This window comes from Lolium perenne, chromosome 7, assembly GCF_019359855.2.
Source record: "Lolium perenne isolate Kyuss_39 chromosome 7, Kyuss_2.0, whole genome shotgun sequence".
Classification (NCBI taxonomy): domain Eukaryota; kingdom Viridiplantae; phylum Streptophyta; class Magnoliopsida; order Poales; family Poaceae; genus Lolium; species Lolium perenne.
Window position 1 is genome coordinate 193,134,940 of NC_067250.2, and position 72,089 is coordinate 193,207,028.

A 72,089-nucleotide genomic window follows, 5' to 3' on the forward strand; every position below is an offset into this window, starting at 1 on the left:
ACAGGAACCTTACTATGACTACGCCATGCATTATCCACCGGCGAGGAACAGCGACCCTCGCTGGGGTTGAACTCCACTTAGGCCAAAAGCCTAAGCTTGGGGGGAGGTATACCGGCATCACTCATTCTTTGCATATTATGGTTGCTGGATACTTGTATATACTTGTTTTGTTGGTTTGAGTGGTTTTCTAATGAGAGGGAGATGATATTTGGGGAAGTGCTGCCTGAAAACAGATTCTGGACTGTTACCGAAAAAATTCCCAAAAATAGCCAGAACAGTATTTTGCGAAGCCAATTTTCGTGCATGTTCCCCAGGTTGTTATCTAACTTTCATTAGTTGAACACTTTTCGATTTGAGCAGTGGAAGAATTTCTTAAAAATCGAGTACTGTACTGCTGTCAAGTTTGACGAATTTCTGCTGCTTTGTGTTTATGTGACTTTTCTAGTTTGCCATTTCTTGTTTTTGCTTTGTTTCCTTCCCAAAACACAAAAAGACCAAAAATATTTCTGTTGTTTCTCTTCACCATTTGTTTGCTTTGGTTTCTTGCATTTGTTTCGCTTTATTTGCTATTGCTAGTTTGCTGTAAGAAAACCCAAAAAGATTTTGCTTTATTTGCTTGTTTCCTTTGTTCTTGTTTCCAATTCGAAAACATCAAAAATATTTGCTGTTCTTCTTTGGTTTGTAAAGTTCATCTTGAGTTCAATGGTCTTCGGTGGCTGGAGCATGGTTTTCATTTCATATTATCCAAGCTACACAAGTGAAAGGCAATAATGACGATCTACGACAATTGGATTGTGGTGAGAGGCTGGTATGAACTCTATTTGTTTTCATTTTTGTACATATACTCATCCATGTGAGCATTCTTAGTTGGTTCATGTGAGGTATATGTCATTTGAGAAAGTCTAGTAGTTCATTATCTCTCATGTTTAGCCCCAATTTATTAATATGAGTAGCATGTCATGGATGTTTGCTTGCATTGTTTTATTCATAAGTAAGTATGGCATTGTGGTATCCTCCTCTGAATAATTCATTTATATCGACTTGGCACATGCTCACGCATGCATATGACTGAATAAAAGTCAATTAAGCCTCAATGATTTATATTGCTTCAGAGTTCTTGTATCACTTTTATGCCTCTGTTAATTTATTTTGCCGCAAGCATGATTATGACAGTTACTGCTCTCTTGATTTGTCGCTCCCTAGTCTATTGCTAGCCTTCACTTGTACTGAGCGGGAATGCTGCTCGTGCTTCCAAACACCTGAAAACCAAGTTGTTCCAAAGTGTCCACCATAAATACCTATGCATGGCATTTCAAACCATTCCAAGTAAATTCTCATGCGCTACCTTTAAAACCTTCAAAATGCCTCTCAATTTGTGTTAATGTTTCATAGCTCATGAGGAAGTATGTGGTGTTTAACTTTCAACCTTGTCATTTACTTTTGACGGACTTTCATTATGGACTAGTGGCACATCCGCTTATCCAATAATTTTGCAAAAAGAGCTGGCAATGGGATTCCCAGTCCCAAATTAATTAACTTAAATAGACACTCCTCCATGGTATGTGATCGTTGGACGGCACCCGAAGGATTCGGTTAGCCATGGCTTGTGTAAGCAAAGGTTGGGGGGAGTGTCATCATAATAAAACTAAAATAAAAAGGCACTCCTTCATGGTATGAGATTGTTGGCAGGCACCCGAGGATTCGGTTAGCCATGGTTTGTGAAAGAAAGGTTGGAAGGAGTGCCACACAGACATAAAAATAATTCATGGGAGCCGCTCTTGGAAGTCCGGTTGGCGAGGTAGTTGGTGTACCCATTACCATTCGTTGACAACAACAAACACCTCTCAAAATAATTTTACTCCTGTTTTAGAAATGAAAAGCTCTAGCGCATGTTAATCCCTGCTTCCCTCTGCGAAGGGTCAATCTTTTACTTTTATGTTGTGTCTCCATTCTTTCTTTGAGCACTATCTTGAGAGCACAACTGTCATTCTTAGTATAATATGCTTGTCTCAAAATATGATTGATTGTGGTATAACTTTGATGCTTTTATCTTTGACAATCACTATTTCTAGTCTTTCTATGAACTTCAGAGGTGCCTGGGCATTTATGTTTTGCTGATCAAATACGGGCAAGCGAGATACCACTTTATCATACTCTCTTATGAACATTGCAATCCTGCTTATATACATGATTCATGATGCTTATTATTAATTGTTGGTACCTCTCCATGATTGACATAGCTGGTAGATGATCTTATTTGCATGTATCTCATTATGAACTGCTTAAGTATTAGCCATAGCATGAGAATATATACATCATATGAGCAAATGTGTTCGTGAAAGTTCTTTTATCGCTCAGTTGTTAACTGAATTGCTTGAGGACAAGCAATAAGCTAAGCTTGGGGGGAGTTGATACGTCCAAAATGTATCTACTTTCCCGAACACTTTTGCTATTGTTTTGCCTCTAATTTGTGTATTTTGGATGCAACTAACACGGACTAACGCTGTTTTCAGCAGAACTGCTCTGGTGTCTCATTTTTGTGCAGAAATCCAACTTTCAGGAAAATCCTCAGAATTTATGCAGAAGGCCCTATTTTCCCAGAAAACTGACGGAGCCAGAAGGACAAGTCAGGTGGAGGCCCGAGGGCCCCACACCATAAGGCGGCGCGGCCCAGGGGGGCCCGCGCGGCCCTGTGGTGTGGCCCCCTCGGCCGGCCTCCGACGCCCTCCTTCGGACTATATATTGCCTTCGACCTAAAAACGCACGGAAAGAAGTCGAAGTCGCCAGAAAGCCTCCAGAACGCCGCCACATCGCGAAACTCCGTCTCGGGAGCCAGAAGTCTTCGTTCTGGCACTCCGCCGGGACGGGGAATTGGAGGAGATCATCGCCATCATCACCACCGACGCCTCTCCATCAACCCGCCATGTTTCCGCCATCCATGTGTGAGTAATTCCCTCGCTGTAGGCCGAAGGGGATGGTAGGGATTGGATGAGATTGGTCATGTAATAGCATAAGATTGTTAGGGCATAGTGCCTAGTGTCCGTAATTGGTACTTTGATGATATTGTTACAACTTGCTATGCTTAATGCTTGTCACTAGGGCCCGAGTGCCATGATCTCAGATCTGAACATGTTATTGTTTCATCAAGATATTCATTGTTTATGGTCTTACCTGCAAGTTGTATACACATGTCGCTGTCCGGAACCAATGGCCCCGAAGTGACAAGAATCGGGACAACCGGAGGGGATGGTAGTGATGTGAGGATCACATGTGTTCACGGAGTGTTAATGCTTTGCTCCGGTACTCTATTAAAAGGAGTACCTTAATATCCAGTAGATTCCCTTGAGGCCCGGCTGCCACCGGCTGGTAGGACAAAAGATGTTGTGCAAGTTTCTCATTGCGAGCACGTACGACTATAATTGGAACACATGCCTATTGATTGCTTTGTACTTGGACACCGTTTTATTATTATCTGCAAATGCCCTGCTATGATTGTTACATGAGTTTCTCTCATCCATGCAACGCCCGTCATCCATCCCCGTGCCTACAGTATTTTAATCCTGCTGTTTACTAAAATTACTACTGTTGTCTCTGTTACTCTACTGCTGTTATTTCACTACTGCTACTGCTATAAAACTATTACTACTGATAAACTCTTGCGAGCAAGTCTGTTTCCAGGTGCAGCTGAATTGACAACTCCGCTGTTAAGGCCTCCAAGTATTCTTTGTCTCCCCTTGTGTCGAATCAATAAATTGGGTTATACTACCCGCGAAGACTGCTGCGATCCCCTATACTTGTGGGTCATCAGGTACCTCTATGCCGCCTGTACAAAGGTCTAAGGAGAAAGCTCGCATTGGATTTCTCGCATTTGATTATTCTCAACTTAGACATCCATACCGGGACAACATAGACAACAGATAATGGACTCCTCTTTAATGCATAAGCATTCAATAACAGATAATATTCTCATAAGAGATTGAGGATTTTTGTCCAAACTGAAACTTACACCATGGATCATGGCTTTAGTTAGCGGCCCAATGTTCTTCTCTAACAATATGCATGCTCAAACCATTCAACTCATGATAAATCGCCCTTACTTCAGACAAGACGAACATGCATAGCAACTCACATGATATTCAACAAAGGTGAAATAGTTGATGGCGTCCCCATGATACGTCTCCGACGTATCGATAATTTCTTATGTTCCATGCCACATTATTGATGATATCTACATGTTTTATGCATACTTTATGTCATATTTATGCATTTTCCGGTACTAACCTATTAACGAGATGCCGAAGAGCCGATTCTTGTCAAGTTTTCAATGTTTTTGGTTTCAGAAATCCTAGTAAGGAAATATTCTCGGAATTGGACGAAATCAACGCCCAGGGGCCTATTTTGCCACGAAGCTTCCAGAAGACCGAAGGGAAGACGAAGTGGGGCCACGGGGCGCCGCCTCACTAGGGCGGCGCGGCCCAAGGGGGGCCCGCGCGGCCCTAGCGTATGGGGCCCCCGTGACGCCTCCTGACCTGCCCTTCCGCCTACATATAGTCTTCGTCGAGAAACCCCCAGTACCGAGAGCCACGATACGGAAAACCTTCCAGAGACGCCGCCGCCGCCAATCCCATCTCGGGGGATTCAGGAGATCGCCTCCGGCACCCTGCCGGAGAGGGGAATCATCTCCCGGAGGACTCTTCACCGCCATGGTCGCCTCCGGAGTGATGAGTGAGTAGTTCACCCCTGGACTATGGGTCCATAGCAGTAGCTAGATGGTCGTCTTCTCCTAATTGTGCTTCATTGTCGGGTCTTGTGAGCTGCCTAACATGATCAAGATCATCTATCTGTAATGCTATATGTTGTGTTTGTTGGGATCCGATGGATAGAGAATACTATGTTATGTTGATTATCAATCTATTACCTATGTGTTGTTTATGATCTTGCATGCTCTCCGTTATTAGTAGAGGCTCTGGCCAAGTTTTTACTCTTAACTCCAAGAGGGAGTATTTATGCTCGATAGTGGGTTCATGCCTCCATTAAATCTGGGACAGTGACAGAAAGTTCTAAGGTTGTGGATGTGCTGTTGCCACTAGGGATAAAACATTGATAATATGTCCGAGGATGTAGTTATTGATTACATTACGCACCATACTTAATGCAATTGTCTGTTGTTTGCAACTTAATACTGGAAGGGGTTTGGATGATAACCTGAAGGTGGACTTTTTAGGCATAGATGCATGCTGGATAGCGGTCTATGTACTTTGTCGTAATGCCCAATTAAATCTCACAATATTCATCATATCATGTATGTGCATTGTCATGCCCTCTCTATTTGTCAATTGCCCAACTGTAATTTGTTCACCCAACATGCTATTTATCTTATGGGAGAGACACCTCTAGTGAACTGTGGACCCCGGTCCATTCTTTTACATCAATACAATCTACTGCAATACTTGTTCTACTGTTTTCTGCAAACAATCATCATCCACACTATACATCTAATCCTTTGTTACAGCTAGCCGGTGAGATTGACAACCTCACTGTTTCGTTGGGGCAAAGTACTTTGGTTGTGTTGTGCAGGTTCCACGTTGGCGCCGGAATCCCTGGTGTTGCGCCGCACTACATCTCGCCGCCATCAACCTTCAACGTGCTTCTTGGCTCCTACTGGTTCGATAAACCTTGGTTTCTTACTGAGGGAAACTTACTGTTGTACGCATCACGCCTTCCTCTTGGGGTTCCCAACGGACGCGTGTTGAACGGAAAGACATACGTCAATTACGCGCAGCAAGTAGATTTTCTGGCGCCATTGCCGGGGAGATCAAGACACGCTGCAAGGGGAGTCTCCACATTCCAATCTCTTTACTTTGTTTTTGTCTTGCTTAGTTTTATTTACTACTTTGTTTGCTACACTAAAACAAAACATAAAAAAATTAGTTGCTAGTTTTACTTTATTTGTTATCTTGTTTGCTATATTAAAAACACAAAAAAATTAGTTACTTGCATTTTACTTATTTTCTTGCATTTTACTTTTGTTACCATGTCTAGTTCTGCACTTGTTACTTCTTCACCTGAAGAATTAGTCTTCACTTTTAAACAAGGGGATGAGGAGAGTTTTAAAGATGCTTGGTCCAGAATTTTTACTTCTTATCGTAAAGCTGAACCTCAAATGACTCTAAGTTTGCTCCTTAGTAACTTTTATTTTGGTCTTATGATTCGCTATAGATATGCCTTGGATGCTTTAGTGGGAGGAGATTTCCTTCATTGCAATGGGGATCAAGCTTTTAATGCCATAAAGAAGTTGGTTGCATCACATGATTCAGCTAATAACTTTGATTCAGCCTTTATTAGCATTTATAATAGATTAAACACTCTTGAGACAAGTGCATCTCGCTTGAATGACAACTATCGCTATGTTCGTAACCGTCTTGAACAAGTTTTAGTGAAGAACCTTCATTATGGGATCCTACCATTAAAATTGTTATCGGTGATCAAACTCTTCATGCTAATTGTGATATTATGTCTGAATTTTGCCTTATGCCTAAGAGTATTCATGAATCTTTGAAACTTTGGGGATTCGTTGAAGGGGGAGAAGGAATAACTCTTATTGATAACTCTGTTATAATCCCTAAGGGAATAGCCGCAGGTGTGCATACAACCATTCTTGGAAGAACAATATCCATTGATTATCTTGTTATTGAATGTGTAGGAACAGGACAAATCACACTCGGAAGATCCCTGCTGAAACTATTGGGAGCAGTCATAGATATGGGAGAAGGCACCCTGAAATTCACCTCTACACTGGGGGGGGAGACATGTATTCCCTAAATCAAAGGGTAAGAAAAAGAACAAGAAAGGTAAGGGAAAAGCCCAAGGTAATGTTGATACACCATCTCTTGATAACACTTGATATACACTTTCTGCGCCTAGCTGAAAGGCGTTAAAGAAAAGCGCTTATGGGAGACAACCCATGTTTTTACTACAGTACCTTTATTTTATATTTGAGTCTTGGAAGTTGTTACTACTGTAGCAACCTCTCCTTATCTTAGTTTTGTGCATTGTTGGGCCAAGTAAAGTCGTTGATAGTAAGGTTCATACTAGATTTGGATTACTGCGCAGAAACAGATTTCTTTGCTGTCACGAATCTGGGTCTAACTCTCTGTAGGTAACTCAGAAAATTATGCTAATTTACGTGAGTGATCCTCAGATATGTACGCAACTTTCATTCAATTTGAGCATTTTCATTTGAGCAAGTCTGGTGCCTCTTAGAAATTCGTCTTTACGAACTGTTCTGTTTTGACGGATTCTGCCTTTTATTTCGCATTGCCTGTTTTGCTATGCTTGATGGATTTTTCTATTCCATTAACTTTCAGTAGCTTTGTGCAATGTCCAGAAGTGTAAAGAATGATTATGTCATCTCTGAACATGTAAATTTTAATTGTGCACTAACCCTCTAATGAGTTGTTTTGAGTTTGGTGTGGAGGAAGTTTTCAAGGATCAAGAGAGGGAGATGATACAACATGATCAAGGAGAGTGAAAGCTCTAAGCTTGGGGATGCCCCGGTGGTTCACCCCTGCATATTTTAAGAAGACTCAAGCGTCTAAGCTTGGGGATGCCCAAGGCATCCCCTTCTTCATCGACAACATTATCAGGTTCCTCTAGTGAAACTACATTTTTATTCCATCACATCTTATGTACTTTGCTTGGAGCGTCGGTTTGTTTTTGTTTTTGTTTTGTTTGAATAAAATGGATCCTAGCATTCATTGTGTGGGAGAGAGACACGCTCCGCTGTTGCATATGGACAAATATGTCCTTAGGCTTTACTCATAGTGTTCATGGCGAAAGTTTCTTCTTCGTTAAATTGTTATATGGTTGGAATCGGAAAATGCTACATGTAGTAATTGCTAAAATATCTTGGATAATGTGATACTTGGCAATTGTTGTGCTCATGATTAAGCTCTTGCATCATATACTTTGCACCTATTAATGAAGAAATACATAGAGCTTGCTAAAATTTGGTTTGCATAATTGGTCTCTCTAAGGTCTAGATAATTTCTAGTATAGAGTTTGAACAACAAGGAAGACGGTGTAGAGTCTTATAATGTTTACAATATGTCTTTTATGTGATTTTTGCTGCACCGGTTCATCCTTGTGTTTGTTTCAAATAGCCTTGCTAGCCTAAGCCTTGTATCGAGAGGGAATACTTCTCATGCATCCAAAATCCTTGAGCCAACCACTATGCCATTTGTGTCCACCATACCTACCTACTACATAGTATTTCTCCGCCATTCCAAAGTAAATTGCTTGAGTGCTACCTTTAAATTTCTATCCTCTACCTTTGCAACATATAGCTCATGGGACAAATAGCCTAAAAACTATTGTGGTATTGAATATGTACTTATGCACTTTATCTCTTATTAAGTTGCTTGTTGAGCGATAACCATGTTCCTGGGGACGCCATCAACTACTCTTTGTTGAATATCATGTGAGTTGCTATGCATGTTCGTCTTGTCTGAAGTAAGGGAGATTTACCACCTTTATGGTTAGAGCATGCATATTGTTAGAGAAGAACATTGGGCCGCTAACTAAAGCCATGATCCATGGTGGAAGTTTCAGTTTTGGACAAATATCCTCAATCTCATATGAGAAAATTAATTGTTGCTACATGCTTATGCATTAAAGAGGAGTCCATTATCTGTTGTCTATGTTGTCCCGGTATGTATGTCTAAGTTGAGAATAATCAATAGCGAGAAATCCGATGCGAGCTTTCTCCTTAGACCTTTGTACAGGCGGCATAGAGGTACCCCTTTGTGACACTTGGTTAAAACATATGCATTGCGATGATAATCCAGGTAATCCGAGCTAATTAGGACAAGGTGCGGGCACTATTAGTATACTATGCATGAGGCTTGCAACTTGTAAGATATAATTTACATAACACATATGCTTTATTACTACCGTTGACAAAATTGTTTCTTGTTTTCAAAACCAAAGCTCTAGCACAAATATAGAAATCAATGCTTCCCTCTGCGAAGGGCCATTCTTTTACTTTTATGTTGAGTCAGTTCACCTATTTCTCTCCATCTCAAGAAGCAAACACTTGTGTGAACTGTGCATTGATTCCTACATACTTGCATATTGCACTTGTTATATTACTTTACATTGACAACTATCCATAAGATATACATGTTACAAGTTGAAAGCAACCGCTGAAACTTAATCTTCCTTTATGTTGCTTCAATACCTTTACTTTGAATTATTGCTTTATGAGTTAACTCTTATGCAAGACTTATTGATGCTTGTCTTGAAGTACTATTCATGAAAATTCTTTGCTTTATGATTCATTTGTTTACTCATGTCATTTACCATTGTTTTGATCGCTGCATTCATTACATATGCTTACAATAGTATGATCAAGGTTATGATGGCATGTCACTCCAGAAATTATCTTTGTTATCGTTTACCTGCTCGGGACGAGCAGAAACTAAGCTTGGGGATGCTGATACGTCTCCGACGTATCGATAATTTCTTATGTTCCATGCCACATTATTGATGATATCTACATGTTTTATGCATACTTTATGTCATATTTATGCATTTTCCGGCACTAACCTATTAACAAGATGGCGAAGAGCCAGTTGCTGTTTTCTGCTGTTTTTGGTTTCAGAAATCCTAGTAAGGAAATATTCTCGGAATTGGATGAAATCAACGCCCAGGGGCCTATTTTGCCACGAAGCTTCCAGAAGACCGAAGGGAAGACGAAGTGGGGCCACGGGGCGCCGCCTCACTAGGGCGGCGCGGCCCAAGGGGGGCCCGCGCGGCCCTAGCGTGTGGGGCCCCCGTGACGCCTCCTGACCTGCCCTTCCGCCTACATATAGTCTTCGTCGAGAAACCCCCAGTACCGAGAGCCACGATACGGAAAACCTTCCAGAGACGCCGCCGCCGCCAATCCCATCTCGGGGGATTCAGGAGATCGCCTCTGGCACCCTGCCGGAGAGAGGAATCATCTCCCGGAGGACTCTTCACCGCCATGGTCGCCTCCGGAGTGATGAGTGAGTAGTTCACCCCTGGACTATGGGTCCATAGCAGTAGCTAGATGGTCGTCTTCTCCTAATTGTGCTTCATTATCGGGTCTTGTGAGCTGCCTAACATGATCAAGATCATCTATCTGTAATGCTATATGTTGTGTTTGTTGGGATCCGATGGATAGAGAATACTATGTTATGTTGATTATCAATCTATTACCTATGTGTTGTTTATGATCTTGCATGCTCTTCGTTATTAGTAGAGGCTCTGGCCAAGTTTTTACTCTTAACTCCAAGAGGGAGTATTTATGCTCGATAGTGGGTTCATGCCTCCATTAAATCTGGGACACTGACAGAAAGTTCTAAGGTTGTGGATGTGATGTTGCCACTAGGGATAAAACATTGATGCTATGTCCGAGGATGTAGTTATTGATTACATTACGCACCATACTTAATGCAATTGTCTGTTGTTTGCAACTTAATACTGGAAGGGGTTCGGATGATAACCTGAAGGTGGACTTTTTAGGCATAGATGCATGCTGGATAGCGGTCTATGTACTTTTTCGTAATGCCCAATTAAATCTCACAATATTCATCATATCATGTATGTGCATTGTCATGCCCTCTCTATTTGTCAATTGCCCAACTGTAATTTGTTCACCCAACATGCTATTTATCTTATGGGAGAGACACCTCTAGTGAACTGTGGACCCCGGTCCATTCTTTTACATCAATACAATCTACTGCAATACTTGTTCTACTGTTTTCTGCAAACAATCACCATCCACACTATACATCTAATCCTTTGTTACAGCAAGCCGGTGAGATTGACAACCTCACTGTTTCGTTGGGGCAAAGTACTTTGGTTGTGTTGTGCAGGTTCCACGTTGGCACCAGAATCCCTGGTGTTGCGCCGCACTACATCTCGCCGCCATCAACCTTCAACGTGCTTCTTGGCTCCTACTGGTTCGATAAACCTTGGTTTCTTACTGAGGGAAACTTACTGCTGTACGCATCACGCCTTCCTCTTGGGGTTCCCAACGGACGCGTGTTGAACGGAAAGACATACGTCAACTACGCGCAGCACCGCAGGAACGTGGTTATCGTTCAACAAGCAACTTATAAGAAATAAGATACATAAGTACATATTGAATACCTCAATAGTTTTTAGGCTATTTTTCCCATGAGCTATATATTTCAAAGACAAAGAGTGTAATTGTAAAGGTAGCACTCAAGCAATTTACTTTGGAATGGCAGAAAATACCATGTAGTAGGTAGGTATGGTGGACACAAATGGCATAGTTTTTGGCTCAAGGATTTTGGATGCATGAGAAGTAATCCCTCTCGATACAAGGCTTAGGCTAGCAAGGTTATTTGAAGCAAACACAAGTATGAACCGGTACAGCAAACCTCACATAAGAACATATTGCAAGCATTATAAGACTCTACACTGTCCTCCTCGTTGCTCAAACCCTTACGAGAAAATATCTAGACTTTAGAGACACAAATCATGCTAACCAAATCTTAGCAAGCTCTATGTATTTCTTTACTAATAGGTGCAAAGTATATGATGCAAGAGCTTAAACATGAGCAAAACAATTGCCAAGTATCAAATTATCCAAGACATTATACCAATTACCACATGTAGCATTTTCTGTTTCCAACCATATAACAATTAACGAAGCAGTTTCAACCTTCGCCATGAACATTAAGAATAAAGCTAAGAACATTTGTGTTCATATGCAACAGCGGAGCGTGTCTCTCTCCCACACAATGAATGCTAGGATCCAGTTTTATTCAAACAAAACAAAAAACAAGAACATACAGACGCTCCAAGTAAAGCACATAAGATGTGACGGAATAAAAATATAGTTTCACTAGAGGAACCTGATAATTTGTCGATGAAGAAGGGGATGCCTTGGGCATCCCCAAGCTTAGATGCTTGAGTCTTCTTGAAATATGCAGGGATGAACCACGGGGGAATCCCCAAGCTTAGAGCTTTCACTCTCCTTGATCATATTGTATCATCCTCCTCTCTTGATCCTTGAAAACTTCCTCCACACCAAACTCAAAACAAACTCATTAGAGGGTTAGTGCATAATCAAAAATTCACATGTTCAGAGGTGACATAATCATTCTTAACACTTCTGGACATTGCACAAAGCTACTGAAAGTTAATGGAATAAAGAAATCCATCAAACATAGCAAAACAGGCAATGCGAAATAAAAGGCAGAATCTGTCAAAACAGAACAATCTGTAAAGACGAATTTTTTTGGGGCACCAGACTTGCTCAAATGAAAATTCTCCACATTGAATGAAAGTTGCGGACATATCTGAGTTACCTACAGAGAACACTGCCCAAATTCGTGACAGCAAGAAATCTGTTTCTGCGCAGTAATCCAAATCTAGTATGAACCTTACAATCAAAGACTTTACTTGGCACAACAATGCAATAAAATAAAGATAAGGAGAGGTTGCTACAGTAGTAACAACTTCCAAGACTCAAATATAAAATAAAAGTGCAGAAGTAAAATCATGGGTTGTCTCCCATAAGCGCTTTTCTTTAACGCCTTTCAGCTAGGCGCAGAAAGTGTGTATCAAGTATTATCAAGTGATGAAGCATCAACATCGGGGTTGGAGTCTTCTCAACTATGCATTGTATCTTATCTATGTAAGTTTTAGAGGCTCCTTTTTCATTACTCTTAGGCTTGCTACTCTCATCAAACAAATTTTCAGGAACAATCCAATCAAAATTCTTTTCTAGTGCCTCGCACATACCTAAGAGCTTGCAAGGTATTGATGTTTTAATACCCCCCTCATAATTAACTTTATTAGTGTACTTTTGTCTATCTTTTTCCATCTTTTCAAGGGTGCTAGCAAAGTTGGTATAAGATCCAAGCATATTATATTTAGTAAAGACTTTTCTAGCTTCTCTTGCTACATCACCAAATTCTTTAAGAAGGGTTTCTAAGAGAAAATCTTTCTTTTCTCCTTCTTCCATATCACCTAGTGTAAGAAACATATGTTGTATTACGGGATTGAGATTAACAAATCTAGCTTCTAACATGTGTACTAGAGAAGCAGCAGCAATTTCATAAGTAGGAGCAAGTTCCACCAAGTGTCTATCTTCAAAATCTTCAACCGTACTAATATGAGTGAAAAATCGTCTATATTATCTTTTCCAATGATAGACCCGCGTCCTACCGGTACATCCTTCAGAGTAAACTTAGGAGGAAACATGATGAAATAAGTAAAGTAAATGCAAGTAACTAATTTTTTTGTGTTTTTAATATGGAGAACGCAAACAAGATAGTAAATAAAGTAAAGCAAGTAACTAATTGTTTTGTATTTTGATATAATGCAGCAAACAAAACAGTAAATAAAATAAAGCAAGACAAAAACAAAGTAAAGAGATTGGAAGTGGAGACTCCCCTTGCAGCGTGTCTTGATCTCCCCGGCAACGGCGCCAGAAAAAGCGCTGTTGTCGTGGGAGTTGGCAATCTCTGAGGTGTAACTTTTCTTCAGATCCCCGGCAACGGCGCCAGAAAAAGTGCTGCTTGTGACGGTAAAGCACACGTTCGTTGGGAACCCCAAGAGGAAGGTGTGATGCGTACAGCGGTGAGCTTTCCCTCAGAAAGAAACCAAGGTTATCGAACCAGTAGGAGTCAAGAAGCACGTTGAAGGTTGATGGCGGCGGAGTGTAGTGCGGCGCAACACCAGGGATTCCGGCGCCAACGTGGAACCTGCACAACACAACCAAAATACTTTGCCCAACTTAATAGTGAGGTTGTCAATCTCACCGGCTTGCTGTAACAAAGGATTAGATGTATAGTGTGGAAAATGATGCAGAGAACAGTAAAGAACGAGTGTTCCAGTAAATTGTATTCGATGTAAAGAATGGACCGGGGTCCACAGTTCACTAGTGGTGTCTCTCCGATAAGAATAAGCATGTTGGGTGAACAAATTATAGTTGGGCAATTGACAAATAAAGATGGCATGACAATGAACATACATATTATGATGAGTAGTGTGAGATTCAATTGGGCATTACGACAAAGTACATAGACCGCTATCCAGCATGCATTTATGCCTAAAAAGTCCACCTTCGGGTTAGCGTCCGCACCCCTTCCAGTATTAAGTTGCAAACAACAGACAATTGCATTAAGTATGGTGCATAATGTAATCAACACAAATATCCTTAGACAAAGCATTGATGTTTTATCCCTAGTGGCAACAGCACATCCACAACCTTAGAACTTCCTGTCACTGTCCCAGATTTAATGGAGGCATGAACCCACTATCGAGCATAAATACTCCCCCTTGGAGTTACAAGTAACGACTTGGCCAGAGCCTCTACTAGCAACGGAGAGCATGCAAGATCTTAAACAACACATATATGATAGATTGATAATCAACATAACATAGTATTCCATATTCATCGGATCCCAACAAACGCAACATGTAGCATTACAGATAGATGATCTTGATCATGTTAGGCAGCTCACAAGATCCAACAATGATAGCACAATGAGGAGAAGACGACCATCTAGCTACTGCTATGGACCCATAGTCCAGGGGTGAACTACTCACACATCAATCCGGAGGCGATCATGGCGATGAAGAGTCCTCCGGGAGATGATTCCCCTCTCCGGCAGGGTGCCCGAGGCGATCTCCTGAATCCCCCGAGATGGGATTGGCGGCGTGATACGCGTACAGCACGCGTCCGTTGGGAACCCCAAGAGGAAGGTGTGATGCGTACATCGGCAAGTTTTCCCTCAGTATGAAACCAAGGTTTATCGAACCAGTAGGAGCCAAGAAGCACGTTGAAGGTTGATGGCGGCGAGATGTAGTGCGGCGCAACACCAGGGATTCCGGCGCCAACGTGGAACCTGCACAACACAAACCAAGTACTTTGCCCCAACGAAACAGCGAGGTTGTCAATCTCACCGGCTTGCAGTAACAAAGGATTAGATGTATAGTGTGGAAGATGATTGTTTGCAGAAAACAGTAGAACAAGTATTGCAGTAGATTGTATTTCAGTATAGAGAATTGGACCGGGGTCCACGGTTCACTAGAGGTGTCTCTCCCATAAGATAAACAGCATGTTGGGTGAACAAATTACAGTTGGGCAATTGACAAATAAAGAGGGCATGACCATGCACATACATATTATGATGAGTATAGTGAGATTTAATTGGGCATTACGACAAAGTACATAGACCGCTATCCAGCATGCATCTATGCCTAAAAATTCCACCTTCAGGTTATCATCCGAACCCCTTCCAGTATTAAGTTGCTAACAACAGACAATTGCATTAAGTATTGCGCGTAATGTAATCAATAACTACATCCTCGGACATAGCATCAATGTTTTATCCCTAGTGGCAACAGCACATCCATAATCTTAGAGATTTATGTCACTTCCCCAGATTCACGGAGACATGAACGCACTATCGAGCATAAATACCCCCTCTTGGAGTTAAGAGTAAAAACTTGGCCAGAGCCTCTACTAATAACGGAGAGCATGCAAGATCGTAAACAACACATAGATATAAATTGATAATCAACATAACATGGTATTCTCTATTCATCGGATCCCAACAAACACAACATATAGAATTACAGATAGATGATCTTGATCATGTTCGGCAGCTCACAAGACCCGACAATTAAGCACAATGAGGAGAAGACAACCATCTAGCTACTGCTATGGACCCATAGTCCAGGGGTAGACTACTCACACATCACTCCGGAGGCGACCATGGCGGCGTAGAGTCCTCCGGGGAGATGATTCCCCTCTCCGGCAGGTGCCGGAGGCGATCTCTGAATCCCCGAGATGGGATTGGCGGCGGCGGCGTCTCTGGAAGGTTTTCCGTATCGTGGCTCTCGGTACTGGGGGTTTCGCGACGAAGGCTATTTGTAGGCGGAAGGGTAGGTCAGGGGGCGTCGCGAGGGGCCCAGGAGACAGGTCGGCGCGGCTAAGGGTGGGGCCCCGCCGCCTGCCCTCCTGGCCACCTCGTGGCCCCACTTCGTTGACTCTTCGGTCTTCTGGAAGCTTCGTGGCAAAATAGGACCCTGGGCGTTGATTTCGTCCAATTCCGAGAATATTTCCTTACTAGGATTTCTGAAACCAAAAACAGCAGAAAACAGCAACTGGCACTTCGGCATCTTGTTAATAGGTTAGTTCCAGAAAATGCACGAATATGACATAAAGTGTGCATAAAACATGTAGATATCATCAATAATGTGGCATGGAACATAAGAAATTATCGATACGTCGGAGACGTATCAGCATCCCCAAGCTTAGTTTCTGCTCGTCCCGAGCAGGTAAACGATAAACAAAGATAATTTCTGGAGTGACATGCCATCATAACCTTGATCATACTATTGTAAGCATATGTAGTGAATGCAGCGATCAAAACAATGTAAATGACATGAGTAAACAAATGAATCATATAGCAAAGACTCTTCATGAATAGTACTTCAAGACAAGCATCAATAAGTCTTGCATAAGAGTTAACTCATAAAGCAATAATTCAAAGTAAAGGTATTGAAGCAACATAAAGGAAGATTAAGTTTCAGCGGTTGCTTTCAACTTATAACATTTATATCTCATGGATATTGTCAATGTAAAGTAATATAACAAGTGCAATACGCAAGTATGTAGGAATCAATGCACAGTTCACACAAGTGTTTGCTTCTTGAGGTGGAGAGAGATAGGTGAACTGACTCAACAATAAAAGTAAAAGAAAGGTCCTTCAAAGAGGAAAGCATCGATTGCTATATTTGTGCTAGAGCTTTGATTTTGAAAACAAGAAACAATTTTGTCAACGGTAGTAATAAAGCATATGTGTCATGTAAATTATATCTTACAAGTTGCAAGCCTCATGCATAGTATACTAATAGTGCCCGCACCTTGTCCTAATTAGCTTGGATTACCGAGATTATCGCAATGCACATGTTTTAACCAAGTGTCACAAAGGGGTACCTCTATGCCGCCTGTACAAAGGTCTAAGGAGAAAGCTCGCATCGGTTTTCTCGCTATTGATTATTCTCAACTTAGACATCCATACCGGGACAACATAGACAACAGATAATGGACTCCTCTTTTATGCATAAGCATGTGGCAACAATTAATAATTTTCTCATATGAGATTGAGGATATATGTCCAAAACTGAAACTTCCACCATGGATCATGGCTTTAGTTAGCGGCCCAATGTTCTTCTCTAACAATATGCATGCTCTAACCATAAAGGTGGTAAATCTCCCTTACTTCAGACAAGACGAACATGCATAGCAACTCACATGATATTCAACAAAGAGTAGTTGATGGCGTCCCCAGGAACATGGTTATCGCACAACAAGCAACTTAATAAGAGATAAAGTGCATAAGTACATATTCAATACCACAATAGTTTTTAGGCTATTTGTCCCATGAGCTATATATTGTAAAGGTAGAGAAATAGAAATTTTAAAGGTAGCACTCAAGCAATTTACTTTGGAATGGCGGAGAAATACCATGTAGTAGGTAGGTATGGTGGACACAAATGGCATAGTGGTTGGCTCAAGGATTTTGGATGCATGAGAAGTATTCCCTCTCGATACAAGGTTTAGGCTAGCAAGGTTATTTGTAACAAACACAAGGATGAAACGGTGCAGCAAAACTCACATAAAAGACATATTGTAAACATTATAAGACTCTACACCGTCTTCCTTGTTGTTCAAACTCAATACTAGAAATTATCTAGACCTTAGAGAGACCAAATATGCAAACCAAATTTTAGCATGCTCTATGTATTTCTTCATTAATGGGTGCAAAGTATATGATGCAAGAGCTTAAACATGAGCACAACAATTGCCAAGTATCACATTATCCAAGACATTTTAGCAATTTACTACATGTATCATTTTCCAATTCCAACCATATAACAATTTAACGAAGAAGAAACTTCGCCATGAATATTATGAGTAGAGCCTAAGGACATACTTGTCCATATGCTACAGCGGAGCATGTCTCTCTCCCACACAAAGAATGCTAGGATCCATTTTATTCAAACAAAACAAAAAACAAAACAAACCGACGCTCCAAGCAAAGCACATAAGATGTGATGGAATAAAAATATAGTTTCAGGGGAGGAACCTGATAATGTTGTCGATGAAGAAGGGGATGCCTTGGGCATCCCCAAGCTTAGACGCTTGAGTCTTCTTGATATATGCAGGGGTGAACCACCGGGGCATCCCCAAGCTTAGAGCTTTCACTCTCCTTGATCATGTTGTATCATCTCCCTCTCTTGATCCTTGAAAACTTCCTCCACACCAAACTCAAAACAACTCATTAGAGAGTTAGTGCACAATCAAAATATACATGTTCAGAGGTGACATAATCATTCTTAACACTTCTGGACATTGCACAAAGCTACTGAAAGTCAATGGAATCGAAATATCCATCGAACATATCAAAACTGGCAATGCGAAATAAAAGGCAGAATCTGTTAAAAAACAGAACAGTTCGTATTGACGAATTTTATTGAGGCACCAGACTTGCTCAAATGAAAATTCTCAAATTGAATGAAAGTTGCGTACATATCTTAGGATCACTCACGTAAATTGGCATAATTTTCTGAGTTACCTACAGAGAATTTTTCCCAGATTCGTGACAGCAAAGAAATCTGTTTCTGTGCAGTAATCCAAATCTAGTATGAACCTTACTATCAAGGACTTTACTTGGCACAATAAAACACTAAACTAAGATAAGGAGAGGTTTCTACAGTAGTAAACAACTTCCAAGACACAAAATAAAAACAAAATTACTGTAGTAAAAACATGGGTTGTCTCCCATAAGCGCTTTTCTTTAACGCCTTTCAGCTAGGCGTAGAAAGTGTGTATCAAGTATTGTCGAAGGATGGTGCATCTACAGCGGGGTGTGGAGTTTTCTCAACCATGCATAGTATGTTGGATACATAAGTTTTAGCGTCTCCCTTTTCATTAGTCTTGGGCTTGCTACTCTCATCAAACAAATTTTCAGGAACAAGCCAAGCATAGTTATTTTCTAGTGCATCATTCATCGCTAGGAGCTTGCATGGTATTGGTGCTTTGATCTCCCCACCATCATTAATATTATTAGTGTACCTTATTCTCTCCATGTCCATTTTTTCAAGGAGACTAACAAAATTGGTATAAGAACCAAGCATATTATATTTAGCAAAGACCTTTCTAGCCTCTCTTGCTATACCACCAAATTCTCTAAGAAGGGTTTCTAAAACAAAATCTTTCTTTTCCCCTTCTTCCATATCACCGAGTGTAAGAAACATGTGTTGGATTATAGGATTGAGATTAACAAATTTAGTTTCCATCATACGAACTAAAGCAGCAGCGGCAATTTCATAAGTAGGAGCAAGGTCTACCAAGTGTCTATCTTCAAAATCATCAACGGTACTAACATGGTTGAAAAATTCTTTTATATTATTTCTCCCAATTATAGACCCACGTCCTACCGGCATGTCTTTTACGGTAAAATTAAAAGGAAACATGTTGAAACAAGTAAAGCAAATATAAGTAACTAATTTTTTTGTGTTTTTGATATAGCAAACAAGATAGCAAATAAAGTAAAACTAGCAACTATTTTTTTTGTATTTTGATTTAGTGCAGCAAACAAAGTAGTAAATAAAACTAAGCAAGACAAAAACAAAGTAAAGAGATTGGGATGTGGAGACTCCCCTTGCAGCGTGTCTTGATCTCCCCGGCAACGGCGCCAGAAAAAGAGCTTGATACGCGTACAGCACGCGTCCGTTGGGAACCCCAAGAGGAAGGTGTGATGCGTACAACGGCAAGTTTTCCCTCAGTATGAAACCAAGGTTTATCGAACCAGTAGGAGCCAAGAAGCACGTTGAAGGTTGATGGCGGCGAGATGTAGTGCAGCGCAACACCAGGGATTCCGGCGCCAACGTGGAACCTGCACAACACAAACCAAGTACTTTGCCCCAACGAAACAGCGAGGTTGTCAATCTCACCGGCTTGCTGTAACAAAGGATTAGATGTATAGTGTGGAATATGATTGTTTGCAGAAAACAGTAGAACAAGTATTGCAGTAGATTGTATTTCAGTATAGAGAATTGGACCGGGGTCCACAGTTCACTAGAGGTGTCTCTCCCATAAGATAAACAGCATGTTGGGTGAACAAATTACAGTTGGGCAATTGACAAATAAAGAGGGCATGACCATGCACATACATATTATGATGAGTATAGTGAGATTTAATTGGGCATTACGACAAAGTACATAGACCGCTATCCAGCATGCATCTATTCCTAAAAAGTCCACCTTCAGGTTATCATCCGAACCCCTTCCAGTATTAAGTTGCTAACAACAGACAATTGCATTAAGTATTGCGCGTAATGTAATCAATAACTACATCCTCGGACATAGCATCAATGTTTTATCCCTAGTGGCAACAGCACATCCATAATCTTAGAGATTTCTGTCACTTCCCCAGATTCACGGAGACATGAACCCACTATCAAGCATAAATACCCCCTCTTGGAGTTAAGAGTAAAAACTTGGCCAGAGCCTCTACTAATAACGGAGAGCATGCAAGATCATAAACAACACATAGATATAAATTGATAATCAACATAACATGGTATTCTCTATTCATCGGATCCCAACAAACACAACATATAGAATTACAGATAGATGATCTTGATCATGTTCGGCAGCTCACAAGACCCGACAATTAAGCACAATGAGGAGAAGACAACCATCTAGCTACTGCTATGGACCCATAGTCCAGGGGTAGACTACTCACACATCACTTCGGAGGCGACCATGGCGGCGTCGAGTCCTCCGGGAGATGATTCCCCTCTCCGGCAGGGTGCCGAAGGCGATCTCCTGAATCCCCCGAGATGGGATTGGCGGCAGCGGCGTCTCTGGAAGGTTTTCCGTATCGTGGCTCTCGGTACTGGGGGTTTTGCGACGAAGGCTATTTGTAGGCGGAAGGGTAGGTTAGGGGGCATCGCGAGGGGCCCAGGAGACAGGTCGGCGCGGCCAAGGTTGGGGCCGCGCCGCCTGCCCTCCTGGCCACCTCGTGGCCCCACTTCGTTGACTCTTCGGTCTTCTGGAAGCTTCGTGGCAAAATAGGACCCTGGGCGTTGATTTCATCCAATTCCGAGAATATTTCCTTACTAGGATTTCTGAAACCAAAAACAGCAGTAAAACAAAGAATCGGCACTTCGGCATCTTGTTAATAGGTTAGTTCCAGAAAATGCACGAATATGACATAAAGTGTGCATAAAACATGTAGATATCATCAATAATGTGGCATGGAACATAAGAAATTATCGATACGTCGGAGACGTATCACGGCGGCGGCGTCTCGGGAAGGTTTTTCGTATCGTTGCTCTCGGTACTGGGGTTTTCTCGACGAAGGCTATATGTAGGCGGAAGGGTAGGTCAGGGGGCGTCACGAGGGACCCACACAACAGGGCGGCGCGGCCCAAGGCCTGGCCGCGCGGCCCTGGCGTGGCGTCGCCTCGTCGCCCCACTTCGTTTCCCTTTCGGACTTCTGGAAGCTTCGTGGAAAAATAAGACCCTGGGCGTCGATTTCGTCCAATTCCGAGAATATTTCCTTACTAGGATTTCTGAAACCAAAAACAGCAGAAAACAGCAACTGGCTCTTCGGCATCTTGTCAATAGGTTAGTGCCGGAAAATGCATAAATATGACATAAAGTGTGTATAAAACATGTGTGTATCATCAATAAAGTAGCATGGAACAAATATCAATTTGTTGTGCATCCTACTTGGCTTCGCTTACTCCATCCCTGAATGTTAATATTTGTTTCGACCAACAAAGTATGAGGCATATGATATCTAGTTGATATCACTTGGCTCTTTCTTCCATTTAAGTGCCGATGATTAAAATGTTTGGTCACCTATACACTCTGGGGTGGAGCAAGCGAGCCTGGTGTGATGGCACAAATATCAATTTCTTGTGCATCCTACTTGGCCTCGCTTACTCCGTCACAGAATGTTAATATTTGTTTCGACCAACAAAGTATGAGGCATATGCTATCTAGTTGATTCCACTTGGCTCTTTCTTCCATTTTGTGCCGATGATTAGAATGTTTGGTCACCTATACACTCCGGGGCGGGCAACCGAGTCTGGTGAGATGGCACAAATATCAATCTCTTGTGCATCCTACCGACCCGCTTACTCCGTCCCGGAATGTGAATATTTGTTTCGACCAACAAAATATGAGGCATATGATATCTAGTTGAGATACCACTTGGCTCTTTTTCCATTTTATATGCCGATGATTAGGATGTTTGGTCACTCGTACACTCGGGGGTGGCGCCAGCGAGCCTGGTGTGATGGCACAAATATCAATCTCTTGTGCATCCTACCAGCACTAGTAGGAAAACCCTTATAGGTGGAGCTTAGTTCTGTGGCGCACCATTACAAATGCGCCACAGAAAGTTATTTTGTGGCGCACCAGGCAAGGTGCGCCACAGAAATAGCTTAATTTTGTGGCGCACTAGGGAACCGTGCGCCACAAAAACTTAGTGGGGCCCACACCCTGTCACCCCCAATCATTGGTTTTACTATTTCTATGGCGCACTGACCAAAGTGCGCCACAGAAATTGGTTATTCTGTGGCGCAGGTCCTCGGTGCGCCACAAAAATAAGATATTCTGTGGCGCACCTGGTGCGCCACAGAAATAAGGTATTATGTGGCGCACTGTGCTCGGTGCGCCACAGAATTAGCGAACCAGATATACAAAAGTGAGCCAACCTCCCACCTACCACACTACACAAGCCATTCTTCTTCCTCCATCTAGCTCGTCCCCCCTTCTCTCTCATACCATTTTGTCTCTACTTTTCACTTGCTTGGGTATTTATTGCACTTACTTTGGTTGATACATAATTGGAGTTGAGGAGAAGGCTCTCCATACTCTCTCCTCCTCTCGAACTCATCGATCGCGGTCGCATCTCGGTATCGAATCTACAAGGTGAGTAGTTGGAGGAGACATACATATGCTTGGAGGAGACATGCATATGCTTGTAGATCTTGTGTGGCCGTCGTGTGTATGGATGCTTGTTGCGTGTATGGATGCTTGTTGCAGGTGAACCGCTTGTGTGTGTGTGTGTGCCGGTGTGGTGCACGGATGTTTGCCGAAATGTTGATTCATTTCCGTTTCGGCAAATTTTTGCACTACCCATATGTCCTACCTTGAGGAGAGGTCATGCCGAATTTTTTCGCTACATGTAATACCTTGAGGAGAGGTACGGCCCATGCATGTGTGTGCATGTGTTGCGGTTCTAATTTCCTGTTATATGTATACCATTTGCAGGCAAGCATGGTACTCTCGATGAGTTCCGCTCGAATCTCTAGATACAAGATAGACGCGAAGGAGGACATGATTCGGAACAGCGCCAGATAAGATGTCCATGTCGATCATGCAAACTCGAGCACTGGATCAACCCTGATTCCGGACAACTGGAGGAGCACCTGCTGAGGCGCGGTTTCATGCAAGACAACCAGGCGCGGCCGGCCCCATCAAATGGTGCGCATGAAGATAGTGTCGAGCGACATGACTATCATCATGAAGAAGACTATCATCATGTCGACGGGGACTATCATCATGAAGAAGAAGTCGGCAGAGAAGATCATCATGAAGAAGAAGATGCCGGTGGAGAAGATCATCATGATGAAGAAGAAGATTCCGGCGCGACCCCGCTAATTTCGGCCTTGCGGGACTCTCATGTTCAAGATCTGCTCCTCCAGGAGACGAGCAACGATAGAGTTGCAGCTAGAGAGAGAGCCAAGCTGTCGCAAATGGAGAAAGACGGGATGACTCCGATCTTTCCTGGGTGCCGTCCGCAGGATACGCGCTTGCATGTAACGCTTGATTACCTGCAGATGAAGACGCAGAACAAGTGGACCAATTCCAGCTTTAGCAAGAACTTGAAATTCTGGCACGATCGTCTCCCGGAGGGGAACACATTGCCAAGTAGTATCGAGGAGGCCAAGAAAGTCGTGTGCCCCCTTGATCTACCGCACGGAAAATACCACGCATGCATTAATGATTGTGTGATTTATAGGTGCGAGTACAAGGACAGAACCACATGTCCGGTGTGCGGCCACGGACGGTACAAGGTTGGGAACAAGAAGGTACCTCGAAAAGTGGTATGGTACTTTCCTACCACTCCCCGTCTGCAGCGGTATTTCGTGGACCCTAAGGAAGCAAAGCTCATGCAATGGCACGCGGAAAGGCAGAAGCCCGAAGAAGATCCGGAGATGGGCTATGTGCTAACACACCCTTCAGACGCTGGACAGTGGGAAGCATTGGACATCGCCTTCCCTTCTAGGTTCGGGGGCGACGCAAGGAACATCAGGTTGGGTATGAGCACTGATGGACTCAATCCGTTCGGCAACCAGAGTAGCACGCATAGCACCTGGCCTGTGTTTGTATGGCCTTACAACCTACCCCCTGGCTGTGCACCAAGCAAAGGTACATACACCTGAGTATTCTCATTCAGGGGCCGAAACAACCAGGTGTCAGCATGCATTTGTATCTCGGGCTGCTGAAAGAGGAGTTAGACACGTTGTGGAAGACGCCACCCCGTACGTGGGATGCCTACACTAGAACTTATTTCGATATGAGAGCCGCGTTGATCACGACGGTCACGGACTATCCTGGTTACGCATATGTATCTGCCCAGGTCGGCCACGGGTTCAACGGCTGTGTGAAGTGCATGGACGAGACCCCGCATCTACAGCTACCAAGGGATCCAGGGTCCTCGAAAACCGTGTACCCAGGTGCTCGAAGGTGGCTTCGCTTGGATCACCCGTGGAGAAAACGCGGTGACCTGTTCAATGGTAAAGATGAGCCAGATGGACCCCCACGCCCGAGGAGCGGTGCAGAAATCGATGATCTTCTGAAAAATTGGAAGGAGTGCCCAGCACCGGGAAAGAAGCGACCAAAGCCAGAGCCGCTGCAAAGTGTATGGAAAGCGAGGTCTGTTTTCTACGACTTGGAGTACTGGAAGGTCCTCCACACGCCCCACAGCCTCGATGTCATGCACATTACAAAGAACGTTACCGAGAGTCTGCTTGGCACTCTTTGCAACTCAGAAAAGTCCAAGGATGGACCGAAAGCAAGATACGATCAGAAACATTTTGGCATCAGGAAAGATCTTCAAGCCCCCAATACTGACGACGACGATGATGAGAATGATGATCAGACGGAAGGGACTCAACGTCTCCGAAAAGGGCTAAGAAGAACGCGGTGCTGCTTCCCGCTGCCTGCTTCACAACGAGTCCGGAGGAGCTCGAGCAGTTTTTCAGGTGCCTCCTAGGAGTGAAAGTTCCTCACGGTTACTCGGGGAATATAAGCAGATATCTGGACGTAGCAAAGAAGAGGTTCACCGGGATGAAGTCGCACGATTGCCACGTGCTCATGACGCAGATACTTCCCGTTGCGATCCGAGGCATAATGGACGAGCACGTCCGTGATACGCTGTTTGGCCTTTGCAACTTTTTTGACGTTATCACCAGGAAGTCGATCGGCGTGAGGCAGCTCAAGATGCTACAGGATGAGATCGTGGTGATACTATGTGAGCTCGAGATTTACTTCCCGCCCGCATTCTGTGATATATGCGTCCATCTCTTTCTCCATGTCGTTGAAGACATCAAGCAGCTCGGCCCGACGTTCCTCCACAACATGATGCCTTTCGAAAGGCAGAACGGTGTCATGAAAGGATACGTTCGCAATAGGGCCTGTCCATACGCAAGCATGGCCAAGGGGTTTCTAACCTACGAGTGCATCTCCTTCTGCAAGAATTATCTAAGCACCGAGGACGACGAGGATCATGTTGGTCTACCCCCCAGGACGCACCTCGGCAGGCTGGCTGGAGTCGGTCACCGCGAAGGCTACCGCTCAGTCCATGTCGGCATTGCCAATCGACGCGACGACTTTGACAGGGCTCACCGGGTCGCGCTACAACACTTAAAACTGATCGAACCTTTCGTGCAAGAGCACAAAAGCATGATCGAGCAGAATTACATCGATATGGCCAGCCGAGGAAGATGGGTGACGTAACCAAAGAGCACAACTCCAGCTTCACGCGTTGGTTCAAGCAAACTCAAATGGTTGAAGCACAGAGAAAAAGGCCTTCTACCGAAGATGAAAAACTCATATACACCTTATCACAGGGCCCCGGGCATAACGTAAGGACCTATCAGGGGTACGACATCAACGGTTACAGATTCTACACTGAGGAAAAGGACAGAAATAGTGAAAATCAAAACTCAGGAGTAACTATGCTGTGATACGCCGATGACGAGACTAATGTCAAGGAAAGATTTTTTGGAAGGATCGAGGAGATATGGGAGCTCAATTACTGTGGAGAGATGGTGCCAATGTTTCGTGTGAGATGGGCCAAGATGGTCGAAAAAGAAGGCCGATATTTCACCACCATGGTTATACCCGATGCAAAATCGAAGAACGCATCCCCGAAAAATGAGCCATGGGTACTCGGTAGCCAAGTTGACCAATGCTTCTTCATCACCGATCCGTCGAGGCCTAGCCGTGTTGTCGTGAGGAGGGGCAAGAGGAGCATCATAGGAATGCAAGGAGACGCCAACGAGGAAGACTTGGACAAGAACGGTGACCCGAAGATCGAGGAGGAATTCGACAGGCACTTCGACATGCCTACTACTAGTAAAGTAAGAAGGAAGACCTCCCTACCCTCTAAAGGTTGTCCGTTCACGCGAAGAAATCTCAAGGTGGCTGGCATAAAGTATTCAACCGCCAACAACCGAAAGGGCAAGAAGATTGCGAAGAGACGCTAGCTAGAGCTCGAAGCCGGGACGAAGAAGATCTTTTTTTGGTGTGTGTGTGACAAGTACATGCATGTGTGTGTGAGAGAGACAAGAACATGTGTATGTGAGACAAGTAATTTGTAATTGAAAATCCCTAGTAATTATTAAATGTTGTGTTCTTTCTTGAAAATGTAAGAAAAAGTAGGGGCAGCCAGGGTTCGAACCTGGGTTACCCAAGCCTACCAGTGGGCTTAACCACTGGGCTAATGTTGTGTTTCTGATAGAACACAACATTAGCCCAGTTTGTTTACCAAGTGTAAATATTCTGTGGCGCACCTAGTACTGCATGCGCCATAGAATTCCTTAATTCTGTGGCGCATGTCCCACTTGGTGCGCCACAGAATTAAGGAATTCTATGGCGCATGCCAACTTTGGTGCACCACATAATTTTTACACTTGGTGAAATAGTCACGAACCCTTTTCTTCCCCACCCTTCCCAGTTCTTCACGCACGAACCCTAACTGTCACCACCTAGCGCCATCGCCACCGCCTAGCGCCGCTGCCGCCGAGGAGGAGGAGGGCGCCCCGCCAACCGCCATCGCAGCCGAAGAGGGAGGAGGACGCCCCGCCAACCACCACCACTGCCGAGCAGCAGGAGGAGGACGCCCCGCCAACCACCACCACTTCCGAGCAGGAGGAGGAGGAGGGCACCCCGCCAACCGTCGGTGAGATCTCCTCTCGCCTCTCCTCTCCCCTCCGCTGTGCCTCCCTCCCCAGTGCCCCCCTACGTTGTGCCTCTCCTCTCCACTGGAATCCTTCCAATTAGTTGCTTCTCTGGTTGAATTGCTTCTCTAGTTGTTCCCCTTTCAGTTACTTGCTATTGTTGAATTTATGCAGCGGTTGTTGTAATGCAAAAATTACAAATTTCTAATATGCAGTGGTTAAGATGCAGTGGCTAATTAACATTGATCAAGACTTGAATCTTGTTCCACACTTATTTTGGTTCACTAAGGTTGATAACAAGCATTAATGTAGAACAAAAAGTAGCAAAATTGAAAACTAGGTACTACATCACCGATAGGTTGTAGCAAAACAAAAAAAAACTAGGTTGTAGTGCTACTGTAGTCAAATAGAATTTCAAGAACACCTCAATTTGCTTTGTAACAGAGAGTCAAAAGAGGGTTAGTATGAATGTAGTAGCAAATAAAAATGAACAAGCTAATGTTGTAGCAAATGAATGCAGTAGAAATTTAGAGATAAAAATCTACTTGCTATTGTTGAATTGCTTTTTTACTTGGAGTAATAAACCACTGCATCTAAATAAATGCTACCAAGAATAATGTTGTAGCAAAATAAATGTCGTCAAGAATAATGCAAAATAAATGATGTCAAGCTTGCTATTTTTTTTAATTCATTGCTTGCTGTTTTTTTTGATTCATTGCTTGCAGTAGAGCTAATAAAGTTCTTGAAGTTCTCTCTGAAAAAGAATGAAGTTTGTTTAAATGAATATTAAGATGAAGCTGCTACTACTCTGTTGATGTACATGGTTCAATAAAATGAACAATGCAGCAGGTTTTTCAATACAATGCAGTAGGTTTTTTAATAAAATGAAATGCTACTGCCTAGTTGATTTTGAATTGATGCTAGGATTTGTTGGCAGTAGAAAATTTAGGTTTAGAAAATGAAAATGCTTGGGTTAATAAAATGAAATGCTACTGCATAGGATTTGTTGATTTTGAATTACTGCTTGGGGTTTCAAGATAATAATGCTACTAGTACATGAAATGCTACTGTTTGAATTTTATGAAATGATCATGCTCATGCTCCCTGGTTGCAAGATGAGAATGCATAGATGGTTTTAGTTCACCTCTGGCCACCTCTGCCCTAGCAAGAATATTCCTCTGAACCAAAAATTCCTCTGCCTAGCAAGAACCATCAGTCTCTCCTGACCCATTTTGGGGAATATTCCCAATGGTTTGTATCTGACCCATTTTGGAGAATATTCTCCCTCTTGTGGATTGACATCACAATTCAAAAAAAGAAACTGATGGCATTGTCCTATGTAACACAACTTTTCAGCTTGTGTTCTCATACCCTCTATGCATGCCCTCCATCCTATATAAATGCCTAGTGTAGTGAACCAGAAAACCACACCAAACATGGACAACCTGTCCTGGACTGCAAAGTGGAGGAGCACTGGCTCCAGTGGTGCCTCTGGCTCAAGGGATGCCACTCTTTCCAAGACTTTTTCTATGGGTAGGGCAGACAAGGAGTTGCTAGTGTATCGTAGGAGAAGTGTGGAAGAGAGGGAAGCTTCTGCTGCCAGGTTCAGGGAAGAAGAAGCAGCAGATGGCTTGAACCAGCTAGGTGTATTCACATACACTACACAAGTTCTCCCAGTTCCAAAATCCAGACCTAAGCCCATTCCCAAACTGAAAAAGTATAAGCATCAGTTGAGGGAAGGAGGACCCACAGAGGTGTTGCCCTACTATGTAGAACCAAATCTTGAAGAAAAGGATAAAGCTGGAGTTATCTTGTGCTGGCTGAGGAAGGGCATGAAAAAAATCAAAGATTTGGTATCCTAGTTTGTTGTAGTTAGTTGTAGTTTCAGCCATCTAGTTTTAGTGTGTCCTAGTTTGTCTGAATAATTATGTAATGTAAGGGTTGATGTAATGCTTCCATGCAATGATGAATAAAAGGGTTTATGTAATGCTTCTATGCAGATCGTAGGAAATAATGTATGTAATGTAAGGTTAAATGATGCTCATGCTCACATGTTGGCAGTAACTACTGGTTGGCTTGCTCTATAACCTTGTATTCTTGGTTATGAAGAAGCATATATTGCCTTTTTAAATTTAAGTAATTATCTACTAAAATTTGATTAGCTATTGGTATAATTCTCTTTGAATTTATAAAAAATTTAAGTCACTAGCCACTGCCTTTTGTAATGTATATTTATGAGTAATAGCATTTTCATTTGAAGTCACTGGCATTTCCATATGATGCTCAAGCTTCTGCTATTTAATTATCTATGGAATTTATATGTTGATGTTCTTTATTGCTACTGCTAGCTAGGATTTGTTAGCAATTCTTGGTTCAAGCTAATGGTGCTACTTTAGTTAGTGCTACTGTAAGTATAAGTGGTTAGTGCTACTGTAAGTATAAGTGTAATGCTTCAGGTTTTGATGCTCCAGGTTTTGATGTAGTTGTATGCTTCAGGTTTTGATGCTTCAGATTTTGATGTAGTTGTAGCTCCAGGGTTTGATGCTTCAGGTTTTTGATGCTCCAGGTTTTGTTGTAGATGCTCTAGGTTTTGATGCTTCAGGTTTTTGATGCTCCAGGTTTTGATGTAGTTGTAGCTCCAGGTTTTGATGTAGTAGTATTTGGTTACAATTTTGTATGATGGTGAACATGGTTAGAATCTGTGAATATGGTGATGAATGTGGGCTCCGGGTTTTGCAGGGATTTCATTGAGTTGCCCATTTCCCCCAAAGCGTTGATTCACTTCCGTTTCGATTGAGAAATGGGCACTCCTACGTAGCAAAATAAGCAAAGGTCATGCCGAAATTTTGAATTTTTTGGTTGACTTTTGTACTAACTTTTTGCCTCTTTTTAATGAAGTGCAAATAAACATGTCGGGCAGCACTTCTAGGCCCAGGAGCCAGAACGAAGAAGAGAGAGAGGCAACCAAGGACTTCTGGGAGGGCTACGAGCGGCCCCGGAAGGCCGCCGCCGAGTCGACCGACGATGAGGAAGAGGGCCGGGACGCCGCCTCCGAGGGAGAGGGCCGGGGGGCCGCCGACGACACCGACGAGGGCCGGGACGCCGCCTCCGAGGGAGAGGGCCGGGGGGCCACCGCCGACACCGGCGACGATGATGATACGTGGGACGACGCCGCCAAGACCGGTGAAGATAACGCGGCCAACCGCACGGAAGGTGATAGCGGCGGCAACCCTCACGAGGGTAAGAAGAAGAGGACGGCGAGAAGGCCAAGGAGGGATCGGAGGCCGCAAGTGCTCGCCAACATCATCGATGCTTTCACGGTAGTCTCCGAAAGTGGCCTACCGATGGAGCCTTCGTGGGTTGCCAAAGGGTACGGCATGCAACTAGGGTGCATCGTCCGTGAAACCGTGCCGATCCTAACTCAGGACTCAGAAGCAAGGAGAACGCGGCTATCGCCCAATCCCTCCTCCAGAAGCTTCACCAACGATACACTTTCCCGGAGTCGTTCAATAAGAAGGTGGACTATTTAGCTCTCACGAAGATGAGCACCGCCTTGAGCAGCTGGAAGAACCGGCTGAAGAACAAGATCGAGGCCGGTGCAAGCTGGGAGAGGATAAGTAGAAAAGACCCGTCGCTCTCCTTAGAAGAATTTAATGCATTCAAGTCTTACTTAGAGACTGACACTGTTAAAAAATGGACCGCCTGGGGGAAGAAAATGCAGGATTTGAACTTAGGGACCCACCATTGCCGAAGCGGTGGTTACCGAGGAAAACAACCCACTTGGAACAAGGAGGATGCCGAGATGGTACGTCTGGGGAAAGAAAACCCCTGGCACAAAATCGAGGATGTACAGGCTAGGAACTTTGTCCGGTCCCGCTACTACTTAGACTAGAAGACGGGGGAATTTATTACGGACCACAAAGACGTGAAGAATTTCGAGAAGTACCTGGTAAGGATAGTCTATATTATTCCGCTCATCTCATTAGGCAATGAAGCCAAATGGGCTAACCTTAAGTTCCTTTGTCTGAAGGATGATGAGTTGAAGGCTAGTTGTACGGCTGGCCCGTCGTCCCAGGGGTCGATGGAACCGTGGGACACGCCTTTCAACAGGGCGACGAACAAATACAAGGAGAGGGAGCTGGACAAGCCACCGACGTTGGGTGGCCGTGTGTCCGGCTTTGGCACAAGTATGAAGCTATCCGAGTACTACGGATCGGATGCCAAGACGAGAAAGGTGGAGAGGAGGTCGTCGGCTAAGGATAAATCCGAGGTTCAGGAGCTGAAGAAGAAGGTGGAGTCAGTAGAGAAGCTGGTGGCCGAAAAGCCTGTGGAGAACACGAAGATGATGAACAAGTTATTGGACGAGAAGATCCGGCAGATCATCCCCCCTGGGTTGATGGAGGGGTTAGCTGCTTGGAATGCGGGAGGTCAAGTGGGTCCGATACATGTGCCCAGCATCAGCGGCAGCAACTCAAGCTTCCATGTGTTGCTGACGCTGCCGCTCCACCCGACGCCGGCGTCGGGTGCCCCGACGCCGATGTCGGGGCTCCACCTAACGCCGCCGCTCCACCCGACGGCGCAGCTTCAACCGCTGCCGCAGCTCCAACTGGTCGCATCGACGCCCCCAACCGCCGCCCTTGTATCGATAGTAGCCGAGATCGACGCCATCCATAAGGTAAACTCATTAGTTACTCCTTCGCGTCATCTTCTTTAACTATATATGCCTTTCGTGACTGCCATCTCACGATGCCCAACATGGCGCCCCTGACTCAGGATGAACAGTGCATACCTCTGCAAACGGTGGAGCCCGGCGGCAAGTTGGTGGAAGTTGCTAGCGGCATCGGCATGGCTTCCCATGTTATGCACGGCAATGCATTGGCGGAAAACGTGGTGAAGGTCAAGTTGGTAATGGTAGTGCCGGAGTACCGCTACGCCATCCCCCCTTTCAACCTCCGGGCATAGACGAGGGCGATGTTTTGTCCCTTGGGGATTGCACCTCATGGCTTATGAAATGGCCGAAGAACCAGATTCGTCTCGGGGGGGGGGGGGGGGGGTCTTCCGAGTGCTAAGAAAAGCACCGGCGCCACCTCCCCTATCATCCGGCCCAAGATCGCCAGCGCCGACTGATACGCGTACAGCACGCGTCCGTTGGGAACCCCAAGAGGAAGGTGTGATGCGTACAGCGGCAAGTTTTCCCTCAGTATGAAACCAAAGGTTTATCGAACCAGTAGGAGCCAAGAAGCACGTTGAAGGTTGATGGCGGCGAGATGTAGTGCGGCGCAACACCAGGGATTCCGGCGCCAACGTGGAACCTGCACAACACAAACCAAGTACTTTGTCCCAACGAAACAGTGAGGTTGTCAATCTCACCGGCTTGCTGTAACAAAGGATTAGATGTATAGTGTGGATGATGATTGTTTGCAGAAAACAGTAGAACAATTGCAGTAGATTGTATTTCAGATGTAAAGAATGGACCGGGGTCCACAGTTCACTAGTGGTGTCTCTCCCATAAAATAAATAGCATGTTGGGTGAACAAATTACAGTTGGGCAATTGACAAATAGAGAGGGCATGACCATGCACATACATATTATGATGAGTATTGTGAGATTTAATTGGGCATTACGACAAAGTACATAGACCGCTATCCAGCATGCATCTATGCCTAAAAAGTCCACCTTCATGTTATCATCCGAACCCCCTCCAGTATTAAGTTGCTAACAACAGACAATTGCATTAAGTATTGCGCGTAATGTAATCAATAACTACATCCTTGGACATAGCATCAATGTTTTATCCCTAGTGGCAACAGCACATCCATAACCTTAGAGGTTTCTGTCACTCCCCCAGATTCACGGAGACATGAACCCACTATCGAGCATAAATACTCCCTCTTGGAGTTAAGAGTAAAAACTTGGCCAGAGCCTCTACTAATAACGGAGAGCATGCAAGATCATAAACAACACATAGATATAAATTGATAATCAACATAACATAGTATTCTCTATTCATCGGATCCCAACAAACACAACATATAGCATTACAGATAGATGATCTTGATCATGTTAGGCAGCTCACAAGACCCGACAATGAAGCATAATGAGGAGAAGACAACCATCTAGCTACTGCTATGGACCCATAGTCCAGGGGTGAACTACTCACTCATCACTCCGGAGGCGACCATGGCGGTGTAGAGTCCTCCGGGAGATGAATCCCCTCTCCGGCAGGGTGCCGGAGGCGATCTCCTGAATCCCCCGAGATGGGATTGGCGGCGGCGGCGTCTCTGGAAGGTTTTCCGTATCGTGGCTCTCGGTACTGGGGGTTTCGCGATGAAGGCTATTTGTAGGCGGAAGGGCAGGTCAAGGAGCGTCACGAGGGGCCCAGGAGACAGGCCGGCGCGGCCAAGGCTTGGGCCGCGCCGCCCTACCTCCTGGCCACCTCGTGGCCCCACTTCGTTGACTCTTCGGTCTTCTGGAAGCTTCGTGTGAAAATAGGCCCCTGGGCGTTGATTTCGTCCAATTCCGAGAATATTTCCTTACTAGGATTTCTGAAACCAAAAACAGCAGAAAACAAAGAATCGGCTCTTCGGCATCTTGTTAATAGGTTAGTTCAGAAAATGCATAAATATGATGTAAAGTATGCATAAAACATGTAGATATCATCAATAATGTGGCATGGAACATAAGAAATTATCGATACGTCGGAGACGTATCAGCATCCCCAAGCTTAGTTTCTGCTCGTCCCGAGCAGGGAAACGATAACAAAGATAATTTCTGGAGTGACATGCCATCATAACCTTGATCTTACTATTGTAAGCATATGTAATGAATGCAGCGATCCAAACAATGTAAATGACATGAGTAAACAACTGAATCATATAGCAAAGACTTTTCATGAATAGTACTTCAAGACAAGCATCAATAAGTCTTGCATAAGAGTTAACTCATAAAGCAATAATTCAAAGTAGAGGCATTGAAGCAACACAAAGGAAGATGAAGTTTCAGCGGTTGCTTTCAACTTATAACATGTATATCTCATGGATAATTGTCAATGTAAAGTAATATAACAAGTGCAATATGCAAGTATGTAGGAATCAATGCACAGTTCACACAAGTGTTTGCTTCTTGAGGTGGAGAGAGATAGGTGAACTGACTCAACATAAAAGTAAAAGAAAGGTCCTTCAAAGAGGAAAGCATCGATTGCTATATTTGTGCTAGAGCTTTGGTTTTGAAAACAAGAAACAATTTTGTCAACGGTAGTAATAAAGCATATGTGTTATGTAAATTATATCTTACAAGTTGAAAGCCTCATGCATAGTATACTAATAGTGCCCGCACCTTGTCCTAATTAGCTTGGATTACCGGGATTATCGCAATGCACATGTTTTAACCAAGTGTCACAAAGGGGTACCTCTATGCCGCCTGTACAAAGGTCTAAGGAGAAAGCTCGCATTGGATTTCTTGCTATTGATTATTCTCAACTTAGACATCCATACCGGGACAACATAGACAACAGATAATGGACTCCTCTTTTATGCATAAGCATGTAGCAACAATTAATTTTCTCATATGAGATTGAGGATATTTGTCCAAAACTGAAACTTCCACCATGGATCATGGCTTTAGTTAGCGGCCCAATGTTCTTCTCTAACATTATGCAATGCTCTAACCATTTTAGTGGTAAATCTCCCTTACTTCAGACAAGACGAACATGCATAGCAACTCACATGATATTCAACAAATAGTAGTTGATGGTGTCCCCAGGAACATGGTTATCGCACAACAAGCAACTTAATAAGAGATAAAGTTCATAATTACATATTCAATACCACAATAGTTTTTAGGCTATTTGTCCCATGAGCTATATATTGTGAAGGTAAAGAATGGAAATTTTAAAGGTAGCACTCAAGCAAATTACTTTGGAATGGCGGAGAAATACCATGTAGTAGGTAGGTATGGTGGACACAAATGGCATAGTGGTTGGCTCAAGGATTTGGATGCATGAGAAGTATTCCCTCTCAATACAAGGTTTAGGCTAGCAAGGCTATTTGAAACAAACACAAGGATGAAGCGGTGCAGCAAAACTCACATAAAAGACATATTGTAAACATTATAAGACTCTACACCGTCTTCCTTGTTGTTCAAACTCAATACTAGAAATTATCTAGACCTTAGAGAGACCAAATATGCAAACCAAATTTTAGCATGCTCTATGTATTTCTTCATTAATAGGTGCAAAGTATATGATGCAAGAGCTTAAACATGAGCACAACAATTGCCAAGTATCACATTATCCAAGACATTTTAGCAGTTACTACATGTAGCATTTTCCAATTCCAACCATATAACAATTTAACGAAGAAGAAACTTCGCCATGAATACTATGAGTAAAGCCTAAGGACATATTTGTCCATATGCAACAGCGGAGCGTGTCTCTCTCCCACACAATGAATGCTAGGATCCATTTTATTCAAACAAAACAAAAACAAAAACGAACCGACGCTCCAAAAAAAGCACATAAGATGTGACGGAATAAAAATATAGTTTCAGAGGAGGAACCAGATAATGTTGTCGATGAAGAAGGGGATGCCTTGGGCATCCCCAAGCTTAGACGCTTGAGTCTTCTTGATATATGCAGGGGTGAACCACCGGGGCATCCCCAAGCTTAGAGCTTTCACTCTCCTTGATCATGTTGTATCATCTCCCTCTCTTGATCCTTGAAAACTTCCTCCACACCAAACTCAAAACAACTCATTAGAGGGTTAGTGCACAATCAAAATATACATGTTCAGAGGTGACATAATCATTCTTAACACTTCTGGACATTGCACAAAGCTACTGAAAGTCAATGGAATCGAAAAATCCATCGAACATATCAAAACAGGCAATGCGAAATAAAAGGCAGAATCTGTCAAAACAGAACAGTTCGTAAAGACGAATTTTATTGAGGCACCATACTTGCTCAAATGAAAATGCTCAAATTGAATGAAAGTTGCGTACATATCTGAGGATCACTCACGTAAATTGGCATAATTTTCTGAGTTACCTAGAGAGAATTTTGCCCAGATTCGTGACAGCAAAGAAATCTGTTTCTGCGCAGTAATCCAAATCTAGTATGAACCTTACTATCAACGACTTTACTTGGCACAACAAAGCACAAAACTAAGATAAGGAGAGGTTGCTACAGTAGTAAACAACTTCCAAGACACAAAATAAAAACAAAGTACTGTAGTAAAAACATGGGTTGTCTCCCATAAGCGCTTTCTTTATAGCCATTAAGATGGGCTCAGCAGTTTTAATGATGCACTCGCAAGAAATAGTATTTGAAGCAAAAGAGAGCATCAAGAAGCAAATCCGAAACACATTTAAGTCTAACATGCTTCCTATGCATAGGAATCTTGTAAATAAACAAGTTCATGAAGAGCAAAGTAACAAGCATAGGAAGATAGAACAAGTGTAGCTTCAAAAATTTCAGCACATAGAGAGGCATTTTAGTAACATGAAAATTTCTACAACCATATTTTCCCCTCTCATAATAACTTTCAGTAGTATCATGAGCAAACTCAACAATATAACTATCACATAAAGCATTCTTATCATGAGTCTCATGCATAAAATTATTACTCTCCACATAAGCATAATCAATTTTATTAGTTGTAGTGGGAGCAAATTCAACAAAGTGGCTATCATCAAATATAGGAGGCAAAGTATCATCAAAGAAAATTTTCTCCTCAATTCTTGGGGGACTAAAAAGATCATGCTCATCAAAGCCAGCTTCCCCAAGCTTAGAATTTTCCATAGCATTAGCAACAATGGTGTTCAAAGCATTCATAGTAATAACATTCCCATTAGCATGCATATAAAGTTCCATGGGTTTTTTAATTCTCTCTTCAAACACATCATGTCCTAATTCAAGATAAAGTTCATAAAGATCTCTCATATTTTTGTTGTTTTCCATTATGCTTAACTAGTGAAATAAAAACATGCATGATATTAAGTAAAGTAAAACAAGTAACTAATTTTTTTTGTGTTTTTAATATAGAGTGCAAACAAGACAGTAAATAAAGTAAAACTAGCAACTAATTTTTTTGTATTTTGATTTAGTGCAGCAAACAAAGTAGTAAATAAAATAAAGCAAGACAAAAACAAAGTAAAGAGATTGGGATGTGGAGACTCCCCTTGCAGCGTGTCTTGATCTCCCCGGCAATGGCGCTAGAAATTTAGCTTGACACGCGTACAACACGCGTCCGTTGGGAACCCCAAGAGGAAGGTGTGATGCGTACAGCGGTAAGTTTTCCCTCAGTATGAAACCAAGGTTTATCGAACCAGTAGGAGCCAAGAAGCACGTTGAAGGTTGATGGCGGCGAGATGTAGTGCGGCGCAACACCAGGGATTCCGGCGCCAACGTGGAACCTGCACAACACAAACCAAGTACTTTGTCCCAACGAAACAGTGAGGTTGACAATCTCACCGGCTTGCTGTAACAAAGGATTAGATGTATAGTGTGGATAATGATTGTTTGCAGAAAACAGTAGAACAATTGCAGTAGATTGTATTTCAGATGTAAAGAATGGACCGGGGTCCACAGTTCACTAGTGGTGTCTCTCCCATAAGATAAATAGCATGTTGGGTGAACAAATTATAGTTGGGCAATTGACAAATAGAGAGGGCATGACCATGCACATACATATTATGATGAGTATTGTGAGATTTAATTGGGCATTACGACAAAGTACATAGACCGCTATCCAACATGCATCTATGCCTAAAAAGTCCACCTTCAGGTTATCATCCGAACCCCCTCCAGTATTAAGTTGCTAACAACAGACAATTGCATTAAGTATTGCGCGTAATGTAATCAATAACTACATCCTTGGACATAGCATCAATGTTTTATCCCTAGTGGCAACAGCACATCCATAACCTTAGAGGTTTCTGTCACTCCCCCAGATTCACCGAGACATGAACCCACTATCGAGCATAAATACTCCCTCTTGGAGTTAAGAGTAAAAACTTGGCCAGAGCCTCTACTAATAACGGAGAGCATGCAAGATCATAAACAACACATAGATATAAATTGATAATCAACATAACATAGTATTCTCTATTCATCGGATCCCAACAAACACAACATATAGCATTACAGATAGATGATCTTGATCATGTTAGGCAGCTCACAAGACCCGACAATGAAGCATAATGAGGAGAAGACAACCATCTAGCTACTGCTATGGACCCATAGTCCAGGGGTGAACTACTCACTCATCACTCCGGAGGCGACCATGGCGGTGTAGAGTCCTCCGGGAGATGAATCCCCTCTCCGGCAGGGTGCCGGAGGCGATCTCCTGAATCCCCCGAGATGGGATTGGTGGCGGCGGCGTCTCTGGAAGGTTTTCCGTATCGTGGCTCTCGGTACTGGGGGTTTCGCGATGAAGGCTATTTGTAGGCGGAAGGGCAGGTCAAGGAGCGTCACAAGGGGCCCAGGAGACAGGCCGGCGCGGCCAAGGCTTGGGCCGCGCCGCCCTACCTCCTGGCCACCTCGTGGCCCCACTTCGTTGACTCTTCGGTCTTCTGGAAGCTTCGTGTGAAAATAGGCCCCTGGGCGTTGATTTCGTCCAATTCCGAGAATATTTCCTTACTAGGATTTCTGAAACCAAAAACAGCAGAAAACAGCAACTGGCTCTTCGGCATCTTGTTAATAGGTTAGTTCCAGAAAATGCATAAATATGATGTAAAGTATGCATAAAACATGTAGATATCATCAATAATGTGGCATGGAACATAAGAAATTATCGATACGTCGGAGACGTATCAGCATCCCCAAGCTTAGTTTCTGCTCGTCCCGAGCAGGTAAACGATAACAAAGATAATTTCTGGAGTGACTTGCCATCATAACCTTGATCATACTATTGTAAGCATATGTAATGAATGCAGCGATCCAAACAATGTAAATGACATGAGTAAACAACTGAATCATATAGCAAAGACTTTTCATGAATAGTACTTCAAGACAAGCATCAATAAGTCTTGCATAAGAGTTAACTCATAAAGCAATAATTCAAAGTAGAGGCATTGAAGCAACACAAAGGAAGATGAAGTTTTAGCGGTTGCTTTCAACTTATAACATGTATATCTCATGGATAATTGTCAATGTAAAGTAATATAACAAGTGCAATATGCAAGTATGTAGGAATCAATGCACAGTTCACACAAGTGTTTGCTTCTTGAGGTGGAGAGAGATAGGTGAACTGACTCAACATAAAAGTAAAAGAAAGGTCCTTCAAAGAGGAAAGCATCGATTGCTATATTTGTGCTAGAGCTTTGGTTTTGAAAACAAGAAACAATTTTGTCAACGGTAGTAATAAAGCATATGTGTTATGTAAATTATATCTTACAAGTTGCAAGCCTCATGCATAGTATACTAATAGTGCCCACACCTTGTCCTAATTAGCTTGGACTACCGGGATTATCGCAATGCACATGTTTTAACCAAGTGTCACAAAGGGGTACCTCTATGCCGCCTGTACAAAGGTCTAAGGAGAAAGCTCGCATTGGATTTCTTGCTATTGATTATTCTCAACTTAGATATCCATACCGGGACAACATAGACAACAGATAATGGACTCCTCTTTTATGCATAAGCATGTAGCAACAATTAATTTTCTCATATGAGATTGAGGATATTTGTCCAAAACTGAAACTTCCACCATGGATCATGGCTTTAGTTAGCGGCCCAATGTTCTTCTCTAACATTATGCAATGCTCTAACCATTTTAGTGGTAAATCTCCCTTACTTCAGACAAGACGAACATGCATAGCAACTCACATGATATTCAACAAATAGTAGTTGATGGCGTCCCCAGGAACATGGTTATCGCACAACAAGCAACTTAATAAGAGATAAAGTGCATAATTACATATTCAATACCACAATAGTTTTAGGCTATTTGTCCCATGAGCTATATATTGTAAAGGTAAAGAATGGAAATTTTAAAGGTAGCACTCAAGCAATTTACTTTGGAATGGCGGAGAAATACCATGTAGTAGGTAGGTATGGTGGACACAAATGGCATAGTGGTTGGCTCAAGGATTTGGATGCATGAGAAGTATTCCCTCTCAATACAAGGTTTAGGCTAGCAAGGCTATTTGAAACAAACACAAGGATGAAGCGGTGCAGCAAAACTCACATAAAAGACATATTGTAAACATTATAAGACTCTACACCGTCTTCCTTGTTGTTCAAACTCAATACTAGAAATTATCTAGACCTTAGAGAGACCAAATATGCAAACCAAATTTTAGCATGCTCTATGTATTTCTGTAGTGACCTCACTTTAAATAAAGTGCAAGTCCCTGTGCATTAGTGCTAGTCCCTGGATCGAACTGCTAGCACACACAGTTTAAGATGAAATACCAAGTAGCAAAGGTCTTCATTACAACCTAAGATCCAGCGAAAATAAAATAGTTCGATACAACTTGCATAGCTCAAGGGCTAGCATAAACATAAATCAGAGTTCTACATCAAGCGGAAAGCAAATAGTATGGAGTCCTCTTCCTTCACGGATGCCACAGGCAGACATGTTGGGCAAAGACTCGTGATCCTAACATCTTCTTCAGCAACTAGGGATACCTGCAACATCAAACGTTGCAGCCCGAAGGAATCAATACATTTGGAATAGTATTGGCAAGGACACTTTTGTGGACTCAAAAGGCATCCTACACCTACGTGCACATCTGGCAGGTAGAGCTCAAGTTCATTTTGCATAAAGCCAATTTTTCCCTATAATTTATGAAAACATTTTCTTTCAATCTAATTAATAGTAACATTGGTAAATCCCCAATGTACCAATTAACAGTAACATTGGTAAAGCCCCAATGTACCTTCCTACCCTTGTTCACCCATCAAATTTTATTTAAGAAATTGGGATGAGGAGATCTTCGAACAAAGACTTGTCAGTTCGCTCAAGTTGTCCATAACCGGGGACACGGCTAAGTACTTAGATTTTACACTCTCGAGAGGTTGTACACCTTTACCCACATGGCCAGGTCAATCCTTCTACCTCGATGCACATTTTGCTCAAAGGACAGGTGCAGACCGTGGCCGAGACCTTCTGTGTGCAATCACCCGAACCATTCCCTAAGGGCCACGCCCCCACCTACAGTATCCCTCTACCACCACCTGGCCCCTAGGATCCGGGTTCATACAACATACTTTGTCAAGCCAGAGCCATAGTAGCATGTGGTTGTACGAAAAGCTAATGAGCAAGGTTTGTCTACAATCTCTTTAAGCCTGGGTGACTTTCCGCAAGTGTGCACTAGCACCAGGGTCTTGCCCCCTGATACAGCCACCATCTCCATAACTCCACCATTCACCCAGGTAATTCATTAAACTTAGTTGTTTTTCCTTAACCTCTATCAAAACCTTTTTCCATGGCATAGCAGGTAACAACTAAATTTAATGGCGGCTAAGGGAGTCTAGGAGTGGTGTAGCTAAAACTACTAGGATTTACTAGCAAACATAAAGCATAAACCCTAGACATGTCTACTATAAAAACACTACGGTGCGAGAATTAAAACTGGGACTTTTGGTGTGTGTCACTTGCCTTTTTCAGAGGGAAGAGTTGCAATCTTCGCAGTCACAACGGTTGTAGTTGTCACAGTCGCAATCTACAAGCATACATACATAGCACCATAAACACAATGCAAAACACAAATGCACAACCATAGACATGAGATGCATATGAGACTTACACAAGTGCACTCCAATTATTGTTCTCTGGTTGTCACTATATGCATGATGCAATGGTCAAGTTTTATGGTTGGTTGAATTATTGCGAACCTTCTATGTCGTACTAGCGAAGGGCAACTACCATTTAATGCAAACGGTATTTTGGTACAGTAGACAAATGATGATTTTGGTACTACTGGACAGAGGGTCCATTTGCAAGCATATGCAAAAGGAATAATCCGAAAAAGGTATGTAGATCTCATTCTATGGGTGAGGTACTCCGATTAGGCATTTAAATATGAATGAAACTCAAACTTCTGTAAGTCCACATTTTATTGGTTAATAGTGTTCCTTATATTTTTAGGATTCCAGAGGTATAAAGTTTGTGATTTTTGGACATACGGATCTCTGGATATGAATTTTACAAGGCGCGGACTATCGAAAACTGAATTAAACGAGATCTAGGGTGTGTACTGGACATGTGGCAATTTCCTATTGGTGGATACCTCTTTGTCGCGGATCAGCGCTTAGAGACGTTGGATCAACATAACATCTATGGCTCAGATCTGTTTGCAGAAATTGGAAAGAATAAAAAGAGAAACAAAGGGGCGCTCACGTGGCGCACGTGTGGCGGACGCGTGGCGGCTGACGTGGCCGGCGGCGAGGTGAGCTCGCCGGCGGCAATGGTCGGCGGCGCTGCATCGGTTCTCTGCGTCGGGGAAGGGGCGGACGACGTGCGGGGCGTCGCGGCGGTGCAGATGGTGGCCGCGGCGCGGCTTGGGGAGGTCCCGGCCCGGCGGCAATGGCCGGCTGGAGGCGGTGCGACGAGGTGAACTCCAGCGAGACCGTTTGCGAGCCTGGCGGCGTGTTTGAGAGGGAAAAAGAGGGGAAAAGGGAGAGGAGGCCGGGCTCTTTATGGGGGTGGTCTCGGACGGGAGAGGGAGAGACGAGGGAGGTCGTGGGCGAGTGGGCGGCGTGGTCGCTGTACGTGCGCGTCCTGTGCGTGCGTGCGGTTGACGGGAGGTTGGGGACGAGCAGCGCGGGCTGGGGCTGGGGCGCGTGCGGCTGCTCAGCCTGGTCCGGCTGGGCCGTGGCCTGGGGGCGGCCCAGGGGGAGAAGAGGGAGGTGGGGCGCGGGGGAGGCCTGGCCGGCTGGGCCAGTTGGCCGACCAGTCGGCCCAGTTGGGTCGGCCCGTTTTTTTTGTTTTTTTTTTATTTCTCTCTCTTAATTGATTATGCATTTGAGCACTCAAAAATAGTCGGAAAAATACAAATAAAATATCGTTGGAAACCTTGTGAAAAGGTCTTCACTATGAGACCACTTTTAAAGCAAAATAAAATCATTTATGAAAGTCAAAATTGGCATACATGCCTATGTGGCTATATCGCCATTTTGGGGTTCGGGGTTTTGAAACGAATTTGAAATTGGATTTTCCCTATAAAAGCAATGATGACATGATGCTTATGAATGCAATGCATGATGTTTCGAAATTTTGAAAATTGGGATGTTACAAACCTACCCCCCTTAAGATGATTCTCGCCCTCGAGAATCGGAGTGGCTAGCAAATAGGTGTGGGTGATCTTTACGGAGGTCATCTTCTCGTTCCCATGTAGCTTCTTCCTCGGTGTGGTGGTTCCACTGGACCTTGCAGAATTTGATCGTCTTCGTACGGGTCACTCTTTCTGCTGTCTCCAGTATCTTCATCGGCTTCTCTTCATATGTGAGATCACTCTCCAACTGAACTTCCTCAAGTGGCACTGTATCTCTCAACGGGGTCTCTGCCATTTCTGGGTGACACTTCTTTAGTTGACTTACATGGAACACACTGTGGACTGCAGCTAGAGATTCTGGCAGTTCCAACTCATATGCTACTTCACCTTTGCGAGCCAGGATCTTGAATGGTCCTACAAAGCGGGGTGCTAACTTTCCCTTGACTCCAAATCTCTTCACACCACGTAGGGGTGAGACTCTTAGGTATGCTCTATCACCTATCTCATAGGTCACTTCCCTACGCTTTGAGTCAGCGTAGCTCTTCTGTCTAGACTGAGCTATTTTCAATCTATCTCTGATCAGTCTGACCTTCTCTTCGGCATCCCTGATCAGGTCTGGGCCAAACAGACTTCTTTCTCCTACGCCACTCCATAGCAATGGGGTGGTGCACTTCCTTCCATACAATGCCTCAAAGGGTGCCATACCAATACTAGCTTGGTGGCTATTATTATATGAAAACTCTGCATAAGGTAGGTTTTCATCCCAACTTGATCCATAGTCCAATGCACATGCTCTTAACATATCCTCCAAGATTTGATTCACTCTTTCAGTCTGTCCATCAGTCTGTGGGTGAAACGCTGTGCTGAACTCAAGTCTAGTTCCCAATGACTCATGTATTTGACGCCAAAAGTGAGATGTAAACTGGGTACCTCTGTCTGACACAATGCTCTTAGGTACTCCATGCAAACATATGATTTTGTTCATGTATAACTTGGCTAATTTGGCGCTAGTATATGTGGTCTTCACTGGGATGAAGTGAGCCACTTTAGTCAGACGGTCAACTACGACCCAAATGGAATCATATCCCGATCTAGTCTTTGGCAGTCCGGTGATAAAATCCATGCCAATATTCTCCCACTTCCATTCTGGTACAGGTAGTGGTTGCAACAATCCTGCGGGTTTCTGATGTTCCGCCTTGACTCTACTACAAACATCACACAGTGCAATATACTCAGCGATGTCTCTCTTCAGATTACTCCACCAGAACCTTTCCTTCACGTCCATGTACATCTTGGTGTTACCCGGATGAATGGAATATGGTGAATCATGGGCTTCCTGGAATATCAACTTCCTAAGCTCAGGGTCCTGGGGTACACAGATACGCTTCTCAAACCATATAGTTCCTTGTTCATCTGCATGAAATCCTTTCGCTCTGCCTTCGCTCATAAGGACCTTAATCTCTTCTATTTCTTTGTCTAACTTTTGAGCTTCTCTAATTCTGTCCATTAGTGTTGGCTGAACTTCAAGTGATGCCAAATAACCTTTGGGCACAACCTCTAGTCTGAGGTCCTTAAACTGTTCACACAGTTCCTCTGGTAATTCTCCAGCGGTGAGGCCGTTTACATAGCTCTTACGGCTCAGCGCATCGGCTACAACGTTAGCCTTCCCTGGGTGGTATTGCAGATTCATATCATAATCTTTTATTAACTCCAACCATCTTCTTTGCCTCATGTTCAGCTCCTTCTGAGTGAATATGTACTTCAGGCTCTTATGGTCTGTGAACACATCACAATGCTTTCCCATCAAGTAGTGCCTCCACACTTTCAGGGTATGAACAACAGATGCTAGCTCTAAGTCATGGGTTGGGTAGTTTCTCTCATGCTTCTTGAGTTGTCGTGAAGCATAGCACACTACTTTTCCATCTTGCATTAGAACACCTCCAAGTCCTTGACGAGAGGCGTCGCAGTACACTTGGAAATCCTTATTGATATCCGGCAAGCATAGAACCGGTGCACTTACTAGGCGTTGCTTCAACTCTTGAAAACTAGCTTCACACTCATCTGTCCAGTTGAATTTCTTCTCCTTCTTCAACAGTTCTGTCATGGGCTTTGCAATCTTGGAGAAATTCTCAATAAATCTCCGGTAGTATCCAGCGAGTCCTAGGAAACTCCGGATCTCTCCTGCATTCTTGGGTGATTCCCACTCGGTCACAGCTGCAACTTTACTCGGATCAACTGCGACTCCTTCTGCTGAAACTATATGTCCAAGGAATCCAACCCTATCCAACCAGAACTCACACTTGCTGAACTTGGCATACAACTTGTGCTCTCTAAGCTTCTCCATGATTAGGCGCAAGTGCCTCTCATGTTCAGCTTCATCCTTTGAGTATATCAATATATCATCGATGAATACTACTACGAACTTATCCAAATATTCCATGAACACTTTGTTCATCATGGCCATAAAATATGCCGGGGCATTGGTTAGACCAAATGGCATAACTGTATACTCATACAGACCGTATCTAGTAGTGAATGCGGTCTTAGGTATGTCTTGCTCTCTGATCTTCATTTGGAAGTAGCCCGATCGAAGATCAATTTTGGAGAACACCTTTGCTCCCTTCAGTTGGTCAAATAGGTCGTTGATATTGGGCAACGGGTACTTGTTCTTGATAGTGACTTCATTGAGTGATCGATAATCCATTACCAATCTCTTGCTAGAATCTTTCTTCATCACAAACAAAACAGGGGCTCCCAATGACGATGAACTAGGTCGGATGAAACCTTTTTCCAACTGTTCCTTAAGCTACTTATTCAACTCCTTCAATTCCTCCACATCCATCTTGTATGGTCTCTTGGCTATTGGTCCAGTTCCAGGCAACAGTTCAATGAGAAACTCAACTTCTCAGTCCGGTGGAATTCCTGGCAACTCTTCCGAGAACACATCCGGGTATTCTCTCACAACGAGCACAGTCTCCATGCTAACCCCCTTAAGAGAGTTTACCTTACTACCTTTAAGCTCAAATGTTGATTTTAAACGAGTCCTCTTCATTTTCGGGGTTGTTAGTGTAATAGATCTCTTTGCACAATCTATTATGCATCTATAAGTGGTCATCCAATCCATGTCTAGGATTACATCTAGACCTTGAGATTCCAAAATTACCTGTTCGGTTGGATCACATCTTGGCGGCATTTGTAGTTGTTTAGCATAGATGAGAAACAAGATAGATAGATCTAGGGAATAAAATTTCCTACCCATGCACAAACAAGTCACACAATAAACAATCCTCAAAATCACAAAAGAAAATATTTTTAAACACTAACAAACTAGTATGGTCATACCACAATTTGGTATGATCAATGCGCTTTTAAGATATCGTTGGCCTGATAAAAGGGAGAAAGTGGTGGTCTACTCTATTTCCATCCTGGGTGCTTCTAGATTCTCTTCCACTTCCTTGAGGTCTTCGAAGATTGGACGTCTAGAGGATGAAGACTTATTTTGAAGATGAAATAGGTGAGAATACCAGAAAACAAATTTGCAAACATTTCTTTTCAATAGAGAATGGATTAGATAGATAAGAGGGAATTTCATCCTAAGGTCTTCCTATTTCTAATCCAAACCTAGGGTCACGAACCTATGGGCAACACAGTGCTCTGATACCATCTGTAGAGACCTCACTTTAAATAAAGTGCAAGTCCCTGTGCATTAGTGCTAGTCCCTGGATCGAACTGCTAGCACACACAGTTTAAGATGAAATACCAAGTAGCAAAGGTCTTCATTACAACCTAAGATCCAGCGAAAATAAAATAGTTCGATACAACTTGCATAGCTCAAGGGCTAGCATAAACATAAATCAGAGTTCTACATCAAGCGGAAAGCAAATAGTATGGAGTCCTCTTCCTTCACGGATGCCACAGGCAGACATGTTGGGCAAAGACTCGTGATCCTAACATCTTCTTCAGCAACTAGGGATACCTGCAACATCAAACGTTGCAGCCCGAAGGAATCAATACATTTGGAATAGTATTGGCAAGGACACTTTTGTGGACTCAAAAGGCATCCTACACCTACGTGCACATCTGGCAGGTAGAGCTCAAGTTCATTTTGCATAAAGCCAATTTTTCCCTATAATTTATGAAAACATTTTCTTTCAATCTAATTAATAGTAACATTGGTAAATCCCCAATGTACCAATTAACAGTAACATTGGTAAAGCCCCAATGTACCTTCCTACCCTTGTTCACCCATCAAATTTTATTTAAGAAATTGGGATGAGGAGATCTTCGAACAAAGACTTGTCAGTTCGCTCAAGTTGTCCATAACCGGGGACACGGCTAAGTACTTAGATTTTACACTCTCGAGAGGTTGTACACCTTTACCCACATGGCCAGGTCAATCCTTCTACCTCGATGCACATTTTGCTCAAAGGACAGGTGCAGACCGTGGCCGAGACCTTCTGTGTGCAATCACCCGAACCATTCCCTAAGGGCCACGCCCCCACCTACAGTATCCCTCTACCACCACCTGGCCCCTAGGATCCGGGTTCATACAACATACTTTGTCAAGCCAGAGCCATAGTAGCATGTGGTTGTACGAAAAGCTAATGAGCAAGGTTTGTCTACAATCTCTTTAAGCCTGGGTGACTTTCCGCAAGTGTGCACTAGCACCAGGGTCTTGCCCCCTGATACAGCCACCATCTCCATAACTCCACCATTCACCCAGGTAATTCATTAAACTTAGTTGTTTTTCCTTAACCTCTATCAAAACCTTTTTCCATGGCATAGCAGGTAACAACTAAATTTAATGGCGGCTAAGGGAGTCTAGGAGTGGTGTAGCTAAAACTACTAGGATTTACTAGCAAGCATAAAGCATAAACCCTAGACATGTCTACTATAAAAACACTACGGTGCGAGAATTAAAACTGGGACTTTTGGTGTGTGTCACTTGCCTTTTTCAGAGGGAAGAGTTGCAATCTTCGCAGTCACAACGGTTGTAGTTGTCACAGTCGCAATCTACAAGCATACATACATAGCACCATAAACACAATGCAAAACACAAATGCACAACCATAGACATGAGATGCATATGAGACTTACACAAGTGCACTCCAATTATTGTTCTCTGGTTGTCACTATATGCATGATGCAATGGTCAAGTTTTATGGTTGGTTGAATTATTGCGAACCTTCTATGTCGTACTAGCGAAGGGCAACTACCATTTAATGCAAACGGTATTTTGGTACAGTAGACAAATGATGATTTTGGTACTACTGGACAGAGGGTCCATTTGCAAGCATATGCAAAAGGAATAATCCGAAAAAGGTATGTAGATCTCATTCTATGGGTGAGGTACTCCGATTAGGCATTTAAATATGAATGAAACTCAAACTTCTGTAAGTCCACATTTTATTGGTTAATAGTGTTCCTTATATTTTTAGGATTCCAGAGGTATAAAGTTTGTGATTTTTGGACATACGGATCTCTGGATATGAATTTTACAAGGCGCGGACTATCGAAAACTGAATTAAACGAGATCTAGGGTGTGTACTGGACATGTGGCGATTTCCTATTGGTGGATACCTCTTTGTCGCGGATCAGCGCTTAGAGACGTTGGATCAACATAACATCTATGGCTCAGATCTGTTTGCAGAAATTGGAAAGAATAAAAAGAGAAACAAAGGGGCGCTCACGTGGCGCACGTGTGGCGGACGCGTGGCGGCTGACGTGGCCGGCGGCGAGGTGAGCTCGCCGGCGGCAATGGTCGGCGGCGCTGCATCGGTTCTCTGCGTCGGGGAAGGGGCGGACGACGTGCGGGGCGTCGCGGCGGTGCAGATGGTGGCCGCGGCGCGGCTTGGGGAGGTCCCAGCCGGCGGCAATGGCCGGCTGGAGGCGGTGCGACGAGGTGAACTCCGGCGAGAAATTTTGCGAGCCTGGCGGCGTGTTTGAGAGGGAAAAAGAGGGGAAAAGGGAGAGGAGGCCGGGCTCTTTATGGGGGTGGTCTCGGACGGGAGAGGGAGAGACGAGGGAGGTCGTGGGCGAGTGGGCGGCGTGGTCGCTGTACGTGCGCGTCCTGTGCGTGCGTGCGGTTGACGGGAGGTTGGGGACGAGCGGCGCGGGCTGGGGCTGGGGCGCGTGCGGCTGCTCAGCCTGGTCCGGCTGGGCCGTGGCCTGGGGGCGGCCCAGGGGGAGAAGAGGGAGGTGGGGCGCGGGGGAGGCCTGGCCGGCTGGGCCAGTTGGCCGACCAGTCGGCCCAGTTGGGTCGGCCCGTTTTTTTTGTTTTTTTTTTAATTTCTCTCTCTTAATTGATTATGCATTTGAGCACTCAAAAATAGTCGGAAAAATACAAATAAAATATCGTTGGAAACCTTGTGAAAAGGTCTTCACTATGAGACCACTTTTAAAGCAAAATAAAATCATTTATGAAAGTCAAAATTGGCATACATGCCTATGTGGCTATATCGCCATTTTGGGGTTCGGGGTTTTGAAACGAATTTGAAATTGGATTTTCCCTATAAAAGCAATGATGACATGAGTATATGATGCAAGAGCTTAAACATGAGCACAACAATTGCCAAGTATCACATTATCCAAGACATTTTAGCAATTACTACATGTAGCATTTTCCAATTCCAACCATATAACAATTTAACGAAGAAGAAACTTCGCCATGAATACTATGAGTAAAGCCTAAGGACATATTTGTCCATATGCAATAGCGGAGCGTGTCTCTCTCCCACACAATGAATGCTAGGATCCATTTTATTCAAACAAAACAAAAACAAAAACAAACCGACGCTCCAAGCAAAGCACATAAGATGTGACGGAATAAAAATATAGTTTCAGGGGAGGAACCTGATAATGTTGTCGATGAAGAAGGGGATGCCTTGGGCATCCCCAAGCTTAGACGCTTGAGTCTTCTTGATATATGCAGGGGTGAACCACCGGGGCATCCCCAAGCTTAGAGCTTTCACTCTCCTTGATCATGTTGTATCATCTCCCTCTCTTGATCCTTGAAAACTTCCTCCACACCAAACTCAAAACAACTCATTAGAGGGTTAGTGCACAATCAAAATATACATGTTCAGAGGTGACATAATCATTCTTAACACTTCTGGACATTGCACAAAGCTACTGAAAGTCAATGGAATCGAAAAATCCATCGAACATATCAAAACAGGCAATGCGAAATAAAAGGCAGAATCTGTCAAAACAGAACAGTTCGTAAAGACGAATTTTATTGAGGCACCAGACTTGCTCAAATGAAAATGCTCAAATTGAATGAAAGTTGCGTACATATCTGAGGATCACTCACGTAAATTGGCATAATTTTCTAAGTTACCTACAGAGAATTTTGCCCAGATTCGTGACAGCAAAGAAATCTGTTTCTGCGCAGTAATCCAAATCTAGTATGAACCTTACTATCAACGACTTTACTTGGCACAACAAAGCACAAAACTAAGATAAGGAGAGGTTGCTACAGTAGTAAACAACTTCCAAGACACAAAATAAAAACAAAGTACTGTAGTAAAAACATGGGTTGTCTCCCATAAGCGCTTTCTTTATAGCCATTAAGATGGGCTCAGCAGTTTTAATGATGCACTCGCAAGAAATAGTGTTTGTAGCAAAAGAGAGCATCAAGAAGCAAATCCGAAACACATTTAAGTCTAACATGCTTCCTATGCATAGGAATCTTGTAAATAAACAAGTTCATGAAGAGCAAAGTAACAAGCATAGGAAGATAGAACAAGTGTAGCTTCAAAAATTTCAGCACATAGAGAGGCATTTTAGTAACATGAAAATTTCTACAACCATATTTTCCCCTCTCATAATAACTTTCAGTAGTATCATGAGCAAACTCAACAATATAACTATCACATAAAGCATTCTTATCATGAGTCTCATGCATAAAATTATTACTCTCCACATAAGCATAATCAATTTTATTAGTTGTAGTGGGAGCAAATTCAACAAAGTGGCTATCATCAAATATAGGAGGCAAAGTATCATCAAAGAAAATTTTCTCCTCAATTCTTGGGGGACTAAAAAGATCATGCTCATCAAAGCCAGCTTCCCCAAGCTTAGAATTTTCCATAGCATTAGCAACAATGGTGTTCAAAGCATTCATAGTAATAACATTCCCATTAGCATGCATATAAAGTTCCATGGGTTTTTTTTAATTCTCTCTTCAAACACATCATGTCCTAATTCAAGATAAAGTTCATAAAGATCTCTCATATTTTTGTTATTTTCCATTATGCTTAACTAGTGAAATAAAAACATGCATGATATTAAGTAAAGTAAAACAAGTAACTATTTTTTTTGTGTTTTTAATATAGAGTGCAAACAAGACAGTAAATAAAGTAAAACTAGCAACTAATTTTTTTGTATTTTGATTTAGTGCAGCAAACAAAGTAGTAAATAAAATAAAGCAAGACAAAAACAAAGTAAAGAGATTGGGATGTGGAGACTCCCCTTGCAGCGTGTCTTGATCTCCCCGGCAACGACGCCAGAAATTTAGCTTGACACGCGTACAGCACGCGTCCGTTGGGAACCCCAAGAGGAAGGTGTGATGCGTACAGCGGCAAGTTTCCCTCAGTATGAAACCAAGGTTTATCGAACCAGTAGGAGCCAAGAAGCACGTTGAAGGTTGATGGCGGCGAGATGTAGTGCGGCGCAACACCAGGGATTCCGGCGCCAACGTGGAACCTGCACAACACAAACCAAGTACTTTGTCCCAATGAAACAGTGAGGTTGTCAATCTCACCGGCTTGCTGTAACAAAGGATTAGATGTATAGTGTGGATGATGATTGTTTGCAGAAAACAGTAGAACAATTGCAGTAGATTGTATTTCAGATGTAAAGAATGGACCGGGGTCCACAGTTCACTAGTGGTGTCTCTCCCATAAGATAAATAGCATGTTGGGTGAACAAATTACAGTTGGGCAATTGACAAATAGAGAGGGCATGACCATGCACATACATATTATGATGAGTATTGTGAGATTTAATTGGGCATTACGACAAAGTACATAGACCGCTATCCAACATGCATCTATGCCTAAAAAGTCCACCTTCATGTTATCATCCGAACCCCCTCCAGTATTAAGTTGCTAACAACAGACAATTGCATTAAGTATTGCGCGTAATGTAATCAATAACTACATCCTTGGATATAGCATCAATGTTTTATCCCTAGTGGCAACAGCACATCCATAACCTTAGAGGTTTCTGTCACTCCCCCAGATTCACGGAGACATGAACCCACTATCGAGCATAAATACTCCCTCTTGGAGTTAAGAGTAAAAACTTGGCCAGAGCCTCTACTAATAACGGAGAGCATGCAAGATCATAAACAACACATAGATATAAATTGATAATCAACATAACATAGTATTCTCTATTCATCGGATCCCAACAAACACAACATATAGCATTACAGATAGATGATCTTGATCATGTTAGGCAGCTCACAAGACCCGACAATGAAGCATAATGAGGAGAAGACAACCATCTAGCTACTGCTATGGACCCATAGTCCAGGGGTGAACTACTCACTCATCACTCCGGAGGCGACCATGGCGGTGTAGAGTCCTCCGGGAGATGAATCCCCTCTCCGGCAGGGTGCCGGAGGCGATCTCCTGAATCCCCCGAGATGGGATTGGCGGCGGCGGCATCTCTGGAAGGTTTTCCGTATCGTGGCTCTCGGTACTGGGGGTTTCGCGATGAAGTCTATTTGTAGGCGGAAGGGCAGGTCAAGGAGCGTCACGAGGGGCCCAGGAGACAGGCCGGCGCGGCCAAGGCTTGGGCCGCGCCGCCCTACCTCCTGGCCACCTCGTGGCCCCACTTCGTTGACTCTTCGGTCTTCTGGAAGCTTCGTGTGAAAATAGGCCCCTGGGCGTTGATTTCGTCCAATTCCGAGAATATTTCCTTACTAGGATTTCCGAAACCAAAAACAGCAGAAACAAGAATCGGCTCTTCGGCATCTTGTTAATAGGTTAGTTCCAGAAAATGCATAAATATGATGTAAAGTATGCATAAAACATGTAGATATCATCAATAATGTGGCATGGAACATAAGAAATTATCGATACGTCGGAGACGTATCAGCATCCCCAAGCTTAGTTTCTGCTCGTCCCGAGCAGGTAAACGATAACAAAGATAATTTCTGGAGTGACATGCCATCATAACCTTGATCATAGTATTGTAAGCATATGTAATGAATGCAGCGATCCAAACAATGTAAATGACATGAGTAAACAACTGAATCATATGTCAAAGACTTTTCATGAATAGTACTTCAAGACAAGCATCAATAAGTCTTGCATAAGAATTAACTCATAAAGCAATAATTCAAAGTAGAGGCATTGAAGCAACACAAAGGAAGATGAAGTTTCAGCGGTTGCTTTCAACTTATAACATGTATATCTCATGGATAATTGTCAATGTAAAGTAATATAACAAGTGCAATATGCAAGTATGTAGGAATCAATGCACAGTTCACACAAGTGTTTGCTTCTTGAGGAGGAGAGAGATAGGTAAACTGACTCAACATAAAAGTAAAAGAAAGGTCCTTCAAATAGGAAAGCATCGATTGCTATATTTATGCTAGAGCTTTGGTTTTGAAAACAAGAAACAATTTTGTCAACGGTAGTAATAAAGCATATGTGTTATGTAAATTATATCTTACAAGTTGCAAGCCTCATGCATAGTATACTAATAGTGCCCGCACCTTGTCCTAATTAGCTTGGATTACCGGGATTATCGCAATGCACATGTTTTAACCAAGTGTCACAAAGGGGTACCTCTATGCCGCCTGTACAAAGGTCTAAGGAGAAAGCTCGCATTGGATTTCTTGCAATTGATTATTCTCAACTTAGACATCCATACCGGGACAACATAGACAACAGATAATGGACTCCTCTTTTATGCATAAGCATGTAGCAACAATTAATTTTCTCATATGAGATTGAGGATATTTGTCCAAAACTGAAACTTCCACCATGGATCATGGCTTTAGTTAGCGGCCCAATGTTCTTCTCTAACATTATGCAATGCTCTAACCATTTTAGTGGTAAATCTCCCTTACTTCAGACAAGACGAACATGCATAGCAACTCACATGATATTCAACAAATAGTAGTTGATGGCATCCCCAGGAACATGGTTATCGCACAACAAGCAACTTAATAAGAGATAAAGTGCATAATTACATATTCAATACCACAATAGTTTTTAGGCTATTTGTCCCATGAGCTATATATTGTAAAGGTAAAGAATGGAAATTTTAAAGGTAGCACTCAAGCAATTTACTTTGGAATGGCGGAGAAATACCATGTAGTAGGTAGGTATGGTGGGCACAAATGGCATAGTGGTTGGCTCAAGGATTTGGATGCATGAGAAGTATTCCCTCTCAATACAAGGTTTAGGCTAGCAAGGCTATTTGAAACAAACACAAGGATGAAGCGGTGCAGCAAAACTCACATAAAAGACATATTGTAAACATTATAAGACTCTACACCGTCTTCCTTGTTGTTCAAACTCAATACTAGAAATTATCTAGACCTTAGAGAGACCAAATATGCAAACTAAATTTTAGCATGCTCTATGTATTTCTTCATTAATAGGTGCAAAGTATATGATGCAAGAGCTTAAACATGAGCACAACAATTGGCAAGTATCACATTATCCAAGACATTTTAGCAATTACTACATGTAGCATTTTCCAATTCCAACCATATAACAATTTAACGAAGAAGAAACTTCGCCATGAATACTATGAGTAAAGCCTAAGGACATATTTGTCCATATGCAACAGCGGAGCGTGTCTCTCTCCCACACAATGAATGCTAGGATCCATTTTATTCAAACAAAACAAAAACAAAAACAAACCGACGCTCCAAGCAAAGCACATAAGATGTGACGGAATAAAAATATAGTTTCAGGGGAGGAACCTGATAATGTTGTCGATGAAGAAGGGGATGCCCAAGGCATCCCCAAGCTTAGACGCTTGAGTCTTCTTGATATATGCAGGGGTGAACCACCGGGGCATCCCCAAGCTTAGAGCTTTCACTCTCCTTGATCATGTTGTATCATCTCCCTCTCTTGATCCTTGAAAACTTCCTCCACACCAAACTCAAAACAACTCATTAGAGGGTTAGTGCACAATCAAAATATACATGTTCAGAGGTGACATAATCATTCTTAACACTTCTGGACATTGCACAAAGCTACTGAAAGTCAATGGAATCGAAAAATCCATCGAACATATCAAAACAGGCAATGCGAAATAAAAGGCAGAATCTGTCAAAACAGAACAGTTCGTAAAGACGAATTTTATTGAGGCACCAGACTTGCTCAAATGAAAATGCTCAAATTGAATGAAAGTTGCGTACATATCTGAGGATCACTCACGTAAATTGGCATAATTTTCTGAGTTACCTACAGAGAATTTTGCCCAGATTCGTGACAGCAAAGAAATCTGTTTCTGCGCAGTAATCCAAATCTAGTATGAACCTTACTATCAACGACTTTACTTGGCACAACAAAGCACAAAACTAAGATAAGGAGAGGTTGCTACAGTAGTAAACAACTTCCAAGACACAAAATAAAAACAAAGTACTGTAGTAAAAACATGGGTTGTCTCCCATAAGCGCTTTCTTTATAGCCATTAAGATGGGCTCAGCAGTTTTAATGATGCACTCGCAAGAAATAGTATTTGTAGCAAAAGAGAGCATCAAGAAGCAAATCCGAAACACATTTAAGTCTAACATGCTTCCTATGCATAGGAATCTTGTAAATAAACAAGTTCATGAAGAGCAAAGTAACAAGCATAGGAAGATAGAACAAGTGTAGCTTCAAAAATTTCAGCACATAGAGAGGCATTTTAGTAACATGAAAATTTCTACAACCATATTTTCCCCTCTCATAATAACTTTCAGTAGTATCATGAGCAAACTCAACAATATAACTATCACATAAAGCATTCTTATCATGAGTCTCATGCATAAAATTATTACTCTCCACATAAGCATAATCAATTTTATTAGTTGTAGTGGGAGCAAATTCAACAAAGTGGCTATCATCAAATATAGGAGGCAAAGTATCATCAAAGAAAATTTTCTCCTCAATTCTTGGGGGACTAAAAAGATCATGCTCATCAAAGCCAGCTTCCCCAAGCTTAGAATTTTCCATAGCATTAGCAACAATGGTGTTCAAAGCATTCATAGTAATAACATTCCCATTAGCATGCATATAAAGTTCCATGGGTTTTTTAATTCTCTCTTCAAACACATCATGTCCTAATTCAAGATAAAGTTCATAAAGATCTCTCATATTTTTGTTGTTTTCCATTATGCTTAACTAGTGAAATAAAAACATGCATGATATTAAGTAAAGTAAAACAAGTAACTAATTTTTTTTGTGTTTTTAATATAGAGTGCAAACAAGACAGTAAATAAAGTAAAACTAGCAACTAATTTTTTTGTATTTTGATTTAGTGCAGCAAACAAAGTAGTAAATAAAATAAAGCAAGACAAAAACAAAGTAAAGAGATTGGGATGTGGAGACTCCCCTTGCAGCGTGTCTTGATCTCCCCGGCAACGGCGCCAGAAATTTAGCTTGACACGCGTACAGCACGCGTCCGTTGGGAACCCCAAGAGGAAGGTGTGATGCGTACAGCGGCAAGTTTTCCCTCAGTATGAAACCAAGGTTTATCGAACCAGTAGGAGCCAAGAAGCACGTTGAAGGTTGATGGCGGTGAGATGTAGTGCGGCGCAACACCAGGGATTCCGGCGCCAACGTGGAACCTGCACAACACAAACCAAGTACTTTGTCCCAACGAAACAGTGAGGTTGTCAATCTCACCGGCTTGCTGTAACAAAGGATTAGATGTATAGTGTGGATGATGATTGTTTGCAGAAAACAGTAGAACAATTGTAGTAGATTGTATTTCAGATGTAAAGAATGGACCGGGGTCCATAGTTCACTAGTGGTGTCTCTCCCATAAGATAAATAGCATGTTGGGTGAACAAATTATAGTTGGGCAATTGACAAATAGAGAGGGCATGACCATGCACATACATATTATGATGAGTATTGTGAGATTTAATTGGGCATTACGACAAAGTACATAGACCGCTATCCAACATGCATCTATGCCTAAAAAGTCCACCTTCAGGTTATCATCCGAACCCCCTCCAGTATTAAGTTGCTAACAACAGACAATTGCATTAAGTATTGCGCGTAATGTAATCAATAACTACATCCTTGGACATAGCATCAATGTTTTATCCCTAGTGGCAACAGCACATCCATAACCTTAGAGGTTTCTGTCACTCCCCCAGATTCACGGAGACATGAACCCACTATCGAGCATAAATACTCCCTCTTGGAGTTAAGAGTAAAAACTTGGCCAGAGCCTCTACTAATAACGGAGAGCATGCAAGATCATAAACAACACATAGATATAAATTGATAATCAACATAACATAGTATTCTCTATTCATCGGATCCCAACAAACACAACATATAGCATTACAGATAGATGATCTTGATCATGTTAGGCAGCTCACAAGACCCGACAATGAAGCATAATGAGGAGAAGACAACCATCTAGCTACTGCTATGGACCCATAGTCCAGGGGTGAACTACTCACTCATCACTCCGGAGGCGACCATGGCGGTGTAGAGTCCTCCAGGAGATGAATCCCCTCTCCGGCAGGGTGCCGGAGGCGGTCTCCTGAATCCCCCGAGATGGGATTGGCGGCGGCGGCGTCTCTGGAAGGTTTTCCGTATCGTGGCTCTCGGTACTGGGGGTTTCGCGATGAAGGCTATTTGTAGGCGGAAGGGCAGGTCAAGGAGCGTCACGAGGGGCCCAGGAGACAGGCCGGCGCGGCCAAGGCTTGGGCCGCGCCGCCCTACCTCCTGGCCACCTCGTGGCCCCACTTCGTTGACTCTTCGGTCTTCTGGAAGCTTCGTGTGAAAATTGGCCCCTGGGCGTTGATTTCATCCAATTCCGAGAATATTTCCTTACTAGGATTTCTGAAACCAAAAACAGCAGAAAACAGCAACTGGCTCTTCGGCATCTTGTTAATAGGTTAGTTCCAGAAAATGCATAAATATGATGTAAAGTATGCATAAAACATGTAGATATCATCAATAATGTGGCATGGAACATAAGAAATTATCGATACGTCGGAGACGTATCACCGACGACACCCTTAAGGAAACGGCGGTTACCGCCCCCACTACCCTGAAGGAACCGGCGGTCGCCGCCGCCACCCGGAAGGAACCGACGATCGCCGCCACCACCACACGCCACAAACAGTTGTTGGGAGCGCTACCGCAACGACCGTCGACCAGACGCAACGTACGCCAAGCGGCGACATCGCAACCGCCACCACCTATGGTCCAGTACATGGCGCCACTTGATGGCAACGATGTAGATGATGATGATGACATCGATGCCTACATCAACACTGGCGCCTGCAGCCAAGATATGTACATGCCTCCTATGGATGAACAAGCCTTCCGCACTCACGGCGATCATCTTGGTCGTCCCACTACAGTCACGAAGCAGCGCCTGGTCTTCACGGGTTTTTCACAAGACACTCCTCCGGAGGCTGGCAATCCAGCTCAAGTCAAGCCTGCTACCGTTTTCAGCCCTAACACGCTGCGTAAGACGATCATCGGGGAGCCACCCAAATCAACCCCAGCAACCTCATAAGCACCACCAGCACCGACCCCAGCAGCACCCGAAGCACCACCATCAGCACCACCAGCACCCCCAGTAGGTCAGGTGAAGAAGGAAAGGAAGAGAGGAGCCAAGAAGGGCGCATCTTCGAGCCAGCCTGCTCCTAAGAGGATCCGGGCTGACGACATGGTACCACCTACACCGGATGGCTTGCCCCGGTGTCATGAAGCTGGTAAACCGATACTGCCTCCGGACATGGAACACCTCGCAAGTGGACCAATGCTCCCTTTGCAGCACTCTATTAATTATCTAGAGAGCGTCCTTCTTAAAGAAAAGGATCCAAATTACCCGGTGTTCTCGGTCAAGGTGCCGTCCGACCAGAACTTCGTCCATGAAGACCCCGCGGATATCTTCTTCATAGCGTTCGAGGACGTCTTCAATCTATTTCACTCGAAACGGCTCGACTATAACTTGGTCCGCCTATACGCAATCAATCTTCAGATGAAGATCAACAGAGAGAGACCCCGCCACATCGCGGTAGCGGATCCCTACTACATGCGCGATAGCCAGCTCCAGGACGGCTCAAGGACACGGACCAAGGCGGTGCGGTACCTCCAGAACTTCATGCTCATGTACAAAGAGAGCAACACCATTCTTCTGCCTGTCTTTCCCGAGTAAGTACACATCCGCTCACGGCCGTTGTAACTTATGCTTTCTTATATATTTCTTCCATTTCCGATCATTTCCAACATTCCATTTCAATTGCATGTGTTGAGGAGGGACAAATACTGCACACTCATCATCCTAGAACCGAAGTGGTCACTAGCCCAGTATTTCGACTCGTCGAGTACGACGACGAAGAAAGACTACAAGAGAATAAGGGGTGTTCTCGATGAGGCTATCCTTGGCTACTCAAAAAATGGAGGCACCTTCGACAAGAATGGGCAATATATCAGGCCGGACACTAAAAAGCTCGGGTTCAAGCACGTGACCGACTTCCCTTGTATCAAGCAGCCATCTGGCAGCATTAAGGAGGCCTTCTATGTCCTCCATCACCTTTAAGGGTTTGTCGAGGATGCAGAGATGATGTCTCTGCCACCTAGTAAGCGAGACCCCATTAAAATGTCGAGGCGAATCAATGATGATGATCTTAGAGAAGACTTCCATCGCATCCAAGTAAAGCTCTCGGAAATTATCTTACAAGATGTATCCAACGCATCGGGGCTCTTACACCAACTCAGAGGGTTGTCTAAGAGGGATATCGAAGAACGCCTACATAGGCAGGGTGATGGAAGGATGTGGACGACGAAGGACTTCTACAAGCCGTTCCCGGAGCCGCTCAAGAAGACGTCTCGTTGACCGAGGCCGGTGTGCCTAGCATTACTTTGAATCGATGGACAATTTGTACCGTGTTGTAAACTAAACTTGCTTAATTTGCTCGAAACGGTGGTCGTCGTTGTTGGACTTCAATTACTATTGTAGTCGTTATCTTTGAACCATATTACTTATGTGATACCGATGCTATATGTATTTTAGGTTTATTATTATTTCCTTGCTTTAATTCTTGTGAATATGTATGCATGTGAACCCTCTAACTCTGCGTTATATACTAATATGCCTTGTGTCCATGATACGTCCAAATTGCATCACTATTTTGTATCATAATTTGCTGTTATTCATTGATATATTTCATATTTGGACACAATACTTATGTTATTTCATCTATTTTGCATGTTTCATCATTATTGGAGGATCGAGCACCGGAGCCAGGATTCTGCTGGAAAAAGCACCGTCAGAACGCAATATTTCGGAAGATCAACTGTGGAAGGAAATTATACCAAAAATCCTATTTTTCCAGATGACGAAGGAAGCCAGAAGGGGGAGCCGAGAGGAGCCAAGGTGGGCCCAGACCACAGGGCGGCGCGGCCCATGGCCTGGCCGCGCCACCTGGTGGTGAGGGGGCCCCACAGACCCTTTCGCCTCCTTTTCTTCGCGAAATCCTTCGTCCCGAAGACCTAAGCCACAGAGGGTACCTCACAAAGAGTTACAGCCGCCTCTGCGGGGCGGAGAACACCAGAGAGAAAAGAGCTCTCCGGCGGGCTGAGATCCGCCGGGGAAATTCCCTCCGGGAGGGGGAAATCGACGCCATCGTCACCGTCATCGAGCTGGACATCATCTCCATCACCATCATCATCATCTTCACCATCATCACCGCCGTCTCCACCGCTGGACATCGTCACCGCCGTAGCAATTTGGGTTTGATCTTGATTGTTTGATAGGGGAAACTCTCCCGGTATTGATTTCTACTTGTTGTTGATGCTATTGAGTGAAACCGTTGAACCAAGGTTTATGTTCAGATTGTTATTTGTCATCATATCACCTCTGATCATGTTCCATATGATGTCTCGTGAGTAGTTCGTTTAGTTCTTGAGGACATGGGTGAAGTCTAAATGTTAGTAGTGAACTATGGTTGAGTAATATTCAATGTTATGATATTTAAGTTGTGGTGTTATTCTTCTAGTGGTGTCATGTGAACGTCGACTACATGACACTTCACCTTTATGGGCCAAGGGGAATGCATCTTGTATTCGTTTTTTAATTGCGGGGTTGCCGGAGTGACAGAAACCTAAACCCCCATTGGTATATCGATGCAGGAGGGATAGCAGGATCTCAGAGTTTAAGGCTGTGGTTAGATTTATTCTTAATTACTTTCTTGTAGTTGCGGATGCTTGCAAGGGGTATAATCACAAGTATGTATTAGTCCTATGAAGGGCGGTACATTAGCATAGGTTCACCCACACAACACTTATCATAACAATGAAGATTAATTAGCCGTATGTAGCGAAAGCACTAGACTAAAATCCCGTGTGTCCTCGAGAACGTTTGGTCATTATAAGTAAACAACCCGGCTTGTCCTTTGTGCTAAAAAGGATTGGGCCACTCGCTGCAATTGTTACTCTCGCACTTTACTTACTCGTACTTTATTCACCTGTTACATCAAAACCCCCTGAATACTTGTCTGTGAGCATTTACAGTGAATCCTTCATCGAAACTTCTTGTCAACACCTTCTGCTCCTCGTTGGGATCGACATTCTTACTTATCGAAAATACTACGATACACCCCCTATATTTGTGGGTCATCAAGACTATTTTCTGGTGCTGTTGCCGGGGAGTGAAGCGCTATTGGTAAGTGGAATTGGTAAGGGAAATTTCTACTGTTTGTGCTGATTTTATTTCTGCCTGCTGCCATAATTCATTATGGAGAGATCTCCTTTTGAATGTTTATTTGGGAAATCCGCTACTACTGCAAAGGTAGTGGATGAGGCGCCAGGTAAGGAAGAGATACCATACAAAATACCTATGAAAATTATTGAACGCGTAGTGAATAACCGTTATACAGGGGATGGAACTGTCCACCCTGGAGATCATTTACTGTTCTTGCATGAATTATGCGGTTTATTCAAGTGTGCAGGTATTGCTATGGATGAAGTGAGGAAGAAACTATTCTCTATATCGCTGTCTGGCAAAGTGGCGCATTGGTATAAATTACTGGATAATGGGGATTCTCTTGAATGGAATGATATTGTGCCCCGGTTTTATTCTAAGTTCTATCCTCCAAGTGAAATTCACAAGGATCGGAATCGCATATATAATTTTTGGCCTCATGATGGAGAGAGTATTGCCCAAGCTTGGGGGAGATTGAAGTCTTTAATGCTCAAATGCCCCATTCATGAGCTTCCTGGTAATGTTATTATTGATAATTTCTATGCAAGACTCTCTTTTGAAGAAAAGACCTTGCTGGATACTTCTTGTTCTGGATCATTCACGCGTAATAAGGAAGAGTTTAAAAGGGACCTTCTTAATCGGATCCAGGAAAATACTGAAGGATGGGAGATCGACAAAGATAGAGAATCAGGTATAAATTATGATTACAAATGCATTGAAGCTTTTATGGATACTGATAAATTTCGTAATATGAGTGCTACTTATGGTCTTGATTCTCAAGTTGCTGCAAATCTTTATAAAGCTTTTGCCTCTCATTATGAATTGCCTAAGAAGAATTTTGATAATTATCATGAACCGTATAAAGATAAAATTGATTCATCTATTAATAAATGCGTTGTAGTTGAAACTGTTGATCATGTTATTCCTGAAGTTTATATTGAAAAAACCCCTTTCCCTACTAAAATGAAGGAGTACTCTATTATAAATAGTGCGGTTCATAAAAGTGAAAAGAAACCTATAGAACCCGAAGAACAAATAAAAGTTGAACCAGCTGTTGCAATAGTTAAAGATCTTGTGACTGAAAATTTGGAGGAAGGTCATATTATTTTCTGTGAAGATGCTTCTAATATTGTTTCACATCCTAATAAACCCAAACAAGCTAGTGTTCCTATGCTATCTGTTAGAATTGGTGATCATTGTTATTATGGTTTATGTGATATTGGTGCAAGTGTTAGTGCTATTCCTTATGAGCTTTACACAGAGATTATGCACGAAATTGGTTCTTGTGAACTTGAAGATATTGATGTGGTTATTCAGCTGGCTAATAGAGAAACTATTTCTCCAATTGGTATTGTTCGAGATGTGGAAGTTCTATGCGGTAAGATTAAATATCCTGCTGACTTTTTGGTACTTGGTTCTGCTGCTAGTGATTATTGTCCTATCATTTTTGGTAGACCTTTTCTAAATACTTGTGGAGCTATTATAGATTGCAAGAAAGAGAAAATTTTGACTAAATTTGCTGGTGAATCTTATGAGTTTAACTTCTCTAAATTTACCAAAACTCCTTATAAAGCTGATTTGCCTAATGAAGATTTTAAAATGGAACAGTGTGCATCTATTGTTCTTGTTCCTACTAATCCTTTGCAGCAACATTTGGAGAATAGCGAGAGTGAAGTTTTTAGGAAAGAAAGAGATGAGCTTGAGGAAATTTTTCTTCGCCAACCTATTCTCAAGCATGATTTACCGGTGGAAGATCTGGGTACAACACCGCCACCAAAGGAAGATCCTGTCTTTGATTTAAAGCCTTTGCCCGATGATGGCGTGTAGCACACGTCCGTTGGGAACCCCAAGAGGAAGGTGTGATGCGTACAGCGGCAAGTTTTCCCTCAGTATGAAACCAAGGTTTATCAAACCAGTAGGAGCCAAGAAGCACGTTGAAGGTTGATGGCGGCGAGATGTAGGGCGGCGCAACACCAGGGATTCCGGCGCCAACGTGGAACCTGCACAACACAACCAAAGTACTTTGCCCCAACGTAACAGCGAGGTTGTCAATCTCACCGGCTTGCTGTAACAAAGGATTAGATGTATAGTGTGGAAGATGATTGTTTGCACAAAACAGTAGAACAAGTATTGCAGTAGATTGTATTTCAGTATAGAGAATTGGACCGGGGTCCACAGTTCACTAGAGGTGTCTCTCTCATAAGATAAACAGCATGTTGGGTGAACAAATTACAGTTGGGCAATTGACAAATAGAGAGGGCATGACCATGCACATACATATTATGATGAGTATAGTGAGATTTAATTGGGCATTACGACAAAGTACATAGACCGCTATCCAGCATGCATCTATGCCTAAAAAGTCCACCTTCAGGTTATCATCTGAACCCCCTCCAGTATTAAGTTGCTAACAACAGACAATTGCATTAAGTATTGCGCGTAATGTAATCAGTAACTACATCCTCGAACATAGCACCAATGTTTTATCCCTAGTGGCAACAGCACATCCATAATCTTAGAGATTTCTGTCACTTCCCGCATTCACGGAGACATGAACCCACTATCGAGCATAAATACCCCCTCTTGGAGTTACAAGCATCTACTTGGCCAGAGCATCTACTAGTAACGGAGAGCATGCAAGATCATAAACAACACATAGATATAAATTGATAATCAACATAACAAGTATTCTCTATTCATCGGATCCCAACAAACACAACATATAGAATTACAGATAGATGATCTTGATCATGTTCGGCAGCTCACAAGACCCGACAATTAAGCACAATGAGGAGAAGACAACCATCTAGCTACTGCTATGGACCCATAGTCCAGGGGTAGACTACTCACTCATCACTCCGGAGGCGACCATGGCGGCGTAGAGTCCTCCGGGAGATGATTCCCCTCTCCGGCAGGGTGCCGGAGGCGATCTCCTGAATCCCCCGAGATGGGATTGGCGGCGGCGGCGTCTCTGGAAGGTTTTCCGTATCGTGGCTCTCGGTACTGGGGGTTTCGCGACGAATGCTATTTGTAGGCGGAAGGGCAGGTCGAGGGGCGTCACGAGGGGCCCACACTATAGGTCGGCGCGGCCAGGGCTTGGGCCGCGCCGCCCTATGGTTTGGCCACCTCGTGGCCCCACTTCGTTGACTCTTCGGTCTTCTGGAATCTTCGTGGCAAAATAGGACCCTGGGCGTTGATTTCGTCCAATTCCGAGAATATTTCCTTACTAGGATTTCTGAAACCAAAAACAGCAGAAAACAGCAACTGGCACTTCGGCATCTTGTTAATAGGTTAGTTCCAGAAAATGCACGAATATGACATAAAGTGTGCATAAAACATGTAGATATCATCAATAATGTGGCATGGAACATAAGAAATTATCGATACATCGGAGACGTATCAGCATCCCCAAGCTTAGTTCCTGCTCGTCCCGAGCAGGTAAACGATAAACAAAGATAATTTCTGGAGTGACATGCCATCATAACTGATGAGGTCTAAGACCCCGTGTGTGGCCCGATCTCGCAGCTTGACCCCGAAATCCAAGGGAAGAGGTGGGAGAGCGCGAAGAGCACGAAGAACACGACGAACACGAGGAACTCCGAGACTCACGCACGCACACCAACCCGATACACCCGATGCTTACCTCTGTGGCTCGATGGACCACGCCAATAGAATCTCCGAGGAAGAGGCACGTGGCAGAATTCCCGGAGAGAGATTGGGGTTGGAGAGGAAGAGCTTGGTGAGGGAGAGAGAGTAACTTGTACTAGAATCTCACTCAACAAGATCAAAGTCAACAACCAAGGTGCCTTAATTACAGAGGGATGATACCCAAGGGAGACTAAGCTCAAAGGTAGGTTTGAGTTCAAAACAAGTCTAACCCTAATCTGGGGGAAGGGGTGAGGTACTTATAGGCCCAGATTCGTACAGGGGTAAAATCGGCACTACATAAATTATCCTGGTCCATAGATGCGAAATCAACGGTTGAGATGAAGTCAACAGGGGCTTGGCCGGCAGTGCCGGTGATGATTGGCCGGCAGTGCCGGTGGGGCCGGCAGTGCCGCTGGTTCGAGGCCGGCAGTGCCGCCGGTCGCGTCTTCAGCTGGAAGGGCCGGCAGTGCCGAACCGTGGCCGGCAGTGCCGGGTGAGCAGGGCCGGCGATGCCGGGGCTTGAGGCCGGCAGTGCCGGGGTGAGCAGGCCGGCAGTGCCGGTGCCTGGAGGCCGGCAGTGCCGGCCCTGAGGGGCGTCCTTCGGCGGCCACTCTTCTCCTCCTCCTTCCTTGTCCATCTTCGGGTCTGCTGCGACGTCCTTCTCTCGAGGTTCATATCTGATAACACAAAGCATATCGGCCTGAGGTAGCAGTCCATCCAATGGGGTATCAAGATCAAGGGTAGTGAGGAGTGAGTTCACCTTATCATGTAGCGCTTTGACTCGGGCTCGCGTCATCGGTCCACTTGGGGGACTTGTTGGTCTTGGTGTGGAGGTGTCCGAAGGCCACCCCACATCAGGTCCACTTGGGGGACTTGTTGGTCTTGGTGTAGCGACGTCGGTGACCGGGGCTACATCATCTCCCCCCCCTTGGGAAAGAGTCGTCCTCGACTCTTGCACCTCCTCATCTCCATGATAGGGTGACAAGTCCGAGACGTTGAACGTGTTGCTCACCAAGTACTTGGATGTCGGTATGTCGATGACGTAAGCGTTGTCGTTGATGCGCTTGAGGACCTTGAAGGGGCCATCTCCTCTTGGCTTGAGCTTGGAGTTGCGCTCATGAGGGAACCGTTCCTTCCGTAGGTGGATCCAAACGAGGTCTCCTTCTTCGAATATCCTTGCCTTCTTCTTGGCGTTGATGCGGTTGGCTTGACGAAGAACATGTTCTTGTATGGTTGCCCTTGTCTCTTCATGTAGTTTCTTGACGGCGGCGGTGCGCTTGTCGAAGTCCATGTTGATGCGCTCGTGGAGGGGAAGCGGAAGTATGTCGAGCGCCGTGTAAGGTTCGAAGCCATAGACGACCATGAAGGGGCTCCTTGACGTAGTCTTGTGCTTGGCGCGGTTGTAGGCGAACTCGGCGTGAGGAAGGCACTCCTCCCATGACTTCAAGTTTTTCTTCACGAGGATGCGTAGGAGGGTGGAGAGGCTTCGATTGACCACTTCCGTTTGGCCATCCGTTTGCGGGTGCGATGATGATGAGAACAAGAGCTTGACTCCAAACTTTGCCATGAGCGACTTCCAAAGATAACTCATGAACTTGACGTCTCGATCCGACACAATGCTTTGTGGTACTCCATGTAGGCGGACGATTTCCCTGAAAAATAATGAAGCAATGTGTGAAGCATCGTCGCTCTTATGGCAAGGTATGAAATGAGCCATCTTAGAGAATCTATCCACTACAACAAATATAGAATCATGACCATGCTTAGTGCGAGGCAAGCCTAGAACGAAATCCATGCTAATATCCGTCCATGGTGCATAAGGAATAGGCAATGGCATGTAAAGACCATAAGGGTTGGAGGTAGACTTAGCTTGTAAGCATGTTGTGCACCGACGGCAAAGGCGTTCCACATCTCGCTTCATCTTTGGCCAATAGTAGTGGGTTGAGAGCATGGCATATGTCTTGTCACGTCCAAAGTGACCCATAAGACCTCCTCCATGAGACTCTTGCAAAAGCAATTTTCGAAGCGAAGACTCGGGAATGCAAATCTTGTTAGCTTTAAACAAATAGCCATCATGCAAATAGAAATCATCCACTCCTCGCTCAACGGAGCACTTCTCAAAAATTGGAGCAAAGAAAGAATCGGAAGGATAGAGTTCTTTGATCTCTTCAAGTCCCAAAACATGAAAATCCAAACGAGTTAGCAAAAGGGTGTTTTTGCGGGAAAGAGCATCCGCCACAACATTGTCCTTGCCCTTCTTGTATTTGATCACGTATGGGAAGGACTCAATGAACTCGACCCATTTTGCATGTCGTTTGTTCAAGTTGTGTTGGCTTTTCAAATATTTCAAGGACTCATGGTCGGAATGAATGATAAACTCTTTTGGCCAAAGATAGTGTTGCCAAACTTCAAGAACACGAACCAAAGCGTAGAGCTCCTTGTCATATATAGGATAGTTGAGGCGTGCGCCATCCAACTTCTCACTATAGTATGCCACGGGTTTGCCCTCTTGCATAAGAACACCACCAATACCAAGCCCACTTGCATCACACTCAATCTCAAAAGTTTTGGCAAAATTTGGAAGAACAAGAAGGGGAGCTTCGGTAAGGCGTTTCTTCAACTCATCAAAAGCATTTTGTTGGGCCTTGCCCCAAACAAACGGAACATTCTTCTTGGTAAGCTCATTCAAAGGGCAAGCAATGGTGCTAAAATCTTTCACAAAGCGGCGGTAAAACCCGGCAAGTCCATGGAAGCTTCGGACTTGACCAACATTTGTAGGGGTAGGCCAATTGTGGATGGCCTCCACCTTGGAAGAATCAACTTCAATCCCATTAGCGGAAATCACGAAACCAAGAAAAACCAATTTGTTTTGAGCAAAGGTGCACTTGGGGAGGTTAGCATAAAGCTTTTCATGACGCAAGATGCACAAGACTTCTCTCACATGTTGCACATGGTCCTCGAGGTTTTTGCTATAAATAAGAATATCATCGAAGTAGACAACCACGCTCTTGCCAATGAGAGGACGCAAGATGTGATTCATGAGGCGCATGAAAGTAGATGGTGCATTGGAAAGACCGAAAGGTATAACGAGCCATTCATAGAGACCAAGTTTGGTCTTGAATGTCGTTTTCCATTCATCACCAATAGCCATGCGGATTTGATGGTAACCACTACGCAAATCGATTTTAGAGAAAATCGTGGCACCACTAAGTTCATCTAGCATGTCATCTAAACGCAGAATGGGATGGCGGTAACGGACGGTAATGGCATTGATGGGGCGACAATCCATACACATCCGTTGCGTCTCATCCGGTTTAGGCACAAGGATCACGGGAACCGCACAAGGGATAAGGCTTTCACGGACGTACCCTTTGGCGAGGAGATCTTGAATTTGGCGGTTGATCTCCTTGGTCTCTTCGGGGTTGGTGCGGTAGGCGGCACGGTTTGGGAGCGGAGCGCCGGGTATGAGGTCGATGCGGTGTTCTATGCCGCGGAGTGGTGGTAGTCCATGAGGGAGCTCGTCGGGGAAGACGTCTCGAAATTCCTGCAAAAGAGACAACAAAGACGGAGGAATGTTGGTTAAGTCGTTAGTCTCCGACGCGGGTCCCTTGCATATGAGCACATAGTGCAATATGGTGGATGGGTTCTCTTGGAGCTCTCTCCACTCACTCTTGGTGGCTAGAAGGACACTCTTGGGCTCACTCATGTATGGCTTGTGGCGCTCACTCTCTTTGTGGTGGGTCGCTCCCTCTCCTCTCATCTCACTATGGTGGGTGCGGAGTTGTGCCCTCGCTAAAGCCTTCGCATTATCCGCGATGATTTGGCTAGGAGTCATCGGGCGCAACTCGAACTTCTTGTCGTTGACCTTGAAGGTGTATGTGTTGGAGAGTCCATCATGTATAGCCTTCTTGTCATATTGCCAAGGGCGGCCAAGCAACATGTGGCACACCGTCATGGGTACCACGTCACACTCGATGGTGTCCTCATAAGGGCCTATCTTGAAGTTGACGGTGACGGTATGTTGTATCTTGACGTTGCCCTTGTCACTCAACCATTGGATATGGTAAGGGTGAGGATGCTTGCGGAGAGTGAGGTTGAGCTTCTCACACAACTCGGTGCTCGCAAGGTTATGGCAACTTCCACCATCTATGATGACCTTGATCGACTTGCCACCAATTCCGGCACGGGTTTGGAAGATGTTGCACCGTTGGTCTTCCATAGCATGAGGTTGTGTGGTTAGCACCCTTGTGACCACAAGTGAGGGACTTGGGTCATGCTCACATAAGAGAGGATCTTCTCCACTTTCTTGCTCATAAGCTTCTTCACTTTCCACGGCGGCTTGCCCAAGGGCTTCATATTCATCTTCATCAAGAGTCTCGATGTCACCATTCTGCATAGTGATCATGACCTTGGTGTTCTTGCACTCAAACGATTTGTGACCTTGGGTGCCACACTTGAAGCAAGTGACACTAGAGGGTCCCGTGGATGCCTTAGAGGAGGCGGTGGAGGAGACCGTTTGCTTCATTCGACTTTGGATAGTCGGCTTCTTGGAAGGTGTAGAGGATGCGTCGGCTTTGGCACTTGTAGCATAAGGAGTTGATGTAGTAGGAGGAGTCGATGTAGCGAGCTTGGAGGAGAAATAGGACTTGGCCTTGGAGTACTTGATGTCCTCAATCACTTGGCGCTCGGCCTTCGATGCTTGGTGGACTAACTCAACCATGTTGGAGTAGGGTTGGAACTCGACAATCCTCTTGATAGGATAAGTAAGGCCATTGAAGAAACGAGCAATTGTTTGTTCCTCGGACTCTTGGATGTTGGCTCGCATCATAGTGAGCTCCATCTCCTTGTAGAACTCCTCAACGGTCTTGGTGCCTTGCTTCAACTTTTGGAGCTTGTTGAAGAGGTCGGTCATGTAGTGTGCAGGGACAAAGCGAGCATGCATCTCCTTCTTCATTTCTTCCCAAGTGTCAATAGGAGGTTCACCCTTCTCTTCTCGAAGAGTGAGGACTTGCTCCCACCAAGTGTTGGCGTAGTCTTCAAACTCGAGTGATGCCATAGCCACTTTCTTGGCACCGGAGTAGTTGTGGATGCGGAAGATCTTGTCCACCTTGAGTGCCCATGAGAGGTATGCCTCGGCATCTTCTTCTCCCTTGAACTTTTGCATGGTGAACTTGAGTCTTCCAAACATGTTCTCTTCATCCTCCAAGGTTCTTCTACGAGGAGGGGCGCCTTCATCTCTTGCGGCTAGATGTGGAATAGGAGGTCTTCGACGGCCAACCATAGCATTGGGTTGGCGTTGGAGTTGAACACTTGCTTCACTTGGTTCACGGTGAGGATGTGGTTGAAGATCTTGTCGCGGTCGAGGACGATGCTCAATGTTGGGTCTCTCATCTTGATCATGGTGAGGCTCTCCTCGACCACGTTGGTCATGGTGAGGGTGGCGACGGAGATCTCGCCGAGGTTGATCTTGAGGACCTTGGTCTTGGGGATGGCCATCACGCCCATGGTGGGCATGGCGATCCGCTTGGTGATGATCTTGTTGTAGGACTTGGTCTTGTGGAGGACGCTCATGTGGACGAGCATGGCGATGTATTTCTCCACGCCTAGAGTTGGAGCGGGAGTCTTCATGACGAGCATGTGAGCGATGATGTCGATGATGGTCTTCATGCCTTGAGGAAGAGCTTGGGGACGAAAGGCCACCATGAGAGTAATAGTCTTGTGACGAGCTTGATGAAGAGGAAGTAGA